General features: G+C 42.1%; 2 protein-coding genes across 7 annotated transcripts in view; one reads left to right on the top strand and one right to left on the bottom strand.

Annotated features, from left to right (window-relative positions):
- The window catches only part of C2H2orf76 (chromosome 2 C2orf76 homolog), a 15,396-nt gene extending 5,767 nt beyond the window's left edge, over positions 1–9,629 (top strand). For all 3 annotated transcript variants that reach the window (XM_063116634.1, XM_063116635.1, XM_063116632.1), the window contains exons 4-6: positions 2,019–2,056; positions 2,499–2,580; positions 9,413–9,629. In XM_063116634.1, coding sequence (XP_062972704.1) covers positions 2,019–2,056; positions 2,499–2,580; positions 9,413–9,489 — 197 coding nt within the window. In that variant the 3' untranslated portion in view covers positions 9,490–9,629. The remainder of the gene's footprint in view (positions 1–2,018; positions 2,057–2,498; positions 2,581–9,412) is intronic.
- Positions 9,630–13,697: 4,068 nt separating this feature from the next.
- STEAP3 (STEAP3 metalloreductase) lies at positions 13,698–47,258 on the bottom strand. 4 transcript variants are annotated; one of them, XR_010025043.1, is made up of 6 exons: positions 47,186–47,251; positions 28,149–28,643; positions 26,008–26,535; positions 22,720–22,881; positions 19,783–20,173; positions 13,698–19,495 (listed from the first exon to the last, which is right to left on the bottom strand). XR_010025043.1 is itself a non-coding variant. In XM_063116631.1 (5 exons), exons 2-5 carry the CDS (start codon positions 28,632–28,634, stop codon positions 19,883–19,885), a joined length of 1,467 nt encoding a protein of 488 aa, XP_062972701.1. In that variant the 5' UTR covers positions 28,635–28,643; positions 47,186–47,258; the 3' UTR covers positions 13,698–19,882. The 4 variants fall into 4 exon arrangements, 3 of the variants coding, with proteins under 3 accessions (XP_062972701.1, XP_062972700.1, XP_062972699.1); XM_063116631.1 differs by having other exon boundaries at positions 13,698–20,173; positions 47,186–47,258; XM_063116629.1 differs by lacking the exons at positions 13,698–19,495; positions 19,783–20,173 and adding an exon at positions 21,270–21,630.
- Between the last annotated feature and the right edge of the window lie 24,831 nt (positions 47,259–72,089).

Below are 72,089 nucleotides of genomic sequence, written 5' to 3'. Positions count from 1 at the left end.
TTTTAAATCAAAGCAGAAGATTTAGTAAAGTAAAAGATAAGTTAACTATCAGAGCCCAATTAATATTAGCACATGGCCTTGTGCTTTTTTTTAAAATGCCCAGCTTTATTTATTTTTTAGCAATATTTATATACTGCTTCTCAATTGAAACAAATTCTGCTAACATTTTATTTGCAGTGGGTGTTTATAGCTATGGGTAAAATATGGAATTGTAAAATATTCGGATGTGTTAAAACAGGAACAATATATTAGCTGGGGTGTTTTTTAAAACGTGAAGCTTAATTTGCCAATGTAAAGGAAGTCCGCTGCAATCTGACCTCACTTTGTTTAGTATAAAAGGGGCCAGTATAAACCATGTCCTTAGGGACTATTGACCATAGTAGGAGATACCAGCTTTTAACTTGTGTACACGATTAAACATTGTACCTTACTGTAAGAGTTACATTATACCTGGAGGGTTAACAAGCTGGAATTTATGCTAAGGTTGCTTTCATGTTAATACCTGAATTTGAAAATAACATTGCTCATTTCTTAAACAAGCTGAAGTCATCTTATCTCAGGGGGGGGGGGGAAACCCCAATCCAAATATTCTCAAATTATGTGAGTTGTAAATTTTACTGGAATTGTATGTGGTGATGTGGATTTAACTATGAAAGTGGAGCCTCCTGTTTGTGTGTTCCATAGAATTAAAAAGTAAATCTGCCATTAAAGGATTGGAGTTCATGTTGTAGTCTGAATTTTGCAAACCTAGGTAGGTTTGGGTGATGTTTTTTATATTTGTGTCTTAGAATAATCACAAGGATATTGTTCCATGTTTGTATTCAGAGGATTATGGGTGTAAAATAACCTTCCATGTATTTAAGTATGTAAACTTTTTATTTTAAAGTAGAGAACACAACTGACTTATTTTAGGGCTGTAACAGATTAGTTCTTGAATCTGTAAGAGCTTATATATGCACAATGCTCTTATAATGTATGTGTGATATTTTGCTTCTTGTGTGACTGTTATAAACCCTAAATCATGAAGAAACAATAGATATTTTTATGAGGAGGTGAGAGGAAAGCAGTTGATGAGTCCAGAGTATACATTCAAATTATTTCATTGGGCATAATGTATTCCTCCCTCCTCCTGCAAATTTTAATAAGTTCTTCATTTTATAAGTTCTTGCAATTCTGGGACAGTTTCTTAGAGATGTTTGTACTCTGGCCTGCTCAACAGTGTAGTAGTATGTTGTGGTATGTATTAAGATGGGTCTCTGAACTCCCCATAAAAAAAGAATAACTAAGGGAGCAATCCTATGGACCCCAGACAGTGTCTGAAGGGCTATAAGATGCTTTGGATTCCTGGATCCGAGATTGGAGACAGTGTGCTGACCTCCCCCTTCTCCTCCCTTTGCAGCCAGCAAGGAAAGAACTATGCCAGCTTCCTCCCAGAGGTTGGAAACCAGACCTTGGGAGAGGGGGTAAAGATGGTGTGTCGGTGGGAGGGGAGGGGACTGGAGAGACCAGAATATGAGCTGTTCCAAGCCTCCTTCCCTGCCTGTCTGATTCATCCCAGCTAGATGGGCAAAAAAACCCTGTCTAGCAAAAATGCAGAGTGGGGAAGCGAGGATCACATCTACTGCTGCTCCTGCTCTGTACTTGATGCTGATAAACTTCAGATTTTGAAGGTTTACGAGCATTGAGAACATAAATCATAGGATTATGCCCTAAGGCTGCAATCCTGTGCTTGCTTTCTTGGGATTCATTCATTGGTATTACCTTCCTATTAAACAGTTATAGGATTGTGGTGCTGTTTTCAGAAAAAGTGATTTTGCTTGGGGAGACAATGAATTCCCACACATCACTCCAGAACTGAAATGTGTGTCTACTTTTAGTTGGGGGAAAGAAAACTATGGAGAGAGTCCCCAAGATAACACATGTGCAGGGAGAATGTAAGCATGAGTGAGATCTGGGAGGTAATGTAGAGGTAAATGTCCAAAATTAAATCCTAACTCAAAGTGTACACTCTCTTTCAGACACAATGAAGATTATTCACCAGGCACATGGCTCTAAGGTACATTTTATGATTGCTTACTTCCCCCTAGAATTTCCTAATCCTAGGAGGGCCAGGATCTCTTCTCGATCCTCCCAGAGTGCAGGACACGGAATAACGGGCTCAAGTTAAAGGAAGCCAGATTCCAGCTGGACATCAGGAAAAACTTCCTGACTGTTAGAGCAGTATGACAATGGAATCAGTTAACTAGGGAGGTTGTGGGCTCTCCCACACTAGAGGCCTTCAAGAGGCAGCTGGACAACCATCTGTCAGGGATGCTTTAGGGTGGATTCCTGCATTGAGCAGGGGGTTGGACTCGATGGCCTTGTAGGGCCCTTCCAACTCTGCTATTCTATGATTCTATGAATTTGCTGATATTGGAAAGTGTCTGCCTTCGACTAGGATATAGTGGCCGCCCCTATTTTGACAACCCCATATTTGTCTTCATTTCTCCTATTTCTAGACCAATGAACTTGTTGTGAGTTTAGAAGACGATGGCAAACTCATTTTGGCAGAGGACAGCACCCTGCAAGCAGCTGGAGTAGGTAGGTGGTGCATTTGATTGACTGAAGACTCAGTTCATTGTGCTTGTCATTATCCTGAGAATGGCTGATTATGTTTGGATAGCCAGCTGAAAAGCAAATGCTAGTCCTGATGCTCTGTATGCAACCTGGTAATTATTCAGGAGGGGAGGGATGGTGGTGACTTAATGTACATTCAAATCATTGGGCTTGAGGGCACCACATATCTCTCTTCAGAATGCTAATGGAACCATTTTTTTTTTAAAAAAAGGTGTGCTTAGAATTCTGCTGAGGGTAATTTTAAATGATTGACAGCTTGGTTATTAGTACCATGTCTGCTTAGTCTTTTCGGTAACATTTAAACTGATGTTTTGGTTGGAAATTTAAGCAGTGGAACTAGTAATGAGATGAGTGTCTGTTTAATAATGTGTAGTGCAGTGCTGGAGAGTCACCTGGATCACTTGGGGGGAACACAGGTATAAGAGCATGTGGCTCCTATCCGAACATCATGGCTCACTCTCTGATTGGAAAATGCCACGGGGCATGCCATGCAGCACTAAATGTAGGGAAGCAGTCTTGTGTGGCAAACCAGGTGCCTGCTGGGTGTCACTTTGGCTCCACGCGAGCAGCTGAATGCATACTTGGCAGCAGCTGAGGTTTCAAGAGTCCTCACTATCAAAAGCCAAATTTGTAGCGGCTCCCTGGATGTATAGCATCCTACTTAAAATGTAGCATATGTGAGTCTGGCGGAGACTTTGAATGGAGGATCTTGGGGAGAAAAGGCTAAAAATGGAAAATGCTAATCATGGTGAGGTCTTCCAAACCAGAGTAAGATTTTTTTTAAATGTAAAATTTATTCCTTCTCAACTTGCTGTATTAGTGCAGAATGGAAAACTAGTGTAGGATAGTGGTTAAGAGCGTCAGACTAGGACTGAGCATACCTCTCAGCCAGGCAGCTCATTGGGTGACCATGGGCCATTCAGTGGTCTGATTCGCACGAATGGGAACAAGCACACTGTCTCCAGTGAGCTCCTCATCTATGTTTTCTCAAAACAGTCTTATGATCGGCCTGTTCTTCGGTTGTCAGTGTGACATGCGAAGCCAAAGTGCTGGGTTTTTAAGGGGTAAGCGGTCCAGTGGCTAACCCAAGGTTTCTTGTGCATGGCAAATTGTGGGTTATTTAACAAGCCCAGGGTGTTTTATTCTAACCTACCCCAGAGCGGTCAGGGAGAGAACCATGAACCCCTTGGAGGAAGGGCAGGTTAAAAATGTGATCAACATTTTATTCCATTTATTGGGTTGGATCCAGCTTCTTTTCTACTGATGGGAGCATTACTTGAGTGGTGTTCAGAATGCTCCTCTGATAGAAAGGGGAGGAAGGAGGTGATCGATTTATTTATTTGTTACATTTATATACCGCCCCATAGCCGAAGCTTTCTGTGCGGTTTACAAAAGTTAAATGAATCCCCCAGGCTCTTATGGCTCCTGCCCCCCAGATCTGTTTTGGAGGGTGGGATGACCCTTGCTGGGGGCTGAGTCTCCACCACTGTTCTGGTGGGCGTGTTCCAACATGCTGGGAGAGGGGAGGGGGGGGGGGCGAATTGACAAAGAAAAGCCACTTCCTCCAGCAGGATTCTGTCACTTGATTTGAAGCATCCCGCAGTCAGAAGGGTGCTCTTCTCTCCGAGGAACAGAGATTCTGCATCCAATCCATTGTTTTTATTCTTTTGATTTTTATTTAACCATTTCTTACGTAATGTATTATAGATACGTTTTGCAATTAAAATGTATTGTTTAACATGGAGAGGATGATGATGATTATGTACCCCGCCTTGGGTTCCTTGGAGGAAAAAAGACAGGATACAAATGCAGTAATAAAATAAATAAATAAATGCTGCAGATTGCTATTTAATAAAACAGTAATGAAATAGTATTAATAATATCAATAAATAGAATAATAAATAATAACATTTATATTTCTTACAATATCTTTTTTTAAAAAAAAAAAGAGAAAAAGAGGGAAAATATAGGAAAAGGTATTTAGTAGAGATAAACTGTTAACTGTGCAGAGGACGACTTTAGCTGATGAGATTTTATTATTCTGGCTGCGCTGTTGATAGCTGGTAGTGACATAATTTCATCATCTGTGTATTCCGTGCTATATAAAAATTTTAATGAGTTTGTATCATATATTTTGCAGAGGCCATTGGCTAAAAGCAATACTTTTGACTTGTTAATTAAAATCAACGCTGTATTGGTTTGTGGCCAGTTCAAGTAGAGAGACATTTTCTCTTTTCCTTTCCATTACACTGGAAACTTTTTTGTGGCAGTAGCAGCCTTCTCCTAGAAGTTTGTACAAGCTAACTGCCACATTGCCCAAATATTTTACAGTCATGCAAAGGATTGCCTTCCACAGCAGTGAACACCTGATTGAAAAGAGTCATATAGCAGGTAGTGATTGCATCCTATAGAAGCCTTTCTTTAACATGCAGCCTTGGATTTCTGATTTTTGCTTTTTAAATTTTGTTTCAACTGTTTTGTTCTGTTTTTATTTTCATTTTACCTTGTACACTGCTCCGAAATTTTTCAATGGGGAGCGGTATATAAATATTCTAAATAAATTATAATAATAAATATAACCAACTAGGGGTTACAAAAGAAAATGAGCTTTTGATTTATTTATTTATTACATTTCTATACCGCCCAATAGCTGGAGCTCTCTGGGCGGTTCGCAAAAATTAAAAACATTCAAAGTATAAAACAACAGTATAAAACATAATATAAAATACAATATAAAATCTCAACCAGATAAAAACAGCAGCAGTGCAAAATTACAAATTTAAAACACCAAGTTAATTTTTTTATAGATTGTTAAAATGCTGGGAAGAATAAAAAGGTCTTCACCTGGCGTCTAAAAGCATATAATGTAGGTGCCAAGCGAACCTCCTTAGGTAGCTCATTCCACAGCCGGGGTGCCACAGCAGAGAAGGCCCTCCTCCTGGTAGCCACCTGCCTCACTTCCTTTGGCAGGGGCTCGCAGAGAAGAACTCCTAAAGATGACCTTAGGGTCCAGGCAGGTACATACGGGAGGAGGCGTTCCTTCAGATAGCCTGGCCGCAAGCCGTTTAGGGCTTTAAATGTTAATACCAGCACTTTGAATCGGGCCCGGACCTGGACTGGCAGCCAATGAAGCTGGAAAAGGACTGGCATGATGTGGTCTCGTCGGCCAGTCCCTGTTAGTAACTGTGCTGCCCGTTTTTGTACCAGTTGAAGTTTCCGGACCGTTTTCAAAGGCTGCCCCACGTATAATGCATTGCAGTAGCTAGGCTATCTCTGTCCAGATAAGGGCACAGTTGGTATATCAGCCTAAGCTGATAAAAGGTGCTCTTTGCCACTGTGTTCACCTGTGCCTCAAGTGACAGTTCTGGATCCAAGAGCACCCCCAAACTATGGACCCAATCCTTTAGGGAGAGTGCAACCCCATCCAGTACAGGGCAAACATCACCTCGCCAGACAGATGAACCACCTGCTAACAGTACCTTTCATACTCTAGCTAAGCTCTGCGGTAGTTTAACTAATCAGAACTCAAAGTAAGCAGAACAGAGCACAGTTCCTCTTGTGATACTAGCAAGCCTCTTAGTTAACTGCTTAGATTTCTCAATATTAAATTGCTACAGTATGTATCAGGGCATGCCTGCATATGGTTCATTTGGGGAATTGGCAAGATTGTGAAGTGTTTAAAGCCTCCATACCAGTTTGGAATGCCCCCACCTATTTTCTTGGAGTTCTAGGATTATCATGTGACAAACATGCGCTGCGGTGTGCATGGCTGGCTTTTTTCTCCTGAGGAGATGCAACGGGCAAAAGAATGTCTGCCTCTGCAAGGGGAATCAGGTGCTTCTGGAAGTATTCTACAGCAGCCTGGATGCTGTTCAGCTATTTGGAAATAAAAACAGCGCATTGAACCAGTAGCATAGGCACTTGTCAAGTAGACATATTCCTGTGTAAAGCAGGTTGTGTTATCTTTTTGGCCTGGAGGGCCGCATCAGGTGTCTACTGGGGTGTCAGGGTATGCACGGGTGAAGGCACATGCACATGCATAGTGTGAACTGCTTTAGGCTTTACCACTACTATTAGCCCTGTGCTGCAGCAGTTGTCCTGGCAGCAGATAGAGGTCTCGGGGGCCTGCACACCAGGGTTTGTGTGTGTGTGTGTGCGTCAGTTGTGCACTCCTGCTGTAAAGCAACCAATGGATGGGTCCTTTAAAAAGCTTTCCTCCCTTAGCCTAGGAAAAATGTGGCTTCTGGTGGCAAAGATAGGGGCCAATATCCTGTTCTGCGTGCGTGCATGTCAGTGGAACTCACCCCTAGTGAAATGGGGAGCCAGTGGTTCTTAAAGTAACCAGAAATGAATGGAAACACTCATGTTCAGAATGGAGCAGATTGCTGAGCTCGCAGAAGGGAGCTCCACAGATTTGTCCTGATTCAAAAATGAGTGTTTTGGCTGGTTTCTAGGGTTACGTTAGGAAGTGTTAAATCCAGTTGTACTAGCAGTGGGTCCTGCTGGTGCAACAGAATGAGGTGGAGCACAGCGGTAGTACCGGGTAGGGGTGTGCACGGATCCCCTGCGGATCGGGCTGCTTTGCTCCGCCCCCGCTCCGCCTATGTCTGCTCCGCTCCACTGCGGAGCTCCGGATCTGGATCGGAGCTCCGTTTCCCCCCCCATAGGCTTGCATTGAAAGCTAAAAAAGGATACAGCTTTTTTTCTGTTAAAGTTAGAAACCTCAAGTTTGGCACCATGACACCTCATGGAGGTATACACACGCACGCCAAGTTTCAAGCCAATCCCATCATCCCCTGATTTTTGGGGAATTTTTGAAAATCGGGCACCCCATTCACACCCCTTTCGATAGCTCCGTCAATTTGCACGTTAGAAACCTCAAACTCGGCACCATGATAGCTTATCCAGGGATACGCATGCACGCCAAGACTCAAGGTAATCCCATCATCCCCTGATTTTTGGCGGGGCTCTAACCTTTTAACTCACCCCAAATCAAGTCCTATTTTACAACTATGTCAATTTGCATGTCAGAAACCTCACCTTCGGTCCCATGACAGCTTACCCATGTGTCCACATGGATGCCAAGTTTCAAGCCAATCCCATCATCCCCGGATTTTTGGGGAATTTATGAAAGTCGGACACCCCAGTATCTGCAGACAGCTCAATGGGCCCATTTCAAAGGAAATCCCAACATGCCATGAATTGGGGAGTAGAGATAAACCTAAATATGAATCTTCTTCCACACTTGAAAAATTGATTGGAACTTGAGCACAGGAAGGACTTCTCCCCTGAGTCAAAGCAAGACACACAAAACCCATCCCTGCGAGGTGGGCAGGGGAGGAGGGAGGGAAGACAGGCAGGCAGCAGACATTTCTGGGGGCACAAGGAAGTGAGCCAAGGATAGTTTCAAAGCCAGTAATGCATATAAAATGGAATAAATAAATAAATAAACAAAGGAGGGGTGGAATTAAAAGCTGCAGTGTTGCTGAATAAACAAGAAGAATTTTTTTAAAAAGGCTATATCTGTCTTTTTAGATATAGAGGGGAGTGGACGTGCCCAAGGGGAGTGGGAATCATCTACCAATTTGACTGGTCCTGTCTAGGTACCAGTCTTTAAGAAGCAAACGATCACTTCAACTCATGATAGGCATTCACTCCAGTGATTTACCTTTGGAGGTACTCTTGCCCTCCCTTGGAGCCAATAAATTCAGGAGTGCCATGTCATCTGAAAAGGTCCTATAATTGGAAATATTTGTGAGAATATATTTTTGGCAGCCATCATATGATAAACAAGGCTTAAATGTGTGTCTCCTTTTTTTCCGGTCTCACATGTATGCTGCATGTTAAGTATTGGTATTCTGTTTTCATTGCCCACATTTTTTTTGTAGACTTCCTAGTCAATATTCAGAGTGTTCCCCCCTCCCTTTATGCATAACTCAGGCAGACTTCATTAACTTCTGGTTTAATTTTAAAAAGCAAGCGTGGAACTTAGTGGCTCAACACTTCAAAAGAATTCCACGGCTTCTAATTGTGATGGCTTTCCTTCAGCTACATCTCCGTTCTGAATTGGTAATGTTGCTGACTGATTGTTTTAGAAGAGGAAGTCCTTGACCTGCTGGGTGGAAAGAATTGTGACTGCTCTGAACCTTTGTGGGTCCTTTAGCTCTGCCATATCCCCTGTGAATAATTAGAGGCATTTGAAGGTATTGCTGGAGAAGCCAATTTGTGTCTTTCACTTTGCATATTGTTGAAGCCTCATGAATTAATCATCGGCAGGGCAAAAAATTAGCTTCTTCAGACACACGTTTTGATGGGTCATGAGGGAGAATGTAAAGTGATCTGTAAAATATTCTACTGATCCTCTAAGTATTAAATTATTATGGCTACAGGTTAATTTCAGGGGGAAATGCTTCCCCCCCCCCCTGCTCCTGGCACAACTGAACAGAATGAGGAACTTAAAAATGCAGGCTTTTTTTTTGTTTCCATGTATTCTGAGGAGAACAACTGGCTCTTTAGACTTGTGGAATGCTCTCTAAATGGTTTTGCAGCCCGTGGTTTAAAAAGTGTTATTTAACAAGGGTGTTGATCTCCTCCCAACTTTGCTGTGCGGCTGGGTATATAGGGCTAGACACATTTTTGCAATTTGGATCTGATGTAAAAACAAGTTGATATCTAGCAGTAGCCTTAAACCACACTGTATTCAGCACCATCTGTGATCCTAATTAATGTTAATATCATGTTCTGTGGCTTTAAAATTCATGTTTTCACTAAATATGTTAAATACCTTTCCTTTCAGCAAATGAAACTGAGCTAGCATTTTTCTGCATGGATGATTACCGAAAATATAAAGCAAATCCTGTTGCAACCTGGTGAAGACGTTGAAACTTAGAGGAGATTTTTTTCCCCTTGCACTTTTTTTTGTGAGATTTTAATTCATAAAGGTGTATACTATAAATATTTTGACTAGTTAACCTGATGATACACAATAAAAGCTTATTAAATTGCTTTTTGTATATTATTATCTTCAATTTCTTTTAAATAATTAAACTGTACAATGTGTCAACGCATTATCACTATAAAACATATCTATGACTAGTAAGTACAGATTTAAGTGTGAAATGCTGGCTGTGGACAGAAGTATAATTACATTCTAGCTTGATTCTAAAATTAAAATCTGTATTAATTAAGCTGAGCAGAGAATGAGAGTTTTATGTAGTTCTGTCAGAATGGCTGCTGCTCAGAGTTTTCTGTTCCTCCACAGCCTGTACCTTCCTTGTAGCTTACTCAATATTCCTTTTCAGTTTTAGTAAAATAAAAGAACATGGAGAATCTAGTCACACTGACTCATGCCAAATCTTTCCTACTCCATATTCAGACTCAATTCTCTCATTGGGTTTTATTTTTTAAGGGTTCATCAGGATTTTAAGAGAAACCTTATAATGACAAGATGTGGATGGATAATTGGCAGAAGAAGAATGCTGTGTTTTCTAGCTGTAAATACAGAAAATGATTTACTAAGTGGTCATTTACCATGATGAGAATAGAACCATGTGGGGTGGGGTGGGAGGGGGCAATAATTAGTAGCATCTTTTGTGAGGAGAAGGTTACCGTTCCCCTGTGTCTCTGGGTTTCAGATTGAGTGCAAATATGTGGTAAAATTCTCATCATATGAGGAGATGACTGGTTTCCTCATGTGGTAGTATTTTGCCATTTGGTAAATTGTCATCTTGGTTCATGGCTATAATTAGTTTGTTAATTTAGCATCAGAGAAGTATTTTGGTGTTAAGGATAGCAGTTGGGTACCAGAATACATCTGGAATATTTAGTTATTCCTTTATGATACAGGCCTATATTTCAGCACTTATGCTTCCAGGATTAAACGTCTATAGTTTGTCTGTTTGGTTGTTTGTTATTTAAAGTGGTTTGGATTATTTTAATGACCTGATAGCACTTCTTTCTCTTTGGTATGTATTGCCTATCTTGCATTTGCTCTCTTCGAAAGCTTTTTAATCAGTTATTTTAATCGTCTCACACTGTGCCTGGTGTTTCTACCCTGCCCTGTTGAAGGAAGAATTAATGCTGCTATTGTATGATGAATTGTACAGTGCTATCGCAGGGGGCACTTCATTGACTGAGCTGAACAATGGGGCCTCTTATGTTTCTGGTAATGATGCTTCTGTAGTATGACTTTCTGAAGCAGTGGTTACTGTGTGCTTTGAATAGCTCTCTTTTGATTGGCTGTGGCTGTTTTTGCAATGATACAGAAAGGCACTAATGCTGAAATACTTTGTTTTGGATTTCTTCACTAAGCCTCTCCCCTCCCTCTACAGATCTCCTTACAATGTGTGTGTCTCTGTCTGTCTATCCTTAGAGGAGAGAGAATCAGAATATGCTTGTGTGGGCAGCAATACATATGCTTGGGGGCCAGTAGAGACTTACTGAATAAGATGATTAGCCTTGGGAGGGCTTCTCCCCTGAAAGGCAGCCTAGAAATATTTTTTCAGTAATACTGTTGGTGATGAACATAATAGTAATATGGGAAGTAACTTTTATCATAGGCAGGACACACTATTTCACTGCTCTTTGGCTGTGCCCCCCATGACTGTGGTTTCGAGAATGAATGCTGAAACGAAGTTAATTGACTGTAGGAGGAATGGTCAGGATAGTTGCAAGAAGCATAGTAGTAGCAAGAATAAATGTGCAGCTAGTAGGAAAACAGGCTTACAGTGGGACAAATATTATTGCAAAGAAACTTCTTTCTTCATTGTGCTTGGAAATATTTGGGAGTGCTTGGAAATATTTGGGAGTGCTTGGAAATATTTTGTATTTAATACAGAGAAAAATGATGTGTTTGGAAAGCAACCTGAGTTAAATAGGAATGGTGCACAGAGTCACTCCTGTCTTTAGTAGCCCAGGAACTCTTTAAATACAAGGAACAACTGATTGGTTGTAGATTATGGATGAACTATGTGGTTGGGGAGGAAGGGGGCAAAGGTTTTGAGAGGGGGAAAATCCTTTGTTTCCCTTTCTTCCCTCTATCTCACTCATCAACTTTTTGCAGAATAGATGAAAGGGCAAAGAAACTGTGTCTTTGGATCTACTTATCACCCACACCCCACAATTCCCAGTCTCTCCTGCCACCAGTTGTTCTGAGCTGATGGATTTGTGCTCACACAGTGAACAGATGGGTGTCCTGCTTTAGGGTTCAGTTCTCCCTCCCCACCACTGGTTGCTTTGGAGAGTGGGGACTGCTCAGCCTTCTGTTGCCCCCAAGGAGAATGTTACGGGGAGGGATTTGCAGCTCCCTGTGTTGGCTGAGCTGTACCAACACACTTATATTCTGAAAAAGTTAAAAAGTACCTTATATACGATTTGGGGGCTCAAGCATATTAACACAAATGTACCCTGTTTTATTATTCTATGGTATTAATTCAGTTCCGTGTTTAAAACAGTCAGATTTGGTTTGCTGACATAGTGTACATACACAGCTACTATTCTTTAATGATATTTAAGCTATAGGCCTCTGCACTTGAGAGCAAGTGCCATTTTACAGTCCTCTAGTGCCTTATCTCCAGTTTAGGGGCTCAGCATGTTAACACAAATGTACCCTCTTTTACTGTTATATGGATGGATAAATTTGGTGTTTGTGGCTACTTTGAGTTGGTGCAGGTGTGTCTTAATTGACTGATGTTCCTAAGGGTTCAGAGACACTTCAGAGTTGCTCTGTAAGAGACAAGCCTATGGTTTAGTGAGAGCAGTTCTGGAATTCCCATAAAGCTCCACAATGCCAGACACATACTAGTTACTTCTGAAGAGCAATGCAGTTTCTAAATAGCAATGCAGGGGAGAAGCAATAAGTAAATTTGTCTGCAGCAAAAGCCACAAGGTGTCAGCACAGCCTGTCCTTTTTCTTGCAGGAGCAAGAATGTCTTTGTGAATAACAATCGGTGAATTGGCTTAACCTAAGATAACTCTGCTTAGCGTCCGGTGAAGTGCCAAAGGCTACGGAGACAGATGTTCACTGTACTGAGTTTTTTTAAAAAGCCAGAGTGAACTAGATTTGTCTTGGGTAGCATAACAATACTCATCATATATGCTAGTATAATTGATCTTCTGCATCCTGTGGATATTAAAACTTCATGATGTTAATTTTGTTCTCGGTGATTAAAAAGTGATATTTGCCCTAGTGTACAGACATGTGCTACTATTTTTTTAAAAGACATTTAAGCTATAATCCTCTGCACTTGGGAGCAAGTACCATTTTATTGTTGCTTCAGAGAAAATCTGCATAGGCTGAGGTTCCATGGCTATCCTAAGCAGAAGCAAGTCTGATTGAAATTAGTATGGACTCCTGAAAAAAATCTGGCCAGGACTAGAGTGTAGCTTGTTCATTTATAAATGTTTAAATTACCTTGTAAACAATACTCACCCACAATGGATGAAAATAGATCTAAATGCTACTGTGAATTAAGCACTGGCTAGATCCTTGCTCTCTAAAAGAGAAATCTTGCATAGTGGAAACTAGTGGAATTGCTAAAACTCCAGTGCAAATACCTAGGGAGCATTAAAAGCTTTACCTGCAGAGGTTAAGCTTTGGTGCAGGAATTTAAATGAACTCATTAAAAACCAACTGCCAAATAAGCTCATTCAAATTCTGCATCTTTTAACCAGAAGATTGCGTCTTTGACATGTTGCATTCTTTTGAGGTATGCCTTTTCTTTTCTACTTGCTCACTTATTCATATTAATTTATTTAAGTAGACACTGAACTGACTTTGATTGCCTAGGCAATCCCAGGTCAGTGTGGGAGGATGGGGTGACGGAGGATGCCATCCTCTGCAGAAATAGTAAATGGGTCAACGAGGGTCCTCTCGCAAGAGTGTTCAACCCAGTGAATTCACATCTTTCTTCCTTAGAGATGTCTCACCGCATCTTTGGAAGAAACTCAAATGCCAGGAGGTGGTATGGAGAAAGTCTCCATCTGCCTAAGGGTGTCTTGCCCCTCCCCCCGCCCCCAGTAGGGGATGGGGAGGAAATGTGTCTCAAAGTTTACAAATGTGGGATAAAATGCAAACAAGGAACTTTAAAAATAGCCTTTTATTGCAAATAAGGCGGTGGGGTGGGGAAAGATTGCAACAGTTAGCTAGCATCAGTGTTTCCATTTCATAGATATAGCCTGATTACATTTTGTACATGATGACAACAGGAAGAATAAACGTTCCACTACAAAGCAGGATGGTAACTGGTTTAAACTCCCAAGGCACAAATTAGGCAGTGCAGAAAACATTGATATAGGCAGCATACATTTCATCTCTCATTTTGCAGCAGTATATCCCTACAGACTATAGATAGAAAAATAACGTTGGTATATCTCCAAGCAAGCATTGCATAACCTTTCTATCTCAATCCTGATGGGTTAAAAATGCAGAAACTATTTACAAAAGGGTTTTGACTAGAATAGCAACTTTAGAAAAAGCTGCTTCCTCTGTAACAAAATCAGAATGTTTTATGGGGGCAGGAAGGTTCAGTGTATGCAGTCAAGGAACATAGGAATAGGAAGCTGCCTTATCCTTGGTCCATCTAGTCCATATTGTCAACACTGACTTGCAGCAGCTCCCCAGCGTTTCAGGTAGGAGTTTTCCCTGCCCTACCTTGAGATGCCAGGGATCGAACCTGGGACTTCAGCATGCAAAGCATGTGCTCTACCACTGAGCCACAGCCCCTCTGAGGAGCAGTTCTGAAACTTGGCCTCCTCCCCAATGTTTATATGTAACATTTGGCATTAGATTTAAGTAATGGTGAGCATGATCATAACAACCAAATGGGCATCTTTTCTTATTATGGACAGAGGGCCTGTCAAATTACAGTTGCCGGAACTGTATGTTTTTTCTCATATGCACTGCACATGAATCTAACTAGGGTTGGATTGGGTGTTTCGGCTTTTATTAAAAACCATTTCTGGACCTCACAGTTGTGGAGAGGTCGGAAAGTATAAGTGACATCTGATGAAAAAACAGAAACCTGGGCAAGATGGATGCCAAGAAAACTTCCAGTTGCCAAGAAGCAGAGTTGTAGAGCCTTGCCCAGTTCTCTCACCCCCTGCCTCATGACTCCTATTTTATCTCCACATTCTCCAATAGCTGCACTGTCTTTTTCTTGCTTCCTGACACCACAGTGCAGGCTTAATCCTCCCTGCCAAATTCTTGCATCTTGAAGCAGACAAAATTCTGGAAAACAAACCTAGATAGACTTGCTTATTTTTCAGAATTTACTCAGAGAATGTTGGGAGGTGACTATGGGGTTTATGTAACTGTACTCTCTTACACACGACTGTGTAGCAGCTTTAGGCAACAGTGAAGAGCACACAATAGAAAATACAGGGATTGCTTTGCGTAACATCTCTGATGCCATTCTCTCCTTTCTCTTGCTATTTGGCACCTAACCTGTTGTATGTTGAAGAGAAGTAGGAAGCGTTCCCAATCTTTGGGAAGTTGCAGTTCTTGGCAGTCTCACAATATATGATATATTTTAAGGGGTAATATCCCCCTGCCCTGGCGTATTAACAGTCTATGGATTGAAGTCCTCACTCGGATATTGTGTACAAACAGATCAGTTGGCCTCTTTTTAAAGAATCTCATTCTTGGTCTTGCAGCTATAGGCTTAATTGAAAAAAAATGAGTGAAGAATAATTGGGAGAACCTCTGGGGCATATTTTCTGGGGGTGTTGTTGGGTGGGGGGCTGTAGCGAAAGGAAACTCCTGTTATGAAAGTGGAAGTCCAGTTTTGTAGAATTGGAACTAGCCCATTTTATACTAGAAAAATTTCTGAGGAACTTAAAGCCACAGTCCTGGACATTTGAGTAGTCACCTGCATCTATCACAAAAGAAGGGAAGGCAAGCAGCAAATTACAACAGCAGATAAAGTAGGAGTAGCCTTATTCAAACCCTGCACTTGCTTTGCACTCATCCACAAGTGAGATCTACATGGTAGTTGAAAACAAGGCTAATTTCTTATTTGCTTTACCATCTCCATGGGGATGGTGACTCAGCCAGGGCCAGTGCATTGCATTTGAGGTTATCTGAAAATCTTTGCTACCTGGACACGTTATCTTTGCTTATCCATGTTAACATATGTAAATTAATTGTTTGACCCTCCACACACCAGTGTTTTAGATGTCTTTCAGACTCTTATGTCACAATAGAATGGCACATAGTTTACTTAAGCTACAAAGTACTCCTTCCATGCATCAAAACATTCTGCTGTTTCCTTTTTAGAGATTGCACTTGTAGTATTGGGTCATTGCTTTTTAAACTTCCCTGAGATCTTGTACAAGAGCAACTTAAAGGAAAACTGCCATTGGTACACAAGGAACAGTTCCTCCCAAGTTTCCATGTGGGTTACTTTTGTGCCAGTTGCCCCAAACTACTTTTCAGAATTCAAGAAAGGTGAAAGAGCAATTGGCGAGGGTGTGTTCTGTGAAGGCAACCTTTGCACAAGCCCTTGCAGAACATTCAAGTGTATGCACCTGTAATCCTTCAGATTCCAGTTGGTGGCCTTATAGTTGGCCTCATCACTTACACCTGCCTAGAGTTGAATAATTTGAAAGGTAGGCATATGTTTGGGAAATGCATATGGGCTCCTGTAATGTGGTACTGATGGTTCTGTAGTATGTGTCTAGAGAAAACTGGCAAAGATAATCAAATAATGCTACTTTATAACAGGTTGGTTGAATCTGTGGATCACACGAGAACTTCTGTGATCTCACACACTTTCAGTCCACTTAATTCTCATTGAGTTTGGAAGTGGGGATTTGTTCTGGCTAGAGGCAGAAACCCAAATCCTGCTCTAGTTGTGTGTAGCCACATGAAGCAGCCAATGAGCATGGAGGAGAGTGCACATCCTTGCTGGTATCAAGACATATCCAACTAGTTCCATGGGGCAGCTTTGCAATTTGGATTGGGATAAACATCTACATCTGTTCTATGTGCATGGAAAGCCCTTTTTTCTCATGCACATCTAGTGGAGTAATAAGCAGCCTATGCCATGACTCAGTAATCTGAGTCCTTCTCGTGATAATGTTGTCTGTCAAATATACTCTATTTATATTCACAGTGACCATGGTGTGATGTCTAAATGATTGGTTAATTTTTTAAAGTTTGGACAAATTCGATGGGAGCTTCAAATGGCTTCATTCCAGTTCCTGTTTGTCCGTTCAGCTGTTTGCTGCTTAACTTCCACTTTTTGAACACAATCACAGATTCCCTTGTTGGCTTTTCCAGTCCTGCCTACTCATCAAACAAATGGTTCTGGGCTAGTGAATCTGTTCCTCATTAGCCCGTTGCACACTTCAATGTCCAGGAGTTGAGAGGTATTTGACAGACAGAAAAATGCTTTCCCCAATGTGTCAGGAGGACATATCAAATCTGGAAATGGCTTCTTCAGGCAATGTGTGCTGAGCGTTGGCATCACAGCAGTGAGAGAGGTTGGGAGGAAGTACAGTAACCAATTAAATAAAGATTTAATACAGAGAAGTGTGGTGCTCTGGTGTTCAGGATACTTGCTTTCCATCCTTGAAAAATGAGAATTTAAAATGTCACACTAAGTGGTTGCCCTCTGATCACCTGTAAACAGGTGAATAAGCCAATGATTTTTTGAAGGCCAAAGGCAGCTAGATGTGGTAGAACTGACAATGCCTTGTTATACAGGGCACCATAAAAATAGACATTCTTCAACAATACCAGCCTCAGTGGTAGAAGCTCCTAGTCAGTGACTAAGTTTGCTGGGGGGAGTGGGTGGTACTCCCAAGTCTTGCGTCTTGTCTCTTTTCTCTCTAACCCCCACCTATTTCCCTAATGTTGCCTTAAACAAATGAGGATATAAGTAGCCCTCTTACACTTGCTCATACACAGTTGTAAGTACCGTCCCCTCCCTATAAATTTCCCAAGCCATTCCAGGGAATGCAAGTCCTTCCATGCTACTTTAAATGGTTTGGGTGGTGGGGAAGCAAAGAGAAGGACAGAAGAGCAGAGCTTGAGGCTACAACACAGCAGGATACTTTCACCGTGAATCAGCTATGCGTGAAATTTGCTATTCTATGTCAGTAGTCAGGGATACCTGCCAGCTTATGATTACTCACTCTTTGGAATGGAGCTTGCTATCCAACTTCTTTGCCTTTTGCTTTCAAGAAAATGAATGAATTCACATATTTCTTCACCTGACAGCTAACATGTGATAAGCTAAAAGAGGCCAGACTGAAAGCGGATGTTACCTAACTGATTGGCATGGTAAAAAATGATCTCTACCGCATTTACAGTTTCATTTATTCAGAGTTATTAAGGGGACGAGAACAGTTACCATATGAATAACATACAGTGTGAATTTACGCCATCTAAGGGTAAAATGTGGCTGGAATTACATGTTATATTTAAATGTGCAGCAACTGCACACTTAATTCTCTGTCTGCAACATGTGGTGTCACAGCACTCCTGTGTTTCTCTGCCTCTACCATTGTCAGCTGATTATGCTGGGTAGGAAAATGCACAGTGCTGGAAAGTTATGGAAGGGAAGGAGAGGATTAAAACACGTGGCTGCTGTTTTAGTGGTAGCTGTGTATTTAATGTAACTTGTAGTTCCAATTTGAGCTGAAGTATTTTTTATACCAGGTGTTCAATATTTGAGGGAAATAGTTCTACTGGGATTAGCATTTTGATTGACTGGTGGACTGACAATGCTGTGACCCTTCATACAATTCCCTAGAACTTAATTCCAATGAAATCAACATAATTTGCCTGTAAGAAAATTTGCTTAGCATCACGGTGTGGCGAAGGGGTAGGTAACTTGTGCTCCTCCAAGATATAGTTGGATTCCAAGTCCCATCAGCCCCAGCCAGCATAATCAGTGATCAGGGATTATTACTATTTTTTTATATAATCAATTCATATACCACTTACCATATCTAAAGGTGGCTCTAGGTGGTTTACAAAGTCAGAGGTTATGATAAAACAAAATAAATACAAAAGCTCATCCACTCAAATGTTTAAGGGCACAATTGTAGGAGTTGTGCTCTCACAGCTTGGAACCCTCTGAACTCAGAGGCTTCCAAGATTCCTGTGCCTTGTGGGGCTGAAGCCAACAGGGCAGGTGGAGTGGGGGAGGCGATCTACACCGTCCCATCCTCACCGTCCCATCACCGTCACTGGTGATTGTCGCTAGATGGGTGGAAAAGCAAGTTCGCTTTAGAGTGGGAGGGAAGGAGGCTAGAGGAGGCCCAAGATATCTCTTATCCTGGCCTCTCTGGTCTCTTCCCTTTCCCGACCATGAGTGGCCCCTTTCCTCCAAGGTTGCTTTTCTGACTTCAGAGGGCAGCTGGCATGGTTCTTTTTGCACTGGCTGTGAGGTTGGAGCACTATCTCCAGCCTTGGAAGAGTTTTTCCAAGCAATCCTAGGACCCTTGGGTCACTCTCCCAGGAAACATAGGATTGCTCTCTACAATATTTAAACCCAAAGCTAAAACCGCAGCAATTAATAATTAAACTAAGTCAGCAGCACAATAATTTGGGGGAAGACTTGGGTAAAGAGCTGGGTCTTTAACAGATGTTAAAATCTGTCTGAAATCTGCTGCTATTGCTGCCTCCCAAATGCCAGGTGGAAGGGCGTTATATAAGATGGGCACTGCAGTGGAGAAGGCCTGTTGTTGTAGTCCAGAAACATCTGGCCTAGCCTGACCTACTGATCAACCAAAATGATACTTTTGGTGCATGTGAACCAGATATTAAACAGAAGAACTACTTACAGTGAAACCAACTGCATGTTTACTCAGATGTAAGTCCAACTATGTCCGATGTGGCTTGCTGCCAAGTAAATGTGTATGTGATTGCCGCCTTAAGAAAAGAAATGTATGATCAAGTCTCAAGACAGCTATAGAGAAAATTCGCCCCAAGCTGTATCAACCCTTATGCTGAATGTGGCTTTGGGTCTGCAGAATGATTCTATTTTCTGATGTATTTTTTACACTGTATAGTTGAAATTCCGCATTAATGTTTTAAGGCAACCATTCTCTCCCTCCCCCGAGAATTACCAGTATATTCTAAATGCTGTTGTGTAAACGGGCTACATCAGTATTCCCCACCCCCCAAACACCCAAAATAAGACAATAAAGATAACCCACCGTTCACTGATGCCAAATTTAAAAGCTTTAAAAAATTCTATATAAAAAAGAAACTTTATAGTGCTTTTTTTGAAAACTGTAAAGGAAAAGAGGTGCTGTGTTACACAGTGCTGCTGGTTTCTCCACTTGAAAATTCTCCTGATGTTCTGGGACAGGTGAACTTGATGTTCCTGCCCCTTTCCCACCCATTCCTGATGAGCCGCAGTCTTTGGCTCAGACACGGAAGGCAGAAGCACAGTTTAGCCACGATTACAGCACACGGAACCAGTAGGGTGAGGGTAAACGTGGGAGGCAGGTAGAACTTGTACTGATTTTCATCAAAGGCCCTTGTCCAGCCGTATGTCAGGGTGTGAAGGGTGCTGATCACCAATGCAGCAAAGCCAAGAGTGGACTAAAAAAGGGAAGGAAAAAAATAATGCCCATTATTTTCTGCAAGGTCACTTCTAGTACATTACTATATTTCTCCAAGAACTTAATATTTAATTTGCCTTTGACTGGATTCCACCACTGGTCGATGCTACAATTCAAGGTGCAATTACTTAGCAGTAAATCCTATTGTGCTCAGATAGGGTTAGGCTTCACATGAATAATAGGTCTGAAGTGGACCTATCCCAAAACACATGGCTCCCATCTGGCTCAAGTTAGTTATAGTTCTAACAAAGTCCTAACTATAGTTCTAACCCATTACAAATAATGGAAAAGGGTTAGTAATAACTGACACTAATATTAATGTAACACAATTGTGACTAAATTGACATGGATCAGGGCAAAACCGGGTAACGTAATAGCTTTTATTATTGGGTGGGATACTGTTGCTGAGGATATGCAAGGTTTGGAATTTCATAGATCACTTCTTTGGGTAGAGTGAAGCCAGTCCCAAAATCCACAGGCACAACTTGCAAGCCACTGACAGATGGGTTGGCTGGATTCCTGGTCAGTGCTGGCATAGAGACTTGCCAGTTAAACTTTAAATAGTGATTTGTAAATGTTACAGGCCCTCTGCACAACCACTGTTAAATCAAAACATTTGCATTTTATGTTAGACTATAATGTCAGAATTCATCTTTATGTTGGAGCTTTAGTCCAAGCAGGGATGGTAAAGTATAAAACTTAACTTGGAATTTGATTCCTTTGTTGCAGTACATCTAAGACATCTTCCTGGAAATGAGTTGAGCTCAAGCAGAATTCTAAAATAGCAAATCTAACTATAAGAAGCAAACAGTAATGTGAGGCTCTCTTAGCTTACATGAACGAACATCACTTAGGTTGCCTGAAATTCAGCCCAAAACAATAGGAGAAATTCCTTGTCTATAAGTTATAAAACCAGAGCTCTAATATGTGAACATAGGAGAGACCGATTCAGTTCTAAGGATATTACCAGAATAAGGAATTGTTAACTTGGATCGCAAGTTCGCATGAGCATAACTTTCCTCATGGGATACTCCCACTGGCCGAAGGCATTTTAGCAATTCTCCTTTTTTCCTGCAGCTTGTGCCTTCGCTAGAGCAGCATCATATCTTGGGCCAACCCTGCATATATATAACGATTCCTCTTGATTACCATTTAAACCCTGTCTAAAGCCAAATGAAGCTGGAGGCTTAATTCTATCTAATCTTGTGGAATTCAATAGGCTTAAATAATATCTAATATCGGTAAGTATGAGTTATGGATTAGGCTATTTAAACAAGAACAGTCCTCATTAAAAATCCAGTTCATTTTGCCATATAGCACCAGAATCCTGTGCAAGTCAGTTTCTCTCTCACGCACCATTATCCTATTATGCATGGTTGAACTGAGGCCATCTCTGAAAGAGAGCAGGCTATTTTGTCTGGAGGAAACATTTCTTGCCTGGCAGAGAGAGAAACCGAAATGACCTTAACGGTATTTTGGATCTTTGCTTATAACAATAGCACAACAAGCAGAGCAAGCACTCGGGGAGAAATGTCAGGGCAGGAAATGAAGAGACCGCTCTAAGTGAATTTGCAGGAGCAATTTGTGAGCAAGCAGAGACCTGGTTTGATTTTGCTGGGAAATCAGAACTCATCTCGAAACAATGAAATCTATTTATACCCTGCCGTTTATGGTCCTCTGGTCCCAAACCCATCTCACATGAAAACCAGCTTTTTTCTCTGGTTATTTTTGTCTGTGGGACAGTTCTTGAGGAGCTCAAAAATCTCATTTTTGTATTGCCAGCAACAAGTTGGTTCATTCATGGGTATGCTATTAACTTACTCTGCCTGGCTTATTTTTCAACTAAAGGTAATGTTTGTAACTGCTGCCAACTACTGAACTAGCTCTGCAAACCTCTGTGTTAACAGAAGACTTCAGGCCAATAGTCTGGTCCAGTAAGAATGACACTTGAACAGATTTCTGTGTTAAAGGCTATGAAATTTTGTCAAGGCTTCCTATGGAATCACCTTGGTATGGAGGGTTTTTTGTTTTTACAGTAGGATTTCTTCATACATTGAAACAAAGACCCTCAGTGCCAGAAGATATCCAAGGTGACATCAGAGTATTTTACTACTATGATTCTCTCTGGTCAAAATGGGTGCTGGTTTTTGACATCTGGTACAAATCCTAAGAGCCCCCCCTCCCCATAGAGATCACATTTCTGAGCGTATTTTTGATATATTTTGAGAAAGAAGATTTGGATAATCAGTACAGGCAGGGCTTTCAGGAGCTTGTGTGATTATTGAGTTCTAATGTGTTTTCATCAGCAAAGGCATTTTGGGGGACTTCATTGACTGTGAAATCCATGAATACTAGATTTTACCTCTTGGGTTCAAGAATCTCTTTGGGTGTTGGGATTCATGAGTCCCACTTCGGATGCTACATTGGAAGTGTGAAGAACGACCCCCTCACATCTGGTTTGGCTGTGAGAACATGCCCTGAGGACTGTCGCCCTTTCTTGAAAAGGCTTTGAAGTTCAGCGTTTACCTGAATGAAACTAAATTCCCTCCAGTTGAGAGAGTTGGAGATAGAAGGAAGCGAAGTTATGGCAAGCAGGGACAGTAAACCCAGGGCCATGATGCCAAAAGAGATGTAAATCTCCTTCCTCCAGACTTCCTCCTCTACCCAGGCATCTGCCCTCTTCTCCACCTGAGGGAACAAACAGCAAAGCCATTTAAGATAAACCAAGGGGCTGAAGATACATAGAATCAATTATTATTATTATTATTATTATTATTATTATTATTAATTTATATAGCACCATCAATGTACATGGTGCTGTACAGAGTAAAACAGTAAATAGCAAGACCCTGCCGCATAGGCTTACATTCTAATATTTATTTTTTACCCACCTCTCCCTCTGGATCGAGGCGGGGAACATCATTAAATACAAAATCACAATAAAACTGGTTAAAACCTTATAAAGCTGATGCAATATTAAAATAACAATTGGACATGTTAAAAAAGCATCTGGGTAGGCCTGCCGGAAGATATCAGTCTTTATAGCTTTCTTAAACTCAGCAAGACTATTAAGTCGACGAATCTCCCCTGGCAGGCCATTCCAGTCTGGAGGTGGCGGAAGAGAAGGTCCTCTGGGTAATAGTTGTCAGCCTAGTTTTGGCTGACTGGAGTAAGTTCTCCCCAGAGGACTTGAGTGTGTGAGGGGGATTGTATGGGAGAAGGTGATCCCGCAGGTAACCTGGACCCAAATCATATAGGGCTTTAAAGGTAATAATCAACACATTGTACTTTGTCCAGAAACTAATTGGTAGCCAGTGGAGTGATTTTAAAGTCGGTGTAATATGGTCACCCCCATGTGTACTGGTGATCAACCTGGCTGCCATATTTTAAACTAGTTGAAGTTCACTCAGGTTATACCATGTGGATTTACAATGGGCAGTTGTAAACTCTTTGTCAAAGACAATAATTCAACAGTTTAATGTGGTGTGTGGTTGATTCCCATTCTAGTCTATGTATATGCACTGTGCCACTGGCCACTGACTACTGCTAGCCCTCTTATGTGGAGTCAGTTGTTGATAAAGTGAGTTTATGCTAATGCAGCCCACTCTTCTGTTTAGCCTCTTAGTATCTTCCAAACTAAACCATTGAGTTACTGACTTTAAGGTTTGGGCTTTTTGCTTCACGGTGGCTGAATGCAAGCCTCTTATTGCACAATTCTCTGTTCAGAAAGGAATCTTCTAGGCGACAAGTGTGTTTCAATCCAACTTGTATTTGTATTTCTTGAGATAGTTAGGTAAATGCACCATTACCCAAGGAGAGAGCTGTTCAAGGAGCTCAACCATACTTCTGCCCACCTTCAGAATGGTTCATATTGCTTGGGGCGGGGCTGCATGCTCTGCGCACCCACCAGTCATCCTTTGATTCATCCCTTTCCCTGCTGGGCACATTTGGTTTAAGAAGGATCCACTGACAAATTTGTCTGCTGCAGGGCTGTGGCCACCAGCAACTTGCTCATTCATGCCCAGTCTGGGGCAAATGTTACAAGTAAGATGCAGCATAAAAGGAAAATGAGTGATTGGGTCCATGGTTTGGGGTGGGGGTGGGGGGCAGAATGTCAGGCTTGGTAGCTGAATCTGGCCCTTCTGGAGTCTCAATCTGGCCCTCTGGGGTTCCCTGGAGGGCCATGAATCCCTTCCCTGGCCCCACTCCATTACTCCAAAACACCAATTGTTGGGTGGTGTCCTGGCTTTTGTGTTGAATTTTCTTCATTCTAAAAGGTTGAAATTCCTCTCTTAAGACTTAGTTACTGGCAGTGGACCTGTTCAGACAACACGCTAAGCCATGGTTAGGCCGCTAACCTTTTTGTAGTAAGTGGTTAGTGAGTGTGTTTAATCCATGGTTATGTAGCCACCATGGTTAGGAATGGTTCACACGACACACTACGCCGTAATGTTTAGCTCAAAACACTTAACCATGATGGTTTAGTGTGTTGTCTGAACAGGGTCAGTAAGAGCGTTCAGTTAGAATATGCTGGTATTTTTGGCCCTGTCCAGCCCACTGCTGGAATGCGCCCCCCCCCCCCCCAAAAAAAACCTTCACTGAAATGGAATGCGGCCTTCGGGCTGAAGGAAATTCTGCACCCCTGTCATAACTGTGTGTGGTTGATAGTTGGATTTGGAACAAAGATGGTATTCGATCTTCCTGGTCAGATGTATGGGAGCCACTGAAAATGTCATTTCTAAGTATGGCTTAAAGTGTGGCCACGGGAGGGAACAGAACACCCCCAGTTCTCACTGACCTTTGGGAGCCTTGCCAATAAGTGGGTGCCTGCAAGATCACAGCATGTTTTGCCACGGAGGGCTGCAATTAACATGGAAAGTCAGCTCCAGTTTCAAGCCAAGACCACAAGCGTAGCTCTTTGAATACTTGACTGCTCAGGGGCTTAATGGGATTTGGTTTAAGTGCATTTAGGAGAGAAGTGTTCAGGCTAATGGAAAAGAAGAAATGGGATTTGTACTATATTACAGAGACTGACACTTAGGCCCATCCATTTATTCCATTAAATCGATGCGATTCACGAAGCAAGGCTGTTGCTCGAGAGAGAGAAAAATGCACGGAAAGAGAAATGGACAGAGAAGACTTGCCTGGGATTTATTTACAAGAATCACAGAAGAGAAACACGGCTGGAATTAAGAGGCCGTGGTGGGATTATATCCCTTGCACCAAATACAGTGAGGCAGTCGGGCAGGCGTAACAGACAGAAGTGCTAACGCATCATTGCAGCTCACATTCACTAATATGTCTTAGGCTGTGATCCGAAGATTGCTTACAAAGAAATAAGTATTATTGGCTTCTGTGGAACTTCCATGTAATGAGTTTAGGATCAGGACACTCATGGCTGGGCAGGTCTATAAAGTTGTAAAAGCTATCTATCTATGTTACATATGCGCTAATCTAATACCTACACAAACCTATTCTGCCAAGGGGGTAGCACAGAAATACTCAAGTTGAAATATTATGTTTTAAATTTATAGCAGGGTTGGGAAACTGGTTTTGGCCCCAAGGCTTCAGGGATGCATGTTAGCTGTGGCTGGGGTCACCCCCCCACCCCTTGCGCGCGTGTGCACACACACACACAAGCATCCATCCCATCCATCTATTCAGTCCATTTCTCATACCCATGGAAATCCATAGAGTGAAACTGCATCACTAACTAGGAACTTTGGATAGAGCGAGGTTTAAAACAGCAGCGATCCTATCATATTAACAGATGAATAGGCCTGCCTGCATTCCACAGGACTAGAACTACCGTACCTGCTTGACAGCCTCGTTGAGCAACAGGTAACGATGGGACTGCCGCATGGGGAGGCAGAAACTGTACAAGGCATGCAAGGCTGCGCAGAAGAAACTCAGCAGGCCAATCTGCTTCCTGTGCTGCAGCCACTGGTCCAGCCAGTCAGGGAAACGCCTGTACTTTGTGCAGTGGTACAGTTGGAAGATGGCCGCCAGTGTTCCGGGCAGGTAGACCAGGGACAGCATGACGTAGGCGACGCAAGGCAGCGTGGTGTTGACCACCTCCACGGGAATCTTGTAGAACTTGTTCTTTTTGTCCCAAATGTAAGGGTGCAAAACCTGCCGGATAAAGTTGTAGGTGTAGAAGCAGAGGAAGAGGCCCAGGGCCAAGAAGACGGGGATCTTCCAGGCAGGGAGGAGGCGCAAGGGAATATTCTCTATCTCGCGGGCTGAGAACAAGGAGCCCATGTCCGCAGGGGTGAAGCCCAGGGCGTGAGCAATTTCGGCAACAGCCCTTTTGGCTTCTTGGTTGTCGCAGCAAATGAGGACCTGCAGCAAATGGGGGATATGTGAGTAGTTGGCTAACTGAAAACAGGAATGTAGAGAAGTGGTACAGGTGGAGAAGTCTGAGCGATGCCAGCATTGATAATTCATAGCATATTCTTCAGCATCCATCCATCCATTACATTTCTATCTTGCCCAATAGCCAAAACTCTCTAGGTGGTCCACAGCACAATACAAAATAATTAACAATACCAGGACCCAATAAAAAACTAACATTTAAAAAGCCCATCATGTGCCATCAAATGCCTGGGAGTAGAGGAAAGACTTAACCTGATGTCAAAAAGATGACAAAGTTGTTGTCAGGTGGCCCTTGACATGTACATCATTGCCTCTCTCTGTTCATATGTGCTTCCTCTTCCCATGATAATGGAGCGAGTTTCCTAAATTAGGGGTTACATTTTAGGACATGAGCCAGAGAACCATCATGAACACAGCAGAAGGCTTCTTGTGAGGACCACGTTCAGTATCTAATTAGTTGACAGGTTTGGACCTTTGTCTTCTAACAGACATTTCGTTTGTAATCCGCTGCTCTACTTATTTGCTTTAGTGCTGGCTCAATGTTTTTAGTATTTTAAATCTTTTCATGTTAATATTGTATTCCTTTTATTGTACTTGGGGTGAGACGGTGTTATTTGGTTTTGTTTTTATGACTATAAATCACGCCAAAGGCATTTGCCAGTTCAGCAGAATACAAATCTAACAAATTAATTTAAGGGCACAGTCCTACGGGGATGGCCATAAGCCTCTGAACACAGAGGCTGACGGCCATCCAAGGCAGAGTGGGAGGTGACCTCCGCACTCCTCCTCCTTTGCATTTCAGCTAGGTGGGCTTTTTGTGTCAGGGAGAGGAAGAAAAGGAGGCTGGGGAAGCCAGAGGGTTCTTCCTACGGCAGCCTCCCCAGTTCCCTCCCCACCAGGAATGCCCCCTTTCCCTCCCCTCCAAAGTCGCCTTTGCAACCTTGGAAAAGCAGCCGGTATGGTTCTCTGCTCTAGCTGCAAGGAGCCCAGACTCCTGGTTCCAAGATTGGAGTTCAGTCTCTGACCTTGGATCCAGTAATCCAAGCTACCCTATGCCCCTCCCCCCTCCCCCAAGAAGCTGTCTAGGAGCCAAAGGACTGCTCTCTCAAGAAATCTTAGATACTTGATTGTACGAGTTTAAACCAATTTAATCAATTAAAGATGCAATCCTCTGCATGTTTAGCCAGAAAAAATGTCCAACAATTCCCAGCTACATTGGCTGGGGCATGCTGGGATTTCTAGGGCTTTTTTTCCTGGCTCAACATGGATACGATTGTGCCCTCAGTTCGCATAGACACCATGGCTCTCACAACTATGAGGTCCATAATTTAGTGTTTTGTATTGACGCAGGTTGAGAGCCTCAAGGTGCCAAATTGTGTGTCAGGCAGCAGGTTATATGCTGTTTGTGCGGCACATATGCAAATTATTTATTTATAGACATGCAAATTACATAGAGTCCTGATCACAGGTACATTTACTATAATTGCATTTTAGCCAACTTTTCTCTCCCCTGCCACCTTTCCTTTCTCTCAGAGTCTGGTTTTCTACATACCATTGATAAAAGTAAAATAGAACAATACCTGCTTATTCCCATCCCTCGGGCCTGACTGCAACGTCCATGCTGAGATAACATTAAATCCTTTGACAACAGTGCATGCTGGGAAAAGTGATGCCAAGTACTCAGCGTTTGATTCTCTGTGATGGTTTATTTCGGCATTGTTGCTCACATCCACCAGTATTTTGCCAGATAGCTCATCACTGAGGTCACAGAGCGTGGTGTAGTGTTCTCTGAAAAGCGCCACAAAGAGAATATCTGACTTCTTTATAGCATCTGCCTGGAATATGACTTCAGCTGCTGAAGGGAAGAGGCTAGCGTTGCGCTTTGGGTTCCGGCTTCCAACCACCACTTTGAAACCTGAGGACACCAGGCGCATAGAGAGGGAGCGTGCAAAGTCACCACTTCCCAGAATGCCAATTGTCCTGCTGCTGGGAGCTGAGGCAAGGTTTGGGTCACTGTCCGCATTTGGGCATCCCAGGAGTGGTTTTGCCATGTCGCCTCCTGGCATTCCGTTAAGCTAAAGCAAACAAAGACAAGGTTGCATAAAATGCTCAATTGAAAATGGCATCCTGTGGTTCTGCTACTCTGTATGAAGGTTAATTTAATTTAATTTGCTTGCTGAATTTGTATAACCGCCCCATTACACAGGTTCTTTAGATGCCTCACAAAACAACAAATTCAACAATTAAAGTACAATACACAACGCTAAAAACTCTTAAAGTTAAAAACCACAACTGAAATGCAGGTCGTGGAATTTTCTTTATAGGCTTCTACTATCTTCTTATAATATAATGCAGGATAGCTGGTGATCTTTCCAAAGAGAAGAATGCATACAGAGGAACAGAATACAATTTGATGTGTTTTACAAAATGGATTTAAAATGGCCCACCAAGACCAGCTGGACAAAGTAGCTCACGCGCACACAACACCTCCACAATCCAGATTCTGGCCTTGGCACGTGCTATCAGGTTCTATTTTTAACACAGACATTTGCCACTCAGTTTTAAAATGGTACAAGTGATGCTATTAGCTCATTAAACAAAAATGCCATCTACCTGCAAACACTAATGAAGCTCACTTCCAAAACCATTAATAATGTTATGATCCTGTGATCTTTACGGTCTTCTTTCCCCCCATCAAAGGCTACATGCTAATTTAAAAGCTGGACTCAGAGAGAGCTTAATAGGAAATTTATTAAAAAGATCTGTCTTTATTGGAAGTAATGTAGAACACATTCCTTATGTTTCAGTTCACAGATCGCTTGGGGTAAAATTGCTACACATTCTAACCCTATTCAGGCATTATTTAAGCTATTTACCTCAATATGCATGAAGCTGTGGGGCTACCCTGTAGCCACTCCCCTGAAATCATGTGCGCTGAGTAGCGCTGCCCCAGGCAACTGCATACAAGGAGCTACTTGGCGCATGCAACCGTGGAGGCAAGACTACTTGGTGTGGCCCTGTCTCAGCTTGCGTGCTGACGTACTTGAAATAATGCCTGATTAGGGCTATCTCATGACTGCTCCGAGTAGATTAGTTTGCCCTGAATTAATTATAATCATTTTTTTGTTCATATCATCAGGGTGGTTAAACCAAAGCAAGGGAATGATCCCTTCCCCCTCAACCCCACACACGTTTCTGAGGTATATTTATGGGAGGCCTACCACAATCCTATCTTAATCCATGTACTTTGCAATAAGTATTTCGGGATGTTCTCATATTAGGAATATGGGTTAACAAGGGTTAGCAAGCCAGTGCCCTATACATGTTTTAGACTCCAACTCCCATTATCCCTGACCACTAGCCATGTTGACTGAAGCTTGTGGGAGCAGGGCTGGGCAGAGGGGGGCAGTGGGGGCAATTGGCATGGGCCTACGTTTTTGAGGGGGCCTACTCAGTGGTGCAAAAACATTTGAATGGATTAGCAGTTTTGAACATTAACATTGACAAGGCAAAGTTGCTTGATTTTTCTGTTGATGAATTTGCCCAAAGAAAAGCACATAAAGCATTTCTGAATGTGAAGAAATGATGTCTTATATACATCTTGAATAAAAGTGCTTGCCATTACCTTTTTTTAAATAAATCGTTCTAGTTCATATGTATTTAGAACTGATTAAAAATACTTAATGAGCAGTTTGAAATGGGGCCTACATTTCCCATCTGGCCCTGGCCTATTACCAGCTTTGCCTAGCCCTGTGTGGGGGTTGTCATCCTAAACATCTGGAGAGGACCGGATTGCCTACCCATGCATTAGAACAGTGGTCTTCAACTGGTTCGGACCCGAGACCCACCTCAGACTCCCAACCTGCAACCCACTTTCATACTTTTCTACATGGCCAAGATGGTGGCAACAGCTTTGCTGCACCCCATCTAGCCTGATCTCGCGACCTGCTTTCGGGTCATGACCCACCAGTTGAGGACCACTGGATTAGAAGGATCACCACATTTTGCTACCACTATATAAATGAGCCTGGAGGCAGCAGTCAAGGTGAGAAAATGATTCCCTCTCTTCACAGGAAATAACAGTTGTTGAATCAGGGAGTTGATTGTCAACTTTCAATGACTCCTTTGAATACATGGGTGTTAGGAGAGCGCAGACATGGGACATTAAGAGCTATCACCTTGGGACAAATGAGAGAGAAGAAGACAAGGCTTGAGTCAGGCTATGAAAAGGCATTTAGCTAATGTGTTACTGTACTAGTCTGAGCTGTATGTCAGAGGTTTCATTGCAAAGTAGATGCAAAAATTCTTAAAACAAAGAGAAAAAGGCTTTTTTTCTGAGTGAAACAAGGCTATATTAATATTCAGGATAATGAGGTAAGGTTTATCTGGAGACCTCTCTCTCACAATGGGCTTCCAACGCTTCGAAAGCAGTCACTTGTCCCCAAGGAGTAGTGAGCTGCTCTGGTCTCTTTTTATAGTCTGGCATTTCTGTTTTGTAATTGCCATTCAAAACTAACAAGGACATGTTTGCAAACTTCTGAGAAAACAGTGTACCCTTCCCCAGTTGTTTTGTCTTGGATGATATGTGTGTAAAATTAGACCATTAAACCTTTTGAAAATGTAAGCAAAACTGGGAGAATGTAACTAAAGGTGGGTTTAACTTTAATCCCGGTGTTATCATGAGTTCAAGGTGATTAAGCCATCTATAAGAAGATTCTTTAAGAAGCGATCTGGCCTAGTAAGGTGGTTAATAACAGCTGAGTCATGCATCACCGGTGGTCTAAGCCTTGATTTTTGCTGAATCAAATGCGGTGTTTATCTGGGACTTGTCTCTTGCATACATCCTGCTCTTGTTTTTCTTTCCAAAACTGGCACGTGTTCTCAAGATCAATAGAAACATCTTTCCCCTTGGGACAACCGTACAGCTAGGTCTGATCCAATCTTGGTAGCTTGAATAACGAGGAAGAGGGAGTCAAACTGTAGAATGAAAAGTGTGTTGAATTTCTGTCCCAGTTTCTAATTGCAGCCAGTTCTACTCCCATTGAAGTCAAAGTAGTTGTGAAATTGACTAGACCAATTTGCAAGCAGGTCTTGTCAACTCTGCTCCATAGAGAGAAATTATTGAATTCACCATAGTTAAAGCCGTGGTTTAAGGTGTCATCTGAATAGGGCCCATGGCAGGGTACACTTGAGAGGGAGAATAGTTTTGCACTCTGTGTATGTTTGTGTGTGTGTGTTTAAAGGGCTGCAGTCATGCGGATAAGCTTCCAATAATTTTAGGTAAACTGCTTGCCATAATTACAATGTTTTGTTTTGAATTTATATTAATTGTTGTATTCTTTCTGTAAGCTGCCCTGGCAATATGATTAAAAGGCAGCATAAAAAGTTATAAGTAACACTTAACACTTTAGTTAGGTGTTAGTTACTTTAGTTGAGTAACTAACACTTAACTAAAACCTAAGCACTTGCTTAGATTTGCCACCTCTTACGTAGCCAAAATGAGTTTATACCAACACATCTGGCATAAAAGCTGGGAGCCATATTAATTAAACATGAGAGGATATTAGAAAAATTGGGGAGAACCTCAACTTCTAAAATAAACTTCTGGAACAGTTTTTATTGTTCTTGTTGAACAATAAAATTCCCATCAGCCAACCCCTCCCAAACAAAAAACCAAACAAAACCAACACACACACACACAAAAAAACAAAACCCACCCCTGCAGCTATTTCATTATGAGGGAAACAAAGCTATTTAATTCCTTCCTCATATCTGGGGAGGTTTCCATCAGAGGAACAGAGCAGGTTCCTCAGTCCCTGCTGAGTTCTGAACAGGTTTGGGTAAGAAAGAGACCTTTTAATCAAAGACTCTTTTTTGTGTATGTCTCCAGCTCTACAAGACACCCCAGGAGCCTCTCTATCCTGAAAAGTAATAGCCTGGCTCATCTGCATACAATTTGCAAAAAACAGCCGGAAAGGTGCTAAGCAAACACAGACGCTTGTGCGTGGGTACAGAGATGGGAAATAAATCAAATCTGTTAGGGCAAATTGTCTGCCATTCTGCCTTTCACTAGCAGTCACAATCGGCGGTACTCAAGGCGACTCAAATTAACAGCCAAGAAACCCTTTCTGTCAATCCCTTTTGAAAGTCAGAAAGCTGGGGGCACACTCCTATGCATAAGTTCCTCCATGCTCAGTAGGGCTTGCTGCCAGGGAAGTGCAGGTAAGATGGCAGCCTGAGTGAGAGGCAGCTACTTCCTTATCTGATGAGAGTGCCTAACATTTGTGAATGTGGCTGCTTTTTATTTTGTACAGGTGGTACTAGGGTAAGGAAAGGGGGTTGCTGCTGTCTGTTCTGCTAGGCTAGCATGGCCTTCCAAAGCTAGAGAAGGGTACTATGCCTTGAATGAAACCCAGTACAATTTCTACACAGGTTACACTGTGCATGGAGACCTATCATGCCCCCTAACCATAAGTGAGATATAAATCATACAGGATTGTGAAGAGACTATATCTCAGACATCTGTTTGCTCAAGATGATTGCTGGAAGATCTATACAGACATGATATACTGTGTTTCAACGGTTTCCTTCTTTGCCATAATAAAACAGAGTCCGTAGGATTTTCTGAATGTAGCCACTCTTCCAATAAAATAATGAAATGAGTTGTAGGAGTCTGTTTTTTTTTTAAATAAAGAAGAATATATGAGAATTTGACAGCCTAGAGTTTGATGTTAAGGCTATCCTTTTTTTTATGAGGGCAAGTCTTTATTTAGTTTAGGGGTTTCTTTCTTTCTTATTACAGCATGGTGAATCTTTACAACTGAAGAGTACAAGAGCTATTATGAACACTGAAATTATTTAACTCATCTGGTGGATTTAATGAGCATGGGCCAAACTGAGGCTTAGTCAAGAGTAGTTTTTGATGCTGAGTGTGGTTCAATAAAATCCACCCATAGCAGCTGCAACCTGTGTGTCTCTGTGTGTGTTTGTAGGGTGGGATGTGGAAAGTGCTTCTTAAGGAGCACTTGTATTTTTTCCATCATAGGGGGCAAAAGCAACTGGAACAGAGATTTTTTAGCAGGAAAAAGCTCAGAATGGGTTAAGAAATCCCTCACCCAACAGGTCTTCTGTGGCAGATTCCAACTGCATTTTGTGAAAAAATAATGTACAAAAACTTCAGTGGGAAACGACCTGTGATTCAGCATTTGACATAGTTTGGTTCTAAAATAGGTGTTTTCCAAGATGACACATCCTATGGACTGTGCCAATTCCTTCTCTGGCTGTAAGTTTCTTTGGTGCTCTTTTAAAGTTTTGCAGGTCTTTAAATAGGCTCTAAAGATTCATTTTTTTGTCATTGCATTCTCTGATATAAATAATCAGATTTTAGCTGTCATTTTAGTGTGTGTCAGTATTACTTTTAGTGGACTATGTGTTACCTGTTTTAGTGTGATTACTGGATCTTATTAGTTATTATTCTTATTGCTATGGTGTTTATCGTTTTCAAATGTATTGTTTATATATTGTAAATTATATGTTGGAAACTTCCTTGGGAAGTTTTTATCTTATGAGGCACCCTACCAATATTTTAATCAACCAGCCCATAAATATTAGGTAAGAGGCATCTGAAATGGTCTTTACCAATGTGAAAAACAGAGTTACAGCTCCTTAACTTAATGTCAGTACCTATTTCAGCATGATTTAATTTGCAACTCAACCTTGTGAGAAATAAGAGAAAACAACGTTAACAAAATGACAAGCATGAATATTGAAGGCATACAATGAAGCGAAATCATCTGACAGTGTAAAAAAGTAGGAGGACAGGCAACCAGCACGATTTCCCTGAACTAAAGAGATAAAGGATGTTGTATCATAAGTTGACAATGTTTTCTGTTTACGAGATAAAAGAGAAAAAGGGGTGAGGCATTCGAGTATGACAAGAAGTGATAGGGTCCCTTGTGCTTGGGCTGTAGGCTTCACAGTGTTCATTCTCAATCATCCCTGAGATACTGTTGGAGGTCTGCTGAGAAATTATACAAGGATTGATCACATGTGCATTTGTAATACTCTTATGGTTTAATAGTATTTATTTATTATATTTATACCCCATCTGTCTTCCAAGGAACTCAAACCATAGGATTCCCACATAAATCTCCCATGACCAGGCTTGCTTAGTTTCATTAAAATGCCTGCACCAGGTGGGACAGAGACATTTTGCTCCCTGAGGCGAAAAACAAGATGGTAGCCCCTCCCATTCCATGTACAAAAATTGACTGGACTAATAGTTGTTTCTTTCTTCAGCACTGGCTATGGGACAGCATCCTTCACCACATCAAAAGGCAGCAGGCTAGCTTAGGGGGCACAGAGCAGGCTGTGTGGCATACAGCTCTCGCCTCCAACACTTTGCTACTGCTTCCCAACATCTGCCACCTGAGGTAACCGGCTCACTCTCCCTAATGACAGGAACGACATTAGGAAGAGTAAGGTCAAGTCCCATGAGATTAGTTCCAAAATTAAACCAGAGGTAAGCTACTGGGACCCCTTGATTGTTTTTGCCTTGTAGTAGGATGATTTGCCTCTAGTTCAGTGGTGGGCAACTTGCAGCCCTCCAGAAGTTTTGGCCTACAAATCCCATCATTCCTCACTATTGTCTTTGCTTGCTAGGGCTGATGGGAATTGTAGGCCCAAAAATATGGAAGACTGCAAGTTGCTCATCAGTGCTCCCATTGCTGGTAGGGGGATACTGGCAGTAACTCATTGTATTTTATTTCATGGTATGTAATGCACCACCTCACCAGTATTGTTCTGTTTACATGTAACTGGAAAACACTCTACAGTCCAATGTTGACAGCAATGCTTCATTTCTTTGGCAGAAGTACAGATATGACTAAGTTAACATTAGAAGGAAGTAATTGGCCTTATGCAGTCTGGTCAGGACTCAAAGAACCACTCCACTAGTTCCATGAACTCAAGGGTGCTTTGGACTTCTATTTCTTTAATGGAAGCACCCTATTGCTGCATGGCAAATTGTTTGAAAACTCAAAGGTTTGTGGTATGGTGTGTGTATGTCAAAAATCTCACTGGGTGAGTGCAATGATATAAAATAAATACACAGATTTCACCCCTTTAAGGGCCAGGCCTTCTTTTTCCGCACGCACGCACGCACGCACGCACCCCCCCTCCTGAAAGGAGACTTGAAGCCTCTATGAATTGTGGCCCAAATGGTCCAGTAGGTAAACCTTCCACTTCGAGGGGAAATGGTGCTCCAAACACCTATGACTTTCAGAATTTGTGAGATTTGAAATGGCTTGCTACAAAATTCTGCAGACCAGGGAAACACCATGGGAAAAAGGACACAACCTAGATCACGGGTGGTCATCTTGTGGCCTAAGGCTTTTATCATCCCTCACCATTGGCTGTGCAAGCTAGGTTGATGTCATAGGCCAAACCATCTGGAGCGCCACAAGTTGCCCAACTCCAGTTAGATCTACCAAACGTTGCTTGCACAGAAACATGAATGAAATGCAAACAAAAATATTTGATGCCTAGATTTTTGTACTGGAAAATCAGGGAATGAGCTATCCAGATGACATTGTGAAATCTGGCAGATTGACCATGAACTCAATAAAAAGTCTGATATGTACACAGGTACAGAAAAAAAAGAAAGAAAGAAAAATCAACAGAAGTGAGCAAGATACTACCCCAAAACTGAAGCTTTGGGAAATAAAATCTTGTCCCAGCCTTCTCCAATCTGTACTCCTTAGATATGTTGGAGTTGCAGTCCAACATGTCTGAAGTGCACCAGGTTGGGGAAGGCTGTCTTGTACAACCTTACATGTGGCCACATCACTGTTGCCAAATCTTCCAGCTCAAAGTGCTCACCTGCTGTGTGGGTTCAGCTCTGCCTCTGCTGCTTCCAACTCAAAAGTGCTAAAACCACAGCATCAGGAATGGATAGGATGCTTCTCTGAGGATCTTGGAAGTTGCATTCCCCCTTCTACCCCCACCCCATCACTCCTTGGGTAGCTCAACCACATGGTGCATCAGGTTTAACTGGGTTCTGGCACAGCAGAGTCAGTTGCTGTCATTGTACCCAGTGTAGGAGGCACAACTGGGTCTTACGGTCTACGCAGAAGAAGCAGAAGCTGTCCTTTTACTGCAACACTGACACCCTAGTATTAGACTGTGCGCTCTGCTGCTACATGCTGGAGCATACAATCCAGCCTTAAGCCATGTTACATAACCAACAGTGTATAAATATAGTTGCTTTTGCAATGCAGAGAGACTCCAGGAATTTGACTCCACATTCCACTTAAGCACATACTTAACACTGACCCCTCCTTGGGATTGAATCACTTTTCTAAGGGGTTAACTGGATCTGGATTTTAAGACGATAACTGCTACTTGGGAGGCAAGGCAATGCCAAGGCCAGCCGCAAGGTTCCTAGCATGCCTGCAGACACAACAAATAGCAAACAGGATACAAGATAGGAACTTGTTTTTGGCATGCAAACTCTGGTTCTTTGCCCACAGTTGCAAACAGGTAATAGCTGATCATTTCAGAGCTCTTTAAACCCATTTGTTTTTTTATTTGTAGCATGCAATCTGCATGCTGTCCCTCAACACAGTGCTACTGCTTCTAGGACACCACATTTTCCAAGCAATCAAAACACTGTATTTTGCCGTGCTGAAAATGTGATACTCTACAACTGAGCTATAGCCCTTTTGCAGATTCCCATGTTAGTGAAGCTGCTTCTTCATGTCCGGTCCCATTCGTTTCTAGGTTATGCTTCTTTACATGATTAGAGGTCTCTTTTGAATCAGATATGACAGAAAGCCAGGGTAGTATAGTCCTTAGACTGTGTCAGAGTGCCCATGGAGGGCCAATTACTTTAAATGTGTGTATAGCAGCTATGTCTTCTTTTCATTTTACTCTAGAGCAGACACAGGGACCCTGATCCAAATCTTTTCCTCCATGCTAGGGAACCAATCTGGCACCCTGCACCTACTCTACAATAAAAATGAAAACAAGAAGAAGACGACATAGTTGGTAGACACACGTTTAAGCTAATGTCTCTTTTGGCCCTCAGTGATTGTACAGAATGGATCTTGTTGGTTTGCAAAGCCACTACAACCTCAGGCCATGAATGTTATGACAACACTGAGACTTATAACAGAAGAACCAAGCTTAGCTTTCAGTGGTTACCATTATGAGATTAACTATTAGGTCATCAAATATATCCATTATCTCTTAAACCACTGCCCTATACTTACTCACAAAATACCTTTGCTGTTTTTGGAGTAATTTTTGGATCAGTTTTGATTTAGCATACATGAACATCCCCAGCATTTGAGATCTTCTAATACCTTAATTCAGATTCCATCCTTCAGTGAGGCATGACAAGCAGGGCCTTTTCTGTCATGCCCCTAATTTGAAATGCCCCCTGGCAAGATCACATTTCCTTCTCTGCACTTTTGAAAGCAAATGGCAAATTAAGCCATTTCTTTGTGGAAAAGCCTTTGATTTCCAAGTTGCTGCTTTTCTGTTCTGTTGCTGCCATAATTTTATATGTTTTCATATTTTTGATGGTTTAAAATTTTGTATACTTTTTAATGTTCCCTGTTTTTAACTTTTGTAAACCGCCCAGAGAGCTTTGGCTATGGGCGATATATAAATTTAATAAATAAATAAACTGGGTGCTGTATTTCAGGTTTTTGAATTGTATACATGCAATCCGTGCGACGGTATCTGAGGATGTACAAGTGGAAGTTTGCTCTTGCAATGGGGATTGCTTCATCTCTTCCCTCCCCTGCACCCCATAAATCTGCTCTGGAGATCTCCCCAAATCTGGAGCAGAGGGTATTTGTGGGGCAGGTGGAGGGAAGGATTTGTTCTGCCAACAGTCTCTGTTCTGCTGACGGATGAACACTGTTGGATTTCACCCATGCCTTACATGTAGAAGGCCTCAGGATCAGTCCCTGATATCCCCAGGTAAGGATTCCAGGCAGCAGGACCGAGTAATGCCCCTGCCTGAGTTGCCAGAGACCGGCTGCCAGTCACAGCAAATAGCACTGGCCTGGATGAATCCAGTATTCCCACACAGTCTAATGCAGCCTCATAACGTCTGTATATTGTATTAGCCTTGCCAATGTCATCACCAAAGTGATTCCTAACTCCACAAAACCTTTTCCTACCTCACCTTCTAACATATTAACACCGGTTTGTGTTAACAATATTTTTTGTTAGTTATTCGTGCCCAAAAACTAAGCTGGGGAAGAACAGCATTTCAGGAAGTTTTCTGACTGTCTGTCTGGTGGTAAGCAAGCAATTGGCTATTTTCATGTCTTTGTTATGTACACGGCAATTGTAATAACAAATTTTTAGTGTGATTAATCACTGATATTAATATGGGCTGCTCAATTGATTTTCTTTGCCAAGTCAAAAGCCATTTAAATACAATATGTACACAGTCTGAATTGATGGGAGGCTTATCTTATGCAATCGATAAATAACATTCAGCCAGGTGAAGAACCTGTTGTATTGTTTTTATTTCTTCCTCTCCCTCTCCCTGTGAGTTTATTTGTCACCAAACAATAAGATGTGACTAAATTGTGAATGAAATAAAAACACTTGGTCAAAAAACTCAGTGACATGTTTCAGTAAAACCTACATGTCAAATCAAAACAACTTCACAGCCAATTCAACATGATTACCCTGACAAAAGCATCAATACACAAGCTTGGGAGCTTTTAATTTGGTGTTCAAAATACTCTACTGGAATTCTTCCTCTTTAGTTTTTTGGGTGTTTTTTTTTAAATACATTCCTCATAATTTAGTAAATAATACCTTGTTCTCTTTTAAAAAATGCAGCTAAGTACCATTATGAAAGTAACCAGCAACCACCCTCAGAACTAACATGACCATTAATCTTGTATATGAATAGCAAATTAATTCTTGGAAGTACCAATCCTTACATAAACAAAATTGCATCATCCATGTAAAACAGGGCGATATCCCAAAAGGGTAGTGATTCTCAATTGTTCTGCACACTCCCCCTTTTAAACGTCCTCTATCTTCCAAGAGCACCCCAGCATATGCCAATAAACCTTTCAGCAAGTGAATGTGTGGAGCTTCTGACACCAGTTGACATTCCCCCAGTGACATCTGAAAGCCTCTAAGAATTGTGGCCAGATATTAAAGCTTATTTTATGGTGAATGCTTCTCCCTTTCTGCCAGCCTGCTTTCTTGTATTTGCTAACAGAACCAGTCGGACTGACCCAAACAGCAGGAAATGAGCAGCTACATCCTTCACTTGTGCTTTACAGCATGGGTGGGCAGAAGATTTCTGGATGTTTTGGGTTCAAATCCCAGACGTTCCTGCCAATATGGCCAATGGTCAGGAGTGCAGGGAGTTGGTGAGTTGAAACATCTGGAGATCTGCTTTCTGCCCACCACTGACTTACAGGGTTCCATCTGAGAAAGTGAGAGGTAATGGAGCAGAATGAGGTAGTGTGGACTGGACTATTTCAGATTACAGGTAAAACAGGCACCAGTTTTGGATGCTTCCCTGTTTAAAACCTGTTCCCGGTTTTTGTGAACTGCCCAGAGAGCTCCGGCTATTGGGCGGTATAGAAATGTAATAAATAAATAAATAAATAAATAAAAATAACTTCCTGCAAGTAAAAATTGTGCACCAGGGAAAGAGATTTTAACCTGCTCATTCACTGTAGTGCTGGTTTTTAACATTATTTTTAGTGTGTTTTTCACATAGGGGACATCCCACCTACATTCTGTAACGGTACAGCCCATTCTCCCACTTCAGAACTTCACCACTTCATTCTGCTGCATTTGAGGAGCAGGTCAAAGGGAAGGAGGAAACAAAATTGAGGGGGATCACTTTCAGACTTCTGCCACTCATAACTAGCCTGCTGATGTCTTCCAACAGGGTTCAGAGCCATGGTTTGAGAACCAAAGACCTAAGAGAGCCAATGTGTTTCAGTATACAGTTTTGGACTTCTGGGACCTGGGTTCAAGTCCTACCTCTAATGTTCTGGTAGCTGGCATCGGTTTGTCCATCTGCCAAACAAGAATAACTCTAAGCTATATCACAAGGTAGTCATGAAGATAAACAAAAGACTGATTGTGATGCCTTTGTGTATAGGCTGGCTACACTTAAATAATAAAATCATCAAAATGCTTCCACTTATTGCTGATCTTCTGGAATCCTAGATGCCTCTTAGGCCTTAGCTAGACCTAAGGTTTATCCCGGGATTGTCCCGGGGTCATCCCTGTTCATGTAAACGACACACAGGGGATCCTGGGAGCAGGCAGGGACGACCCTGGGATAAACCTTAGGTCTAGCTATGGCCATAGTCAGGCAACATGGCTTAGTGAAGCCAGAATTTTGTAGAAATGGACCCACCATTTTGGATATTCCATGTCTCCCTTTCTTGTAAAATTGCCCATGCCTTTGCTTATAAACAGCATGCATGGAGTAGCTGACTGTATTATTTTCCATGCCAGAACCCTCTACTCATGATGGGTAATCAAATAACAGGCCTAATTAATCTTAAGTCCTATCTGTCTGGCATTCTTTAAAGATAAGTCTCTTGGAAAAGTGCCCAATATCTATGCCAAACAACTGACAGTAAACACAGTTAATTCATTCCCATTAATAAGAGGTGACATTTATTACTTATACCTCCTGTTGCTTTTTTGCTACAATTACGTGATCCCTCTGCACTTTGATGATAGGCAGAATAGTAATTATTTTAACCTAACAAATACTTACACAAATTAGCAACTTTCATGCAACTTGACAAGGGAGTCAAGCACTGATCGACATGTTTGCAGAACTGAGACTACAAGTCAAAATGTTTTCAGAAAACTGCACTGTGGATTATTTTTTAAGGTTGCGTTTTGCAAAAGGCATTGCTAAGAATTACGTGCATTCTACTCACCCCCCCTTATTGTTTATCACTGTGTAAATGAAGCATGTTTGCATGTCTCTGCATACTATGTATAATTTAGTTTACCTTGAAAATGAAAGTTTTCATATAATTTGGAATGCACACATTTGGGAGAAGGTAAGGAAGGAAGTGAGCAGAACTACTGAAGGGCATGGATTAGGTGGATTGGAGAACAGTATTTATCAGTAGGGGTCACAGTTTATTTTAATTTCTAGAAAGTGGGTATTCTCAGGTTGGCTGACAATCCCATTCCAGTTTGAGAATTAATGATTGTTCATATTTTTAATGTTCTGAGAGGGTTTCCTTTTCTTTTTAAAAGTTTCTAGAGCATTTTGGGGGGTAGAATTCACATGCAACATTATTTTAGGGGTATAATTTAAGGATAGGGATGGGCATAAGGTACATTGGAATCTACTTGTGAGTTGTGTATATCAGAAAAGGTTTCCGACTTCCAGATGTCTAACAATAGAAACAGCCAAAAGCCTTCCCTCACTAAGGGCACAATCCTATGCATGTTTAGACAGAAGTCCTATAAACCCTTCTTTTATTCTGTTTTTTCTGCCTAAACATGCATAGGATTATGCCCTAAATTAGTTGAATGAAAACAAATATTCAGGAAAACCAGGAGTGAATTTTTGTGTGAAAGGGCTCATGAGCTTGGTGCTGGTACCAATTCCAATTTCCTGGGCTTTGCAGGTGCTCAGAGGCACCCAGTTCTTTAATTCTTAGCATATGTCATCCTGCCTGAATGACTATTTTGCACCTGGCACTGGGTGGTGGAACTTGGGGTTGTAGTAAAACACAAAATAGATCCCACAAGCTTGAAGTCTGCCCACCCTTGGATTAAGGAGACCAAGGAGGTTGCTACATCTTACAAAGAGATTTCTTGGATGTGTAAAGATTTTTCCAATGAACTCTTTTAAGGGCCACGTGTTGGAATTTTCAGTCTTATGAATATGAAGAAGAATCTTCATGGGAAGAATTTGGTTTGAAATAGTCCTTCCGTTAGGAAAGATAGTGACTGGATGGCACAACATACTAACCAATACTCAGTGGTTGAAAGTGAGTTTTTGTTTGGATTGTTCAGGGTGGATAACAAGCTACCCTGCAAAAAATGTCCTGGGTTCAGACAACACACTAACCCACAGTTCAACAAACAACCCAGAGTTCAACACTAAACCACACTCAACCACTTAGTATGGGTTAGCATGTTGTATGAACAGCCCCATTATATTTTATGATTGTCCCTTAGTTAGATGATTAATACTGCAATCCCGTACATGTCTTGAGACTTACTTCTGAGTTGATATGTAATCCTATGCGGACGTTCCACTGAATAGACACAAACAGGATTGCATTGTATTGGATAGACATAATTGCATTTGAAATTCTTATATTTGGAATGACTGGCTTGTTTTGCTTTTATAATGTATAATCTAATTTCTAATCTTCATCACATATGAATTTTCACATAGATGTTGTTTTGATACTATTTTATTGTGTGCAATTTTTGCTGTGACTCCTATATTAGTTCGTCATAAGGTTGACTTTGATCATGTATGTTTTCATGTTTTTTGTTTTGTTGAGTGTACCTCTATACGGTATTCTTCGTTACTCTGTGGCTTGCTGTTTTTCTGTCGTCTGCCTACTGCCAGCCCCCTACCCCCCATAGTGCCCACTGAGCTTGTGTTGGAGTCTGTGGTCTCCTAATTATTATTATTATTTTTGCGCGGGGGGGGTGCTACTTCTGTTATTTCCCCCCCCCCAACTTGCTTAGTGAAGCTTATTGTGACACACTTTGAGAATCTTTGATCCAGATTATTTTCATTTACTCCCTCCCATGAAATATGTTTGGGAAATGTTCACGGGTATTATTAGAAGAAGTACTAAACAACTGGCACCTACATTACATATTTTCCTATAAGGTCTCTGCATCTCCAATCCAATCACCTTTTGATTCCCCCCCTCAATTTTTTGGCTATATGTATTTATGAATCACAATTAATTGTACTTTCCAAGCATTGTCTGCTTTAATGAACAGTACATTTTGCATCATGTTTAAGTTTTTTTTTTTAAAAAAAAATTATAGAAAAGCTTGGGGATATATATATATATATATATATATATATATATATATATTTACTGTACCTAGTCCTTTCCCAGCACGTTTGGCTCTCTCCGTTTGCTCCAGGAAGTGGCATATGTCAATGTACACATTGTATTCCGAAAGCAATTTAAACGTCCTTAGGAGCAGGGATCATATTTCCGTAATAAACGTTTGTGCACTGGCCAGGACAAAAGGCGGGGGAGTGAGGACATTGCAATACAAATAGAAGCCTTAGTCGATGCGATGCATTCATTAACTTTCCGTAACCTAGCAGCTTGCTGCATTCAGTCTCTGATCTTGCTCGTCCTTATGTACCCACAAGCACAAAAATGAATGTCTGAAGTTGCTTCCTTCGCATTGACCAATCCCTTTACTGAATTTCTGGGACCCTTGTTGATCTTGAAGATTATGTAACCAACAGGCTCCAGCCACAAGGGACAACACTATTGCGGCACAATCTACACGGCAATCAATGGGACCAGCACAACATTCTCTTGCATTTAACTATGCAGGATAACTTCACAGCGGCCTAAAATAATTAGGACTATTCCTGAATACAGTTTGCTACAGGATCAGGGCAGTTATATCTACTGAACTACTGATATATGAGGATACTTGGGCCTCACCAGTTGGCTCACTGTTGAGGTATCAAAACTTTTACGGTACTACTTCCAGGGCACACTGAAAACTTAAAAAAATGGTACAATCCTTCTGACCTATCCTGAGCTTTTATTGTCCGATCAACCTGCCTCATTCACGGAATTTTATGGTCCAGATGCTATTGTCTTCCACTTGAAATCTTCCTGTGTTTTCACACTGATTTTTTTCATCTTTTTTCTTTCTGCAAACAATCCGTTATGGAAGAAAAGACAGACTAGTTGCACAGTGCCTTTTGATCAGTAGCACTAGGAGCTCTCCATCTGGAAGCACCTTAGGAACATGATGTCTGCCTCATGACAGTGGCCACTTTAAAACAACAACAACAAAAACAGTTTTCTCTTATACAAACATTTCCGAAAACACCAAAACCACAATTTGATAAAAGAAAACTCAAGAACCACAATGTTTTTGAGATAATTCCTCTCTTTTAACACACCACCCTTTCTTTAGCAGTCTGCTTAAGTGTGACAACCAGTTGTTTAACTCATGAGTAACCTATAGTATCGAGGTTCAGATGTCACATAGCAATCTTTAATTGGGGGTTGAATATAAAAAAAGAATGCAGAACATAGACCACGATTTCCCAGTTATGTGCAAACAGCCTCTATGGCCATGGCTAGACCAGGCCTATATACCGGGATCGTCCTGGGATCATCCCTGTACATCCAAATGACACACAGGAGATCCTGGGAGCAGGCAGGGATGACCCCTCCATTTGCCTGGGATAATCCTTAGGTCTAGCTATGGCCTTTATCTTGTTATTAGTTTGGATGATGGGGAACACTGTCTACAAATTATTTTTTGACACAAGGTTAACTTTGATAATCAAGAGATAAAGTGTTTACTGTATATCCATTCCAGATCATCTCCAGAAAATTAAGAAACCTTAAGAACTGTTGATAAAGACAGGCACAATTATTAGTCTAAACAACCAAGTCTTGTAGCACCTTAAAGGCTAATCCATTTATTGTGACACTTCATCAGAAAGCTTAGGCTGTAATTCTTTGTTGTTGTTGTTAGACTATGTTGTTGGATTATGAATGGAACAGCCTTTGATCCATCCAATGAAACTCCTGCAGGTGGAAGGGGTCAAAAGGGTGATTTTTGCCAATCCCCTTTCTCGCTGCTGACCCTCACATCCCTTGCTGTTCCAGAAGGTCTTCCAACCCTATGGATCAGATTTGGGGGTGGGGGGCATAGGGGGAATTGAGAGAAAACTGCCTTTGCCCCTTCCATCAGTTGGAACATCCTGTAAGCAGAATTCCACTCATGGAAATCTCAGGATCCAAACCTTCACCTTTACAGTACCACAAGACTTTTTGTTGTTTTTGCTGCAACAGATTAATACAATTGTTCCGCAGGAAATTATTAATCAGAAACAGGCAGGCTGAGAACAGTGGCAATTCACACAAGTTGAGACCCTTGAATGCTGCTTGAATTAATATTTAAGAACTTGGTGCTGTTACACCCAAAAGTTGCAATCCTAAACACCAGAAAGTTGGTCCCATTGAATTCAGTGGAACTTAACTTTTGTGCAAACACATTTGGGATTCAGCTGGGAAACAGGTAAATGCATCATTCAGACACACACACCCATTTCACCCATGTGCCTGCCTTGAAAGGGTGAGAGCATATCCATCCTTCAATCAGCAGTAGTTTACTCCAGCAGTAACTCATGCTGCAAAGGAGTATGAACAGGAGTAATTTACTTCCCACTACATTATTAGAGAAGCAATTTATGCATGAAGTTTCTGCTGGAGGCACCTTGGTAATTTCTGCTCGTCATTTCTCAAGGTTTGAGAGGGTAGCTGTGACCACAGCACAGGGTTCAAAGATATGGAAAAAGAACTAATCTGCATTAAGACAATCTTGTGCACATTTACCTGGGAGAAAGCAACGTTAAACAAATGGGTCTTCTGAGTAAACCTGCATAGGGGATTGTGCCGAATGTGATATTAACAGTGCGATCCTATTACTCAGGAGCAAGTCCCAATGAGTTCAATAAGACACTCATTGTAGCCTTAAAGCTCCACGATGTAATCACATCATTACCAAATGCAGATTCAGTTTTTCTCATGGGATCAAACGGCGTGTACATTCATACATTTGGCCGCTTCTTATGCTGATCTTGAACACTGAGGTCTGCGGAGGTATAACGTACCGAATTTCCATGTCGGGGAGGGGAAAAAACCTGGCTCATTTCTACATAAGATCCCTTGGGAAAGGAAGCAATAAGGACCTTTGGCTTTAGCAGAAATGGGGCGAAATGCAAGACAAACCAGTTGCACGGAGGGCTCGCATTGTGGAACCCATTTCTACAACATGCTAAAATATATCAACACTTATTTCGAGGCGGGGCTGCACGGAACGGGAAAAAGAGGCGAGCAAAGATTGCCAGGGTCCCCAAGAGGAAGCGAGATTTGTCACAGGAGCCGGATCAGGCACACGCTCCTTCTTCTCAGAGCGTGTTTCAAGGAGGAATCGTGGGTTGGGAATGTTATCCTTGAGGGGTGGAGGCGAAGAAGAAGGGGAGACCCTACTTTAAGGCCTGTCTCTCACAACAGAGAGAGAGGGAGAGCCAAGGAAACCCAAGGCTGCTTTTTGCAGGAACAGAGGCAAGGGCGTCTATCACTGGATTGGGCCCTCCCCGGTGTCTCTGTGCTCTCAGATCCGTCGCTTTCGCGATCCGGGAGTTCAAGCCCCCTCCCCTTTTCAGGCAGCGCTCCGGTTCCGCGTCCTCCCCCCGAACCCCATTTCCTCTTTTCGTGCGCCGCCAGGAAATGGCATTCAGCCACGCGGTTCCGCAGCAGCAGCAAAGCACCGCCAAATCCGAGCCGGGCGCTCTAGACCCCAGCCAGGCTGCCCCCTTGGGCTGTTTACTCACCGCTCCTCGGGGGCACAGGCAGGGAGAGGAGAAAGTCGAATATTTTTTCGGTGCTTGGGAGCACGGTGGAATAAAAGCGCCGGACTCCTCCTCTTCCCTGCCCTCCCCTGCCGCCCGCCTCCCCGCTTTCCCCGCCTTACTCCATGTGTGCTATCGACCTGCCTCCTCTTTCCTGATCCTGGCCAGGCGCTGCCTGCACGTGGAAGATTGTGGCTTTTGGTAGCTCTCTGTAATCGCCACAGCGACAGCAGGCAGCAGCGCCTTGCCCCACCCCCTCTGGAGTTAAGTGTCCTGGGTGTAGGGGGTGGTTGGGTTGAATGCGCCACCGTGGCCGTAACCCCCCTCGATTCCTTAGGCCCATAAGGGCACAATCCTATCCCATCTTTAGACAAGAAAAAAAGGCCTCCAGTTCTCAGCAGTCCCCAGTAGGCTCCTCCCCGCCCGCCCCCTTCTAAACAGGCATAGGATTGCGTCCTAGAATACTCTTCAGTCTTTGGTAGAATGAAAAGAAGCATCATAAGAAGCATCATTATGTGTGAGACATAATTCATTTTTGGAACTCGCTGCCACAGGATTGGGGATGGTGGTGTCTGCCTTGGGAGCAAAATAGGCATTGTTTCTGGCAGCTATGCCCCACCCCATATTTACTCTAGAGTAGGTGCGGAAGGACCAATCTGGATCTTAAAAGCCCCCATTAACTCTGATGCTACGGTCTACATCAAGAGTAGGGCCCCTGCACCTACTCTAGATTAAAAATGAAAAAGAGAGGAAAATGGAGCTGCTAAATGCAAATTCAAAGTAACATCTGTTTTGGCCCTGCAAAAGTTTCGAAAGGGGAATTGTCAAATTCATGAAACAAATAGCAACACAGAACTGCTGCTGGGTTCCATCCTAGCTTGCCACTGAATGCCAGTTGTTGGAGCCAAGGGAGGGGGAAGGGTCTTCCCAATGGCCTTTCCAGACAAGACTTTTATTGCACCATCGCCCTGCCTCATTCACAGAAAGTTGCTGATGCGTACGCGTTCAGATGACACCGTCTTCCATTTGTGGCCCTCCCATCTTTCCCCATCACTTCTCTCTTTTTCTTACTGGGAAAAAATCCTTAACGAAGAAAAGATGGAATAGCTCCACAACACCTTTTGACTGTTAGCGCTAGGAGCCCTCCGTCTGTAAGTATTTCAGGAAGCATTGGACTGGGAAACAAAATGGTAGATTGGATAGCCCAACCTTGGATTTTGTGTTGTCTGCTGAAACCTGACTGTTGAATTCAGACTCTGGAGTTTGTTGGCGTTCCTCTGCCTTTTTTTTTAATTTTTTTTTTAATGAAACATCTAAATACACAAATGGCTGAAAGGAACAGGATAGGAAACTGCATTCATTGTACATTCCCACAAATGTGTTGGCAATGGAGATGATTTATTTATGAGGTTATATGTTTCTCCTTCACAGGGGTTGCAGCAAGTTTTCTCATAGGGTGTTTCCAGACGGGATCCTAGTGCTAACATTCTCCATTATCAAACTGCCCGGTCACTGAGGTCATCAGAGGGCATGGCATGCTCCTCATGGTTCCATGTGGATCTATGGATCCACCATGAGAAGAGCCTTCGGTGTGGTGGCCCTCTTCCATTAGAATTGCCCACCTTTGGAGGTCAAGCAGGCACTAATGTTGTTGCTTCTGGCACCTCCGAAAATATTGTTATTTCAGGAAGCCTTTCTTGGGTGACCGGTTGCGGTCTTATCAGAACTCTGTTTCTTTTAAAAATAGTAATTTTAATATGTTGTTGTTTTAATCTTAGCATCTATTCACTGCCCCGAAATCTTGGATGTGAAGGGGTATACAAATGTAAATAAATAAATAAACATTTAAAAGGCATTGGGTAGCTAAAAGTTCCGAGTGGAAGATGTCATTGTCTGGACCCCTGTACAATTCTGTGAATGAGACAGGGTGATGGCACAGTAAAAGCCTTGTCTGCTGTTTAAGGGAAGAGACAAAGAGGGAGTCTGAAGGTTTTTAAAATGGTCCTTTGGCCTGCAGACTGAAGTGGTGCCATCCAAAATAATGTTCTTCTACCTCATTCTGTGTGATGTGTAAAACTGCTCTCATTTACCACAAAGAAGAAAGGACAATGTCTATCACTTATTGTTTGACAGTGTTTTAAAACTAACACACCAGAAGAAGTGGAGTATTGGTTGCCCTAAGCCATAAAAACAGGAAACACACACACACACACATTATAATAGAAAGGGTAATGAAAGGGTACCACCCAGCGTTAGTGGGGGTGCTTATAGTTAAACACTGTTAGATAGCCTTCTCTGAAGATGTTAAAAAAGAAGTAATAAAGAAAGTTGGTTTGAACTCCTTTTGAACTGGCTGAAGACTGGGTTTATTGCCTTCAATACTGAATGTGGTGTTGCCACACTTTCTCTATTTAAGGCAACTCTATGCAAGTCATGCCAGACTTTCCAACTTATTTAAGCCAAAGGTATTTCAATTATAATGCATCTTAGTTATCTCCAATATATTTAGAGGCCCCTCATAATATGAGGCCTTAAACTGTGGCTTCCTTGACTTGTTCCTAAACCCGGCACTGGCTGGATCATTTCTGACTTCAGTGGGGAGAATACATTTTTGAATGCCTCCCTCTGGAAAAATCTCCCTGCAAGTAGAAAAGTAGCACACTAGGTTAGAATCTGTCTCCTTGATATGCTAGCTTTCCCCCACCACTCCGGGAGCATTACATCAGAGAGCCTTCAAAATGTGATCCCCCACCTGCAGTCTGAAGTGGTAGAGTCTATTATAGTGTCTCATTCTGTAGGGACCAAACCCAAAGCTGATAGCATTTCAGAGGCAGAAGATGGGGCGGTTTCTTCACTACAGAGCTGATTATATGAGAAATCCAGTTTGAAGAAACCCACGGAGATGAAATAATGACAGGCGGATTATTCTGCTATCAGCATGCTGGGACAAGATAGCACCAGTTTCTGCTCTGAGACAGGAGTTCGACACAGACTTTAATTTTCTATTAGCAAGCACATTTTACAGCTACAAAAATGTGGCCTGTTCTTATGGGAGGCTTTGGGTGTTTTTTTTTATAGCTTCTCTGCATGCTATCAATAGCCAGCCACTTACAGCCTTCGAACTGCCAAAGGGTGTAAAGGGAGATAATAGAATTTACCCTAGATAGACAGGGAGAAAGCTGATGTATTGAAAACCTACGTCGCTAACTTGGCCCCTTGCAGCTTTGTTCCATTAGCCCCCAAATGCATTGCTAGGATTGCCAAGAGAAGGCAGCGAGAGCCAATGTTATACTTCAGCAAAGAAGATTGTATTTAACCCCTACTGTGAACAAAGGGAGATCTTATGAATATAATCATCAGGCAGCCAGTGAAGAAGGGCTCTGATTACCAGCAGTTGGTGTCAGCTGGTTTAAACCAAGAAATGAGGAGTTGTACCATAACAGCAAGTTTTTGACTGCTGCTGCAGTCTCACTCTGGTTTCCTGAGGCATTCTGGGATGGAATCCCAGCATATATTGCTGTTGGAGTGGCCAAACCATGGACATTTTGGGAAATGTAGCACAAAAGGTAGATGTTGGTCGAAGTGAAAGGAGTAGTTAATGACTGAAAAACTAGCTAGCGCTGCAAGGTGAGCCTATCCAGGAAATTTTGTGGTGGTGGTATAGGTGGGGGGCATTTTAAGTCAGGATGAAAAAAGCCAAAAACTTAATTCGTTATATAATTTTAGTAAAATTAAATTAAAAATAATAAAAGAAAGAAATAAGTGTCAAGTAGTTAAGTGCTTCTTAATTATAATAGGAGGGGTGGGCAGAAGGTAGATCTCAGGGAAGGGGAATTTGGAGGGGGGGGGAATGGCTGGCAAGCAGTGGTGCAGTGGAACCAGGGCTCATCAGGATGCAAAGTGGGCACTTTTTTAATTAGCAGGGGCCTGGCGTCATCTCCCACCCCACCCCTCACCCCACTTCTCTGTTCCCTCTGAGCTTAGCTGCAATGCTCACTGGAGCTGGGGTGGGGAATGAATTTTCCAGACAGCAATATAGTGTTTCCTTTTGTAATGCAAAGTATTTGGGGGTGGGGGTGGCTTGGTCTTCAATGGGCCACGAAGACCCATTAGTTTTACCAAAGACCTCTGGGGTGAAGATGAAAACTGCTACTACTGGTTTGTTGATAAGGAGCTCTACAGCTGCCTGTGTTTTGGACCTCTCCTTGGGGGTGTGGCCATGGAGCCACTTTTTAAATGAAATTCATAAGTGAATCAGCAGTTTATTCCAGTAAATGGAGCGTTGTTCTTTTCCTATGGTAAAAATGTGCAAAGAACTGCAATTTGGATGTCTACACAAACATTGGGGGGGGGGGAAATAAAAAATATATCTTTAACTCTCACATTGGAATGGAGCCAGTTCTACAGAAGCCAATGAACAGTGGATCATGACTGCCATTTTTTGGGGGGGGGGGGTTGGCTGTCACCCTAGAATAACTTTCTAATCTTGGGAGGAATCCAGGCATTCAGCCAGATAGGCTGGGGACAAGGGATGAAGGGCAGCCTGCTGCCTGGCCAGCTGAGTACATAACATGGCAGGGTGCCCTGTGGGCAGTGTGGACAATGGATGCTTCAAGGGAGCACAATCTGCTGAGACAATGTCAGGTCTGCCACTGAGTGATCATTTTATTATCACTTCTTATACTAGCCTCCTGGGACTATTTCCACCCCTCCTCTCCAGTTTCCTCCTCTCTCCTCCTCTTCATCACCATCATCAATCATTCACTTTTACTCCTTTCCGGATCTTGTTATCTCTTCTTTGATATCATCAGTGCACTTCCACCACCCCGTCTCTCTCTCTCTCTCTCTCTCTCTCTCTCTCTCTCTCTCTCTCTCTCTCTCTCTCTCTCTCTCTCTCTCTCTCTCACACACACACACACACACACACACACACACACACACACACACACACACAAAGGAAAAGGAGAGCTGTGCCACTGTACTCCAACACAGAACAGTTCTTCCCCAAAGCTCCAGCGTGAGGCTGGTTAGCCTGCAGCCATGCCGCTGGGGGCAATTATCTCATCAGATCCCTCCAGCTTAGAGGGGTCAAGCACAGTAGCTCTGAGTGTGAAGGGGAAATGCGTGTGGTTTGGGGATTGGGCCTGGCACTTCAGCAGAATGACACTCTTCCCCCTTTTTAGATCCTTTTCTACGTCTAGTAAGATGTTCAGGACAACGTGGCCTGACAGATCTTCATTCACTTATTGAAGTGAATGAAGTTGCAGCACTTTTTGGATCCTTTTGTGAAGGACAAGACTTGGGCTTGCTCTCCTCCCAAATTCATCTGGAAGAAGCAGAGATGTTCCAGATTTGGAAGTTTCATTTCCCTTCCTGAAAATATGAAGAACATCTTTGGAAAATTTGGCTGGACCATTAATGCTAAAGGGTAGTTACTCCCATTTAAGTACGAGTGAGTGAGTAAAAGTCACTTCCAAATATGAAATCACCTGATCTCTGCCTTCGATTCATAATGTGTGACAAATGCCTATTTCTCTGTTGAGCTGGTTGTATTTGGCAGAAAGCGACAATTTGCACCAGTTTCCCAGTGAATGTACACATAGTGGAATAAAAGCATCAATATTCAGCAAGTGTAATGAGCTACATGTGGGATGCATGCAATTTCTTAGGAGTTTTGTCTGGTGTGATATGGGCATTAAAGATATAAAATAGGTATTTACAGGGACACGGCAGTGTACCTGTAGTTAAGGTCGGAGAGTAGATAAAGCATTCTACCATTATAAAGGGGTAATTGGTGTGGTGGTCATTCTGATGTTCATAAAATCGAAAATGTTTCACCAATCTTCCTGAAATTTACAAGTGCCAGAAAGAAATGTTGGTTTTACATATCCTGAAAATTTCAAGATTGGTGAAAGATTGAGGGAAGGAGGGCAGTTTAAAGTACAAAAGAAAAAAAAATCCCTCTCTGAATCAAAATAGTTCTGATAATTTAGGCTGGCAATTTTTTTATCCACGAAATTTGGAGTATTCAGACCCTTATCCGTTAATCCGGTGGTGGTGTCGTCTTCCTCCTTCATTGTGTAAGGGTAAGGTGAGGGTTAAATTGGACCTTGGGGCTGGCATGTCTTTTAATTTATGAATTTTATGGTTCCATAGGAAGGGAGATAAGAACCAGGCAGCTGTATGGGGGAGAAGACTGGAGCCAAGCTGATTGTAACTGTCCGCTTGTCCTTGAGTGATTAACCATCCCGGGCGGAGGTGTGAAGACACTCCACGCATCAAAGCTGAAGGGAGGGGGGAAGGAGTGAAAAGAATAGTATAAAGACATCCCTGTGAAGGGAACAGGGGGGTCGTTGGCTGAGATCGGTCTGGGGTGACGTATGAATTGCAGTTGTAGTTTTTAGCTTGCTTGCTCTGGGTTCTTACACATTTATGCATGCTTTTATAGTTTTATTCTGCTAATCCCATGTATTCCTACCCTTTTCCTAATAAATGGTCTTAAACCTCATTTTGTGTGAGCCGTGAGTGTCTGTGCCTGGGGATCCGTGCTAAATCCCGTCAAGAAGCCAGCAGTGTGTGTGTGTGTGTGATGCCCCTGCTAGAGGAATCCTCAGAGGAGGAAACAGAACCCCCAGAAACAAGAGAGATGCTTCAAGTATTGGCACCAGACCAGGAAGAGCCTGGGCCTTCTGGGGAGATGGCTTCTGGTCCTTCCCTGACAGGGGGAGGGGACTCTGACTCTGGAGCAGAGGCTGAGCAACCCCCTGACCCTCAGGAGCGCCGTCGCCTCAAGCAACAAGCCAGTAGGCCTCCTGTAAGAAGAAGTGCTCAGTTGCAAAAATGGTCTCCTTGGGAGAAAGCAGCTCCTCCAGAGTAGGGCTCTGTCCAGAGAGCTCTGATGGACAGCAGCTGAGACTGGGTGGGGCTCGGCAGCCTTTGTGAATAAAAGCCAGCAGTGAGAGCTTGCTGGTTGCTGGCCTTGTCTCCTGACCACGCTCCCTTTCAAAGTAGAGCATGGAAGTGAGACTCATTGCCTGCAATAGAATTTGCTTCTGAATAGACATGAGTTGGATTGAAATGAAAATCAAGCAGCAGCAATGACCAAATTGGGTGTGTGTGTGTGTGTGTGTGTGTGTGTTGGGGCCTGGACTTAATGTTTGGTAATTCATTACCTGGTAATTTTCTCTTCTCGGAATTAGGATGGAAAAATTAGTTATTGTGGACTGCTTATGGGCCTTAACAAGCGATGCTACATCATTGGTCCCAACTATTTATAGCCTCCTCTGGTAATCAGTGCTAGCAGCTAGCCTTAACTCCCAATTTCCCTGCTTTTTGGTGCTTGGTTGAAAACCTTAATGTTGTTTTGTAAACCATAGGTTTTTTGTTTAATGAATAATTATATGAGCAGGAAGAAAAGGAGGAGCAAACAGGATACTAGACTAGCTTCTAAATAATAAGGCCAATATATTCCCTCAGCCATTCAAGTTTTCAAGGCGAAGGCCATCTCCCAGATGTTATATGGATCACTGTTGTGCGCATACAATTTTTTTGCCCCCTTTGAAGTCACTCAGACTAAATTTTTGCGTTCAGTTTTGGGAGTCCCAAGTTGTGTTCCAAATGTAATTGTCTGTTTAGAGACAGGGCAAATTTCTATTGAGGCCCATATATGGATCCTTAGGATTCGTTACTGGCTGAAGCTGATTTTCTCCCCAGTGGGCCTGGCCCCACTGACATTAATTGATACATTCCAGACAAAATGGAAAACTACGCTATATGAAAATCTGAGCGTTCTGGGCTTCTCACCAAATGCCCTAGTTGCTCTTGGTTATGAAAAAGCTAAAATGGCAATTCAACAACGTATTTAGGATATAGAATTGCAAAATCATTTGAGTTTGGCTTCAAGGTATCCTGAATTTAGAGATAATGGGAGGATATTTGCTTATGCAAAATATCTGGTGGACTTGAATATTCCTAAATTCAGGAAAGCTTTCACTCTGGCCAGGTTTAACGTTCTACCTTCAGCCCTTTTGGATGGAAGGTTTGGAAATATACCCTACCAAGAACGGGTATGTCCTTGTGAGATGGGTAAAGTGGAAACAGTAGGCCATGTTCTGCTGTATTGTTCCTTTTATCAAGATTTACGCCAAACATTTATAACCTCTATCTTGCAGCAAATTCCCGGTAGATCAGATGAATATTACATAAAACATCTTCTATTGGATCAGAATCCTCAGGTTACTCTAAAAGTGGCCAGTTTTTGTGCGGCTGCCATAAGCCGACGGAAATCGATGTTAATGTTGAAGAATTTTATTGCACCTTAGAATTAGGCTGAGATTGCTGCGTTTTATGGATTTTATGTATGTATTTTATTGTATATTGGGGTTTTTTAATATTATTGTGATGATGTTTTCTCTTGTGCTGGTCTATGACCGAAATAAACAAACTAAACTAGAAAAAAAACTAGAAGATTTGAGATTAAATACATGTCACACATCAATACATCTAACTGAACTAAGGACACAATCTTATGCATGTTTAGACAGAAAAAATGTAATAAATAATAAATAGAAGCATGGCTGGCTGGGGAATGCTGAGAGTTGTAGGACTTTCTTCTGTCTTAACATGCATAGGACTGCACCTTAGTGCCCCCTTTCCTCTGTAGGCAACACTACTTCAGGAAGGGATGATTTGTAGCAGTGTGGTGTAGTGGCTAGAGTGTTGGACTGGGAGTTGGGAGATCTGGGTTCAAGCCCCCACTTGGCCATGGAAGTTCACTCAGTGACTTTGGGCCAGTCACAGACTCTCAGCCCAGCCTACCTCACAGGGTTGTAGTTGTGAGGATAAAATGGAGTGGAGGAGGAGGATTATGTACGCCGCCTTGGAGGAAAAAAGGTGGGATATAATTGTAATAAATAATAATAAATAGAAGTGGTTGCTGGATAAGACACGATGGTGATGCTTAATCCTTCACCACTCCAGTTGCTCCCATAGTGACTCCCTTCACCTCTTGAGATTTTGACCGCAACATCAAATAATGAAGCCATAAATGAATACACTAGACAATCCCTTTATGAACTCTACCGTGGAGCTCTGAAGTGGAGCAGAAAGACAAGTGAGCAGTGAACCGAACGATTTTGTAGAATTGATTGAACGTTAATCGTGCTTTGAATTCTTGTTTCAGTTGAAATTCTCCTTAATCAGCTTTCTTGGAGATGACATTTCCATAGCTGACACTATGATTATAACAATTTTGATGACAGGCACATATCTAACACTTTTCACTACAAGGGAAATCGATAGGAAAGAAACTGCTTTTGAAGATTCTTGCAGCAAAGGACAGTCATCTTGAGCACCACCTAGTGGATAACATGGAAATATTTCTTTTAGGAACATTTCATGTTATAATGCTCGATGATCTCTGGAAAAATTGCCCAAGTTAGCTCATTAAGAGGTAATACTTCTGACTTATACACTTATAATTCTGAACTCCAGGTGGAGAATTCTCTGGCACAGGATGCACCAATTTGGATAATTTTAAAAGGGGATTAGATCAATTCATAGAGGATAAGATTCCCAATGGCTTCTAGTCAGGATGGCTATAGATTAGGTCTGAATGCCAGTTGCTGGGGAACTCAAATGAGATTTCTTGGTCTTGTATTCTGCTTGTGGCATCTGGTTAGCCATTGTGGGAACAGTATAAGAACACAAGAAGAGACAGGCTGGATCAGACCAAGGGACCCTCTAGTCCAGCATTCTGTTCACACCATGGCCAATCAGCTGCCTATGGGAAACCCAGAAAGTGGGAGGTGATGGGGCACTAGCAAGCAGGTGTGGCATCAGAACCTGGGCTGGCATGGTTGTGCTGGGGACATAGGGACTGTGTAAACTCCATTCCATTTGCATTGCACAGATTGTCACATGTCTTTTGTTCCACTGTCTGTTCATCAATGGAATTGGGGGGTTTCGAGCAAATTCCTACTTACTCAAATTTTCCCCTCACAAATCTGTGTTTGTGAGAATGTGTAAATCCTGCCAAAATGAGCAAACCCCCCCAAATGCATTTTAATGGTTTTTTTCATGTGCATTTTTGGCTATTTCTTAAGATATTGTTGTCGTTTTTTTGGAATATTTTTTTATTAATACATTTGTGTGAAGTCCTGGAAAGTTAAAGTGGTCTGGAGGTCTACAGACTATTCCCAACTAGGAAAAAGCTGGTCCACTGTGGAATCCATGAGTCAGATTCATAAAAGTCAGAACTCATCTCATTCCACTGCACATTTCTCTGACAGTTATGGAATACCTGACAATTGCACTTTATACACTCCTAAGTGCTTCTAGTATAAAGTAAGATTCAATCTGGTACAAAGTAAGAAGATGTACAATGGTTTAACATTTATCCTATTAGCATATACCCTGTAGCATATACCCTATAGGTATAACAATGTGGTCCATTCCTTAGTTCAAAGACAAAAAGGAGTGCTCAAGTCCCACCTTTGAATGGATGGGAAAGCCTGTTTATACAGAATATCTTCTCAGGCCAGGAAAGAATTTGCGCCCCCAGCAACTGTTCACAAAACATAACATGATACAAATGGAAATGAATCCCCAAACAGAGGTTGCACATATGGAATTTGAAAGGTAAGATAAGAGGCAATTTAAAGTCCAGCTAAATGACCGAAACTCACCACCACTAATAAGCTTGTGCCATGGGAGAAAGGTGAGGCAATTCTTAAATTGTTCCTCTGTCCCAAAACGTCTTTAAATGTTCTCCAAGCCAGATTGACTAAAGAAAAGTACGAACTTTTAATTATAAGGTTAAACAGGGAAGCATAAACAACTGTAAAGGAATAATAGCAATATCTCTAACCACAAATCCCAGGCAAGTTTCCCGAAAACTTCAGGGGTGGTGAGTTTTTTGAGCAACTGTGATCATTTTACCCTCAAGGTGGCTTTTATATATTTTGGTCGCTTAGCTGGACTTTAAATTATCTCTTATCTTACCTTTCAAATTCCGTATGTGTAACCTCTGCTTGGGAATTCATTTCCATGTGTATCATGCTATGTTTTGCAGTAACTATAGCAAGGTTCTGAGGAAGCTGTGGCAAAACAGGCATAAAATCCAGAGTCCTGTAAAGTTTTCTCTTGCTCAGCAATTTATTGCCAATTCATGAACCTGTTTTCTGTGACTATTACTCTGATATGTATATATGTATACTGACATGAATGTTATATAGTTTGTTGCATTATTATTATTATTATTATTATTAATAATAATAATAATAATAATAATAATAATAATAATAATAAATTTATTTCTTACCTGCCTCTCTGTTTGGATAGAGGTGGTGACAACAAGTATAAAATAGATAAAACTGAATTAACAACATAGTATATATTATTAAAACATCTAAAAATATCCTAAAATTCCACTGGATAGGAATTAAATCTTGTTATAATTTCAATCTTCCAAGTTCAATCTTGTTATAATTTCTTTTATATTATATTAGTCCTTTTACCCCACAGTCTTGACTGTCAATCAGATGTTGTGCAGTTGTGTGCTGTTTAGCATTGCTCTTGCTGTGAAATTCTCCTTAAACACATATGCATTCAATTAGTGAGGGCAATGGCACATAATGAAACTTGCTGTTGTGCATCCTCTGGTGGGTGACTAGAAGGCATTGGGAAGGGGGAAGGAAGGAGGCAGAGGAGGCCTAAGTGAGTCTCCCCAGTCCCCTTGCCTCCCTGCCCACAGGAGTGCCCCTTTTACCTTTTCTGCAAGGTTGCTTTTGTGACTTCAGAGATGCAGCCAACATAGTTCTTGGTGAGGGGTCGGGGTGGGGAACCCAGAATCCTGGTTCTGACATTGGAGCACTGTGTTTGGCCTCAGATCCAGGAATCCGAATTATCCTATGTCTCCCCAACTTTGTGTAGGGGCAATAGGATTGCTCTCCCCATCTGCAAAAGGTCATAGAATCATAGAATAGTAGAGTTGGAGGGGGCCTATAAGGCTGTGGAGTCCAACCCCCTGCTCAATGCAGGAATTCACCTTAAAGCATGCATGACAGATGGCTGTCCAGCTGCATGTTGAAGGCCTCTAGTGTGGGAGAGCCCACAACCTCCCTAGTTAACTGATTCCATTGTCGTACTGCTCCAACAGTTAGGACATTTTTCCTGATGTCCACCTGGAATCTCGCTTCCTGTAACATGAGCCCCTTATTCCAGGTGCTGCATTATGGGATGATCAAGAAGAAATCCCGACCCTCCTCTGTGACAACCTTTAAGTACTTGAACAGTGCTATCATGTCTTCCCTCAGTCTTCTCTTCTCCAAACTAAACATGCCCAGTTCTTTCAGTCTCTTCTCATAGGGCTTTGTTTCCAGACCCCTGATCATTCTTGGTGCCCTCCTCTGAAACCTTCAGCTTGTCTGTATCCTTCTTGAAGTGTTGTGCCCAGAACTGGACACAGTACTCAAGATGAGGCCTAACAAAGCCGAATAGAGGGGAACCAGTACCTTGTGCAATTTGGAAGCTATACTTCTAGTAATGCAGCCCAAAATAGCATTTGCTTTTTGAGATGCATTGAACGATGCAAAGATTTCAAGAACACTTCTCTTGAAATATTTACATCTTTCAATGAAACACTAAATCTGGCTGAAAGCTGTGACCATAATAATAAACTAGTTATTGTTAAATTTAAGCCTTTAAGGGGAGAAAAAAAATCTTGTTAGAGATTCAGCCACATAAACACATGTGGACACCCCTTAAAAATACTTCTTAAAGATTTAGCAGTATCAACACATATGGCCATCCTTTTCACCCTCTTGTAGGAATTTATCGTCTCGTTGAACTAGCTTCTTAAGGCTATATTTACAATTCAGTCCTTAAGAAGAGATGTCTTGTTAATTATTGGCTGTGCTATTTTGTCGTGCCAGCTGTGTTGGCAGAGTAAAGAGCAGCATTGCCAACGGTCTCTGTTCTGAGACCTTTTTCTGCAAAGCATATGCCCATTCTAGAGAGATGTCAGTGAAAAGGAAATAGGCTTTTACCCTACCTATAGCATGGGCCAACCTCTGGCTTTGGGATCAAGGCGAAAGGGTATAACTGCTGCTCCCTTTAGACTCACATAGCAATTACCGGGAAATGGGTGAGTGGGTGAGAAAGAATGGATCTGTCTGCACCTAGAATCACTTGAAAAGATAGGGTAGAGGTTAGGGTAAGAGTGGGACACTAGGAAGTGTTCCCCAACAAGACTTTTATTGTGTCATCATGCTGCTTCATTCATGGAATTTTAAGGGAAATCCAGATGTCATGGCCTTCAATTTGTAGCCCTCCCATGTTTTCCAATGGCTTCTTCTGTCTTCTTTCTAATCAGGAAAAAAAAGGAGGAAAAGATGGAATAGCTGCACAGTGGAAGAATGCCGGCCTGTTACTAAAATACAGTTGCAGCACCTGAGGAAGTGGATCTCCCAGAAGGACTCTCTTGACCTGGGCTTTAAAACCCAGCCAAATGTTCTAAGCCAGTGCTGGGGCAATACGTTGTCAATACTCTAGCTGGAAGATTGCTCTCTGTGGTTCTGAACATCCTCGCTTTGGTGCTGGCCGTGGTGCTAAAACTGCTCGTATTCCAGTTGTCAGCACAGCTAGTGGTGAAGACTGATGGGAGTTGTAGGCCAAAACATCTGGAGTTTCACAAGCTACCCCATCCCTAACGCCCCCAAGAGACTACCAATCCAGATCAGAATATTTATTCTTTAAAAACCAACCAGACAATTGCTAATTGCATGAATGGTTTCTCATCTAGTTTGGCCCTCACTGTGTGTGGGGAAAATGTGAGACTTGCTGCTGGTATTACAAAGGTATACAGAAAACAGGAAACACAGGTGACTCACAGTACTCTACACTTTTACCCACACCTTAAAATTGCTTTGAGATATATGTTGTCAATGCGCATTGTCTTATATGTTTTTAAGCAAATAGCTTTACACTTTGTATAATATATTTTAATCATTTAAAATAAACTCAGAGAGCTTCAGCTATGGGGTAGTATAGGAATAATAATAATTTCTCTTCCTCCCACATCTTGCATTGTTGAATGCAAGCTTTTCTTAGGTTCTGAGCACAAACTCACTTCTATATGTTTTCAACACTTAGCACCACTGGTGTGGTATCTCAGATATCTCAGATAACATATAAATAGTCTGAGCTCTGAATGATGATTTCCATATTTGATATGGGAAACAGGACTATGTGCTTACGTATTTCATTCCAATTAATTGATAAACACGTTCTGTGTTTCTGTAAAGAGATTTCTTCCTGGGGGTGATGGCCTCTGCTGAATTTCAACATGGTAAAAAAAAGAACTGAGTACAAAAATATTTTGGTGTGAAGATCATGCAAGAGGGGCAGGTGATGTGGAGAAAATAAAAACAAAAACCCAGTTTTGCCATCTCAGGTGAGGGACATTTTGAGACCTTTTGCAAATTCTTTTTTTTTAATTTATTTTTTATTAGCACAGCATGAACTCACTATCGTGATCACACACAAGGGATTTGTATGTTTCATTGCACATGTGTTGGCATATCTTCCATGTGCTAATTCAGCTTAATCCTGTAAGTAGAGAACAGATCTCCACATTGAAAAAAAGTGGTATTTCTTGAAATTAAGTACATGGTGTGTGATGAGAATTTAATTCAAATGAGAACTGAGCAAAAGTCTTCTAAACCAAATATCTTCATTGACCTCATGAGATCAGAATCTTTATCTGAAGTATCCTCTTGAAAGTAGGATTTGTAAAAGAATGTATCTTTGGGCTTTGCAAAACAAAACAAAGTATTAAAATAAAGGGTCGAGCCAAAATTAGTCTTCATTCTGAATTTACAATTCAGAGAAGCAAAGGAAGTTAAGAAGATCACAGACAATTCAATTTAATTGAAAGAGGAAGATTAAATAAAATGAGACTAGAATATGAAGAGCTAATTTGAATGGGGGTGGAGGTGGGGAACCCACGAAGTGCCTGAAGAACAAAATCAAAGGATTGAAATCACTGTACTTTGCATTGGGGTATTTAGCCAGTGCAGTATTTTTTTTTGAAAAGTACAACTGAAAGCACTCTTGCATTTCAGATTGGAATGTCTAAACACAGAATGGTCTAAACACAGAGCATGGACATATAGAATCTATTAAAAATAATCAGTGGCAATATTTCTATTTATTTCAATGGGAAAGACTTTGTTTTTTCATCAGAGCTGAATAGAGGTTGGTAACCTTTTGGGGCCTGTAGGCACATTTGGAATTTTGCAAAAGTGCCTTGGGCACCGCTACAACTTGGCTGCTATTGGTAGAGGGTGGTCAGGCACAGAAATGTTGGGTGTGCCCCCTTTCACCATGTGCTTAGGTGTATGTGCATGCACCCTGTGGGTGTGTTTCTCTTTCTCTGTCTGACTGTTCTCTCTCTTTCTCTCTCTCGGTTTGGATGCTTCAGCAGGTGCCGAGAGAGATGGGGGGGGGGCACACTGGTGCACTCAGGCACTGGGCCTGTTCAGACAACACACTAAGCCATGGTTAGGCCGCTAACCCTTTTACAGTAAATGGTTAGTGAGCATGTTAAAACTGGTTTTGTAGCCACCATTCCTAAACTGGTTTTGTAGCCACCATTCCTACACTGGTTTTGTAGCCATCATTCCTAAACTGGTTTTGTAGCCACCATTCCTAAATTGGTTTTGTAGCCACCATTCCTAAACTGGTTAGGAATGGTTCACACAGCATGTTAAGCCATAACATTTAGCTCAAAATGCGTAACCACCGTAGCTTAGCATGTCATCTGAACAGGATCACTGTGACTTCTGATCTAAGACGAATCCTGCTGGATCAGGCCAAAGTCCATCTTGTCTACCATTTTAATAGTAGCTAGACACATGAATTGGGGAAGCTTACAAACAAAACAGCCTTCCCCGATGTTCGTACCCAGCACTGGTATTCAGAGGTAGACTGTCTCTGGACCTGTAGGTTCCATCAAAACTCCAGGAGTCTGCCAGGAGAAAAAAGGTGGCTAAACATTTACTTGGTACCAATAAATTGTGAGGTGCACAGAAATGTAACACTGTCTTCTGCTCAGAGAGCTAGCATTCAAAGCTGAAGTGAAAGGATGTGTCTGGCTGAGAAATACTGAGACTGAAGCAAAGTTTTTTACATACAAACAGAAATTACTTGTACACATAGTGTCTGTTTTCATTCTTTAACTGTATACAGATGTCAAAAAGTCAAAGCATGCCGTATAAGGAAATGAAGTTGCTTAAAGTGGTTACAGCATAATTTAGGGTGCAATCTAATACATATTTAGACAGAAAGAAAAAGTTGTACAACTTGCAGCAGTTCTCAGCCAGCAGTGTTGCCTGGGGCATGCTGAGAGTTGCAGGACTTTCTTTCTAAACATACATAGGATTGCATCCTAAATCGGATGCAATCCTATGTAAATTCGGATGGAGCCTCCCTGGGGCTTGCCACTGGACCAACCTTCAAGCCCAGCTCTCCACAAGGCTGAACTCAACCCACCAAACATGGTTGCTCTGCTCACTAGGGATTTAATAGATTTCCTGACCTTTGTTGCCTGCCAGAGACTGCAAAAAACTAAAAGCAGTGAAGGCTGGTGGCTCAAAGTTCAGTGGGGCAGTAAATACATGATGGGTTTCAGTCAAAACCAAGCTGAACTCTAAAGGAACTATCCAAGATGCTGAACCCTAGCCCTAAAATAGGTTCAGCCTCTTGGATAGTGGTCTGGCAGGTCTGACTGAAACCCACAATGGATTCACAGTCCCACTGAAACCAGAGCCACCAGCCTCCACTGACTACTACATATTCATTCAGTACAAAAACAGCTAGACAAAATGATTTGCTGAAAATTACATGAACTCATGTTTTTACTGTGCCTTTTATTTATGTCAGGAAAAATAGGCTTGCACTGATGGGCTATAGAAGGGTAATCGTCTTACACTGAGCCCCGAAGATACACATTGCAAAGACACTTCTTATACGTTAAACTAAAACGGAAACTACATATAGTTGGTTATGGTGTTGATTAGCCACAGTGCATCCCAGATGTGAAAGGAAATTGCAGATGTGGGAAAGTACATTTTGCACTTCCTGTTGCAAAACCTAATTGAGCTAACAGTTGACATATGGAGTTGCGCAGGCAAACTAATTAAAGTTTACTCCTCCTCAACCATATCTGCCTTCCAAGAGAGGTGCTTGATTTTATATATTATGGTATAGAAAAAAGGGTATGGTTCTTAACAAAACAGGCTAATATCCAAAGACAAGAGTTAAGGAAAATGGTTGTATTTACAAAATATAATCACCAATGCTTGACGGCTATAATGAACATTGATTCACATTGAAAGTGTAGAGATAGCACATAAAAACTAATAAGAGCCATATAGTATACAAGTGTGCACAAAATAGTTTAAAACAAAATAGTTAAAAACAGGTCAAATGCGTTTCGACATAGGTGCCTTCTTCAGTGACCCCTGAAAAGATTAAAACAAAGAAAAACAAATTAGGAGTACTATATTAAGGGTGGTGAGAGTCAATGAGAGAGATATCAAGCCCAAATTTTAGCCCAATAGGTCATATATAGTATAGTCTTGTAATGTACCTAAATAAGAAGAGCTCCTGTGTATGTATAAAAAAAGGGCTGACTCCAGTTATAAGGCCCAAGGTTAAATAGCCAGTGTCACTCCCCTAAAAGTAATTACACCGGGCTCCTTGGTAGGTCACAAGTTGGGCAGACTTACCTGCTGAAAACATTCAGAGCGTTTTCAGATGCAGAAAAGGACAACCAAGAGGCAGGACAGGTACCATGTCTGGGACTGTTTAGCTTAGAAAAAGGACAAGACATGACAGAAGTATAGAGAATTATGCATGGTGTGGAGAAAGTGGATAGGGAGACATTTTCCCCCCTCTCCTTCTCTCGTGATACCTGAACCATGATGGGAGATTCAGGGCAGGTAAAAGGAAATTCTTCTTCATGCAGCTCATAGTTAAACTATGGAATTTATTACCACTTGCAGTCCATCTCCAGGAACTACAAGTCCCAGAATTCTTAGTTCATGCTGGTATTTCTTATTCATAGACAACGGGCACTATAATAACAGCAGGATGGGGGAAGGACAAGCAGCACAATAATCAGGGACATTGAAACCTGAGAGACAGCAGGAGTCAGTGCTTCTGTAGGATTTCCAGGAGCTAGAACTTATGTGAGTAATTAGGCCCTGGGCACCAGAATGCATAGATATAGGTGTGGACAATGTGGTCTTCGAGATGTTTTGGCTTACAACTCCCATCAATCCTACCCATCATAGCCAATGATAACGGATGATGCCAGTTGGAGCCCAAAACATCTGGGGGGACACAAACTGCCCACCCTTGGCATAGAAGAACTCACCCTGGACCCTGATGACAATATCTAAAGAGATTTTATTCTTGTGGCTATCACTATTATTTATTGCATTTTTATCCCACCATCCCCCCCCCCGGAATCCAAGGCACTGTACATAAGCGTCCTCCTCTCCATTTTATCTGGACATCAAGAACCCTGTGAGGTAGGTTGGGCTGAGAGTCTGACTAGCCCAAAGTCACCCAGTGAGCTTCCATGGCCAAGTGGGGACTTCAACCCAGATTTCCCGACTCTCAGTCCAACACTCTAGCCACTACACCACACTGCCACTACACCATCTTGGCCTTGTCTATATGATTTCCTGGAGTAGGAGAACCAAAAGAGAGGAAGAAACAGTGGCAAACAAATTAGCTTTTATCCACGAACATGCAAAAACACTCACTCACTCAGATTCTGAGGCTGTAGGACAGATATCAAGAGGTTCTGAGTTGCTGAGTCAAATACTACCAGAATGGGCGGAGCAAGAATCGGAGGCTTTAACTAAAAGCATTCCAAGAGTCTGGTCACAGCAGCGCTAATTACAGAACGTTGAAGAATATCAAGCTGAGATCCAGCATGTGGCAGGTTGAGAGAATGTGGTTGCTGATGGACTGTCCAGGAGAGAGAGAGTTCCTGTTCTATAATCAAATAAAGATCTTCAGTCAACCAAGGACTAAGTATTATTCTTTTGAACTGAGTACAAATCAGGCAGTCAGAAATGTCTGGGAATAAGCCCCATTGAACAAAGCAGAACGTCCATCTAAGTAAACATCCATAGAACTACATTTGCCACTTGTCCCTTTGGGGGGAAAATAGATAAGGGCTGGCTGAATCTTTTCCTGATCTCCTCTTGAGTGTATTTCCAAGGAGAAATGGTAAAAAAAGAGACATGTGCAAACATTTTACATCTTGATGCACAGTGTGCACACTTTGTACTTCAGTATTGTGCTGAGGTACAAACGTATCTGATGAAGCATCCCTCATAAGGAGGCAGGAACTCCTGTTTGGATGAGAAAAGGAATGAGAAGCAGAAAGCCATGCCTACTTACACTTTGCCACCTGTTTCACCTCAGCCATTTCAGTGGCACTGTAGTAATAATGCCAGGCCTGTCTTCCCCATTTTTTTTTAAATGAGATTTAAAACAAAGGAACATTCCCCAGCACGCCCAGCATAGTCTGAAATGGCAATCCTCAGTTAAGGAAGAACACTTCTTCTGAGCCTCTTCACAGAAGTTCATGTCCCATGAAGCCTATTCCAGAATTCATGTCAACCCCCCATGCTCCCTCACCCCTGCCCCAATCATTCGTCTTTGTGCCTACATTAGCATAGTGTGGAGGTTGGAGGCTGGCTAGGTAACTAACTCGTGAGTTCTGATACTTCTTTTTGCTGGGAAGCTGTAACAGTCCAGTGAGCAAATATTATAATCAGCTAAAACAAAACCCCATCAGTGCCCCCATGCATGATTTCAAGGAAATTAGACAAGTCAACGCTTTGGCTTTCCATTTAGCTCCATCCCTGTTCACCCTGGAGTCCTGTTCATGAATGCAGCTGAGAACAAATTGTATTTCTTTGCATTACATTATATTTCATTGGCACTTCAGTTATAAGACTGTAGCACAACGTGTCATCAGTTTGTGCATTCTCTGTGTACAAATCAATGTGGCTAATCTAATGCATAGCAAGCTGGGCTGGGCGGGACCTTGCCTTAGCCTTGTCAATGCAAATACGTGCCATTCCAAAATGTATCCAGTGCAATGCATTTTAATGTAATGTAATAATAGGGGCTGCTGTATGTTATTAAAATGAAGCATTAGAATAGGAATAAGAATATAACGGGGCTCTCTGGAAATGTATCTGTCAGATCACCTTGAATTCGGACTGATTTAGTGCCACCGGCAGAAATTGTTGAACAACTGAAATACAAATTGTCATGGCCAGGGCCAAAGAGAAGACAGGGAATTTAGTAAACTTGGTGGTGGATGCACAATAGCACAGTTGTGTTATCTGTAATGAGACACATTATGTTATCAGTTGCTGGGTTTTACTTCTGAGCTTCCCACAGACAACTGGTTGGCCACTGTGTTAACAGAATGCTGGACCAGATGGACCCTTGGCCTGATCCAGTGTGGCTGTTCTTATATTCTGATGTTCTTGCACATCTTTACTGGCTCCATGTATGGAAAGAAAACCCTTGGCTAATTTTATTAACCTGTTTGCAGACAAATGCTGCTTCCAGATGGAAAGCTCCTAGTGCTACTGAGATGGATTTTTAATGGATTTTTTTTTTTGGTAACAAAAGATGGAAGAAGTGTAGGGGAACACATGAGATGGCTACAAGTCAAAGATGACATCATCTGGACTCCCTCTAAAATTCTGTCAATGAGGCAGAGTGATTTCACAATAAAAGCACAGTTTGGAAACCTGCTAACAGCGCAATCTGAATTCTGTCTATTCAGAAATCTGTTCACTGAGTCCACTGGGCTTTACTTCCAGATGGGGCTATAGCTTTGAAGCCTAATACTGTGCAGAATGTATCTGGAAAGTTCACATTAGCATTTTCACCCTTTACCTTGGGATTATGCGGCCAGTATCACAGAACTGTGATGACGAATCTATTTGAGGTTTATGTTAAGGTTTAACACAGCGGGTTCTCTACAGCAGGGGAGGGCAACCAGTTTTGGTATCAGCGCTGGATTATTCCCCTGCCCCCGAAGACCAAACTGGAGGGCCAGAGGATGTCTCAAGGGATGGGGCCTCCCTCCAAAGCCCTCCATCATGTCATCCACTCCACCCATTTCCATTTTTACTTTCTTCATACACAGAGAGGCATGAAGCTTGTATGTGTCTCTCTGCACAGAGATAGCTACTCAGCTGGGGTTTGTAGGAACTGGCTTCTGCAATCCTCGGCCAAGAGTATTGCATCTAGTTCTGGGCCCCACACTTCAAGAAGGATGCAGACAAGCTGGAGGGGGTTCAGAGGAGGGCAACAAGGCTGATCAGAGGTCTGGAAATAAAGTCCTATGAGGAGAGACTGAAAGAACTGGGCATGTTTAGTTTGGAGAAGAGAAGACTGAGGGAAGACATGATAGCACTGTTCAAGTACTTAAAGGTTGTCACAGAGGAGGGTCGGGATTTCTTCTTGATCATCCCATAATGCAGCACCTGGAATAAGGGGCTCATGTTACAGGAAGCGAGATTCCAGCTGGACATCAGGAAAAATGTCCTAACTGTTGGAGCAGTACGACAATGGAATCAGTTAACTAGGGAGGTTGTGGGCTCTCCCACAGTGGAGGCATTCAAGAGGCAGCTGGACAACCATCTGTCAGGGATGCTTTAAGGTGGATTCCTGCATTGAGCAGGGGGTTGGACTCGATGGCCTTATGGGCCCCTCCCAACTCTGCTATTCTATGATTGGGCTGCCAGGCCAGAAGTTGCCCTACCCTGCTCTATAGCCATTAATGCTTTGCATTATGTTCATTCCCATATTTCTTTGTAAGAAGGCTCCAACAACATATGTCATCCTACAACCATCCTATGCTTCTTCAGGATTCACATATCTAGCTTCTCTGTTCTTCATGTTCTGTAAGACATACATTGAGGCAGATGGATGATCTCTGTGGACCTCTTTGTCATATTTCTAAGGTAGATTTGTCAGCTATGCCATTTTAAAACACTGACGGTTCACATGCCACACCAATTCCTATGTTTTTAAACCAGGAATTGGAAGGGCTGTACAGCAGCAAGCATATGCGATGCCTCCTATGCACTTGTCACTTCTGCTTTCAGTCAGCTATAATCAACAAACCAGGATTGTCCCATTCCTGAGTTATCGTAACATCTGAACCCAGAACTCTAGGTTGTTTCAAGTGCAATTCTATGCATGTTTAATCAGAAAAAGTCCTTCTTGAGCCAGCAATTTTCTGTCTACACACACTTTGAGCTCCATTACACCTACTTCCCCCCCTGCTTTGAATCTGCGGTTTCTCCCTCCATTTACTTAGCAAGTCTAGCACTGGGCACTTTCATGTCTCTGTGTTGTTGTGCTATTTCAGCTCATGTATCTTTTTACCTGTATTGATACTATGCCAATGAAATCTCCCACCCCAAATACAATATTACAGCAGCCTGGTAAAACAACACACTATGCTTACAGGTAAAACAACACACTATGCTTTCCCCTAAGATCATATTAAACAATACAAATGAAGAGAAAGTATTATAATTAGTTTTTGGAGAAGCATGTGGTCAATGTTGGCATGGCAACGGGGAGCCGACATTGTTCTGGTCAGGAAACCTACACATGCCTACTCAGGAGTAAGAACCATAGAGTTGAATGGGACTAAGTCTGGGCACGGGTGCCAGTGGCCTCGCTCGCCTTCTCCGTGGGGTGTTCGGGTGCCCTCTCTCCCTCCCCCTTCATGGGTCAGCAGTTGAACAGAGAATCACCCCGCCCTCCTCTTTTGTCAGCGAGACCACCCTTCAACAAAAGATGGGATGGTCCGATATAGTGCAAGGACAGCAATACACAGGATGGAGGAGCAGCTTTATTGCATCTGGAGGGGGGGGGGGGGAAACAGCCTTCCCTGCTCCAAAATAAGATGGAAAAGGGAGGGGTAGAGGCAAGATGAGAGCAGGACAGGGACGGCATCCTATGAGTACCCCACTGCAAAAACACATACTGGGCATGGCGAGAGTTCGATAAATCGCTGGTGTGATGGAGCTCATAAGGTCACACCCTTAAGGGTTAAACAACCCAGAATTAACCAACAATCCCTCATGGTTCGTTGTTGGTTTAACTCTTGGTTGTTCTGTCTTTGGACTGGATCAGGGTTAGTTCTGCCACCAGCTTCCCTCTGCAATGTATGGTGTGTATGTGTGTATGGTATATGTATGTGTCTATGTGTGTATGTAATCTATATCTATATCTATATCTCCCACTGTTTTTCCTGTTGCAAGGAACTCAAGGTGGCTTACATGGTCCTCCTCATATCTAATATCATATCTCTTTGTGTCTTTATACATTTGACTTTCAGCCTAAATCATATGTATACGTTACATATTGCTATTGCTATGTTAGATAGCTACAGTGATGCTTAGGAAATTTGTTAACGTGTCCCTGGCATATTTGACAGATAACATTCGAAATACAAATGTCAAAATGCATTTAGATTCCCCCCCTTTCCCTAACGAGCCCTGAAGAATATACAAACCCTTCTTGACAGAATCAGTTCAGCAGTCTCCTTCAAGCCATGCCTTAAGTGTTCAGGAGAATCTAACTCTTAAAGCAATGGAGATCCATCACTGCTCCATGAACAAAACAAAACAAAACCCAAACCAAAAACAAGCTCTATGGCCAGAGGCGGAATTATTTAAGAAAATCCTGACATGGTTAGATACCACTTTATATTGAAAGGGTAAATATAGAAAACATTTAACAAATTGGACAACGTTGACTTAATTTCTATGAAGTCCCTGAGTTATCATGAAAAACAATGGCAGAAGCTGTATAAATTTGATTTTAAAAAAATCCTAAGTCAAAAGCCAGATTAAAAAATAAATAAATCCCCATTGGTTTATACCCTAGGAATGTGAACAAAATGCTTTTATGTGTAGAACAGTGTATCAAAGAACCAATTCTACATGTTCAGAAACATTACAAAGTACAGCCGTCCTGGGACTATACCATTGCAAAAGATCAGGTGGAGGAGTTCAAATCTGAATGGTCTTCCACGTAATAAAAACTTTCTGACATGTAGCGCAACAGGTAGAAGGCCTTCTTCCGGACATGCTAGATCTCCATTTTGGAGCGTGGAGGAAGTAGCAAAATGGGATAAGAGGAAAACAGACCTTCTGCATACAAAGCAGGTGATCTATCATGGAGCTACAGTGGTGCACCCACAAGATGTAAGTAAACAAAACTGGTGACAAACTGGTCTCACCAACCAATGAGGTTATATGGAAGAAATGGGATAAAGAAGGCCAACAAATAATTTCAGCTGTCTATGGTACAGTTCTTTACAGCTTTAAGCAAGGAGCATTGTGGGTATCATTTATTACATCAACCATGTTCATCGTCTGCACATCATGGGGATCTGAACCCAGAACTCTCCAATCCAAGGCCAACACATCGCCACTGCACGTAACCTCGAAGTACAGGGGAACGTTGCCTTTTAAAAATAGGCAGTGTGGCATGATGTGGTTCTTTGCTTCCATTCAAAGCACTGCCAAACCCATCACCCCGCTTAATCCTGCCTACTGTGGATTATACTAGTACAAAATGGATTTGGGTGTTGCTCTGCAGCTGCTATAGGTGGTATTTCTATCAATGAAGATCAATTGTGGGCATAAAGGAGAGAAAAGGGATAATGGAAACTCATCCCTTGTGTAATCTAGGGCCTTAGCTAGACGTAAGGTTTATCCCGGGATCGTCCCAGGGTCATCCCTGTTCATGACAC

The sequence above is a fragment of the Elgaria multicarinata genome, chromosome 2 (assembly GCF_023053635.1).
Source record: "Elgaria multicarinata webbii isolate HBS135686 ecotype San Diego chromosome 2, rElgMul1.1.pri, whole genome shotgun sequence".
Classification (NCBI taxonomy): domain Eukaryota; kingdom Metazoa; phylum Chordata; class Lepidosauria; order Squamata; family Anguidae; genus Elgaria; species Elgaria multicarinata.
The sequence above is the reverse complement of the archived record's forward strand: the minus strand, read 5'-3'. Positions and strand labels throughout refer to the sequence as shown.

Excerpts from the sequence above, each read along its gene's own strand:
- STEAP3 (XM_063116631.1), bottom strand. The coding sequence starts at position 28,634 with ATGCCAGGAGGCGACATGGCAAAACCACTCCTGGGATGCCCAAATGCG. Across the intron at positions 26,536-28,148 it reads CGAGGGATGGGAATAAGCAG|GTCCTCATTTGCTGCGACAA; the intron begins GTATTGTTCTAT and ends CATTTGCTGCAG. Across the intron at positions 20,174-22,719 it reads GGGAATTTAGTTTCATTCAG|TCCACTCTTGGCTTTGCTGC; the intron begins GTAAACGCTGAA and ends TCCCTTTTTTAG.